Source organism: Mauremys reevesii, linkage group 22 (assembly GCF_016161935.1).
Source record: "Mauremys reevesii isolate NIE-2019 linkage group 22, ASM1616193v1, whole genome shotgun sequence".
Taxonomy (NCBI): domain Eukaryota; kingdom Metazoa; phylum Chordata; order Testudines; family Geoemydidae; genus Mauremys; species Mauremys reevesii.
In genome coordinates this window covers 18,254,881-18,324,767 of record NC_052644.1, presented here as the reverse complement: position 1 = coordinate 18,324,767, position 69,887 = coordinate 18,254,881, and the positions used below count along the sequence as shown (strand labels likewise).

At 52.6% G+C, this 69,887-nt stretch overlaps 3 protein-coding genes and 1 long non-coding RNA gene across 5 annotated transcripts; 1 reads left to right on the top strand and 3 right to left on the bottom strand.

The window, feature by feature from the left end:
* The first annotated feature begins 25,646 nt into the window (after window positions 1–25,646).
* On the top strand, window positions 25,647–32,163 carry LOC120388226 (E3 ubiquitin-protein ligase TRIM7-like). Of its 2 annotated transcripts, none has more exons than XM_039509908.1 (4): window positions 25,647–25,681; window positions 27,921–28,240; window positions 30,383–30,481; window positions 30,586–32,163. In XM_039509908.1, exons 2-4 carry the CDS (start codon window positions 27,964–27,966, stop codon window positions 31,095–31,097), a joined length of 888 nt encoding a protein of 295 aa, XP_039365842.1. In that variant the 5' UTR covers window positions 25,647–25,681; window positions 27,921–27,963; the 3' UTR covers window positions 31,098–32,163. The 2 variants fall into 2 exon arrangements, with proteins under 2 accessions (XP_039365842.1, XP_039365841.1); XM_039509907.1 differs by lacking the exon at window positions 25,647–25,681 and adding an exon at window positions 26,592–27,090 and having other exon boundaries at window positions 27,911–28,240.
* Window positions 32,164–37,094: 4,931 nt separating this feature from the next.
* LOC120388170 lies at window positions 37,095–41,270 on the bottom strand. Its single transcript, XR_005590511.1, has 4 exons — window positions 41,169–41,270; window positions 40,177–40,290; window positions 38,443–38,552; window positions 37,095–37,549 (listed from the first exon to the last, which is right to left on the bottom strand). It is a non-coding gene; the product is annotated as an uncharacterized LOC120388170 (long non-coding RNA).
* Window positions 41,271–41,973: 703 nt separating this feature from the next.
* Window positions 41,974–49,962, bottom strand: LOC120388871 (leukocyte immunoglobulin-like receptor subfamily A member 2). The gene is made up of 7 exons (XM_039510965.1): window positions 49,932–49,962; window positions 48,964–49,245; window positions 48,118–48,408; window positions 46,529–46,651; window positions 45,521–45,805; window positions 42,346–42,636; window positions 41,974–42,029 (listed from the first exon to the last, which is right to left on the bottom strand). The coding sequence occupies exons 1-7, from the start codon at window positions 49,960–49,962 to the stop codon at window positions 41,974–41,976; spliced, it is 1,359 nt and encodes a 452-aa protein (XP_039366899.1).
* An 11,403-nt stretch (window positions 49,963–61,365) lies between these two features.
* Window positions 61,366–64,804, bottom strand: LOC120388870 (olfactory receptor 5V1-like). Its single transcript, XM_039510963.1, has 2 exons — window positions 64,796–64,804; window positions 61,366–62,289 (listed from the first exon to the last, which is right to left on the bottom strand). Exons 1-2 carry the CDS (start codon window positions 64,802–64,804, stop codon window positions 61,366–61,368), a joined length of 933 nt encoding a protein of 310 aa, XP_039366897.1.
* Window positions 64,805–69,887: the final 5,083 nt, after the last annotated feature.

Sequence of the window (69,887 nt, the reverse complement as noted above, 5' to 3'; positions counted from 1 at the left end):
TTGGTCCCATGAGGCATTGCAAGCCCTTCCCCAAATGCCCTGCGGCGAGTTGCACTCTGGGAGAGCTTTACGGGAGCTTCTCCTTGCATGAACTTGCCCGAGATTCCTGAGCCAGTGGGCAGCCTTTGCACATGCCCACCGCATCGGGCCCCGCAAGGCTGAGAACAGCTCTTGGAGACAGGCCTCCTCGTGTGGGGGGCTGCAGAGCGCAGGCCCGAAGGCAGAAACATAGGCAGCGAAGGAAAGTTTTGCTGCAAAAAAGGCCCCCAAAAAGCCCTGGTGGAACGTGGTCTCACCCCAGCCATGACCCGTCTGTGACACGGTGCCACCCAACTCCCACACTGACCGGGATATTGCATCATCACCCGAAAACAAATCAAACCACCTTCACCTCACTCTCAGCCACCCCACACTTTTTTTCCAATTAATTTCATTGTTGTCTATCTGCTGCCTGCGTCTCCTCACAATCCCCCGGGCATGACCATTATCGATGCCCAGCGGAGCCACTTCACGCTTCCTTGTTAACAAGCCCTGGTGGAATTCACTTCGGTTACCCGCCGTTAACGAGGCAGCCAAGGCGCACGTCTTCCCCCAAGGGGAGGGAGTTGTGGGTCTGCTTCTAGACTCTATATTGGGCCTGGCATCAGTGTGGCCAGATGTGGCCTCTGGGTTTGGCTGGTGTTTTGGTGCCCACCCTCAGACATCTCAGCCCTGGTTTTCAGCACCCAGGATGCCAATTAAAGCAAAGAGACCAACCCTCTCCCTCAATTTTGAAACCCTCCACTGGCTGCCCCTTCTCTAGCACATCAGACTTACGTGGTCTTCACTTTCAAGGCCCTTCCTGGCGTATTCCCCACTCCACCTTGGGCCAAGACCACCATGCTGACTGCTGACAATAACTACCGGGCTAATGTGATCCTGGGACGTGTAAACATGGGAATCTCAAGGAGGAACAGAGCAGTTATGTACCCTCTGCATTTGGCCCTGGGGCGACCGCTGCTGGGATCCTGTGTCCAGTCCTGGTGGCCACCATTCAAAGAAGGACGCTGAGAAATTGGAAAGGGTTCAGAGAAGAGCTGCGAACATGGTAAAAGGGTTGGAAAACTTGGACTCCAGGAGCTGAGTTTGTTTATTTTAACTCAGAGGAGGTGGAGGGGGAAGGATCAGAACCTACACAAGGAACAAATATTAAATAATGGACTCACCAGTCTAGCCGACAAAGCTCTAACAAGATCCAATAGCCGGGAGTTGAATTAAATGAATTCAGACTGGAAATAAGGCACACATTATTTACCAGGGAGGGTAATTAACCATTGGAATGATTTACCAGGGGTCACGGTGGATTCCCCACCACTGGGGATTTTTATATCAAACCTGAATGTTTTTCTAAAAGATCTGCTCTAGCTCAGACAGGAATTGTCTCGGGGAAGTTCTCTGGCCTGTGTTATACAGGAGGTCGGACTAGATGATCACAATGGCCCCTTCTGGCCTTCGAATCTATGAGATCTGTGAACATTTGAACTTAAACCAGCTGCAGCTGCATTGGAGTCAATAGGGCCGGATCCCCAGCTGGTGTCAATCAGCCATTTCTCCATCATAATAAATGGGGACAGCCCCCAGCGGGTGTGAATCAGCCATCGCTCCATTGGAGTCAATGGGGCAGGCCCCCAGCTGGTGTGAATTAGCCATCGCTCCATTGGAGTCAATGGGGCAGGCCCCCAGCGGGTGTGAATCAGCCATCGCTCCATTGGAGTCAATGGGGCAGGCCCCCAGCGGGTGTGAATCAGCCATCGCTCCATTGGAGTCATGGGGCAGGCCCCCAGCTGGTGTCAGTGGCTGCTGTTCCATTACTGCAATCAAATCAGCATCACTCTATCATTTAAATACTGACCCACACCCACTGAGACCAGCAGGGGATCTGACCCCTTGCCATTCGCAGGCGCGGAAATGATCAGTTAAGGCACCTAAAGATTCATGACAGGACCTGAGCGCTGCTGAAAACTCAGATTGTGTGTTATTGTCACGTTAGAAATAAGAGGTGAAAACCTGACCAGAGCTTTGCCATTGATGTCAATGGAGCCAGGACTTCACCCAACCTCATGAAGAACATGGAGCCATTTCCACTGGGCATTTTGGGTCATTTCCCTCCAACAGGTCAGCCATGAACATGAAACTGTCCAGGCCAGGCCAGGCCAGGCCAGGCCCATTCAGTATCTCTGGCAATGGAAGCATGACAAGATTCAGAGATAGCACTGTAGAAATGTGGGGTAATCTGTCTCCCAGGATGTTCCCTTCTTGGCCACTAAGAGTGATCATCTTCAACCCTGAAGCATGAGGATTTATAACCCTTCCAATAAGCCATGTTCATTGGGAAGTGCCCAATATGCATCAGAGCCCCAGGGAAATTGGTCATTTATTGCCCTCTGCCTGGACACAGAACTCGCAGATGCCGTGTTTCAGAAGATGCTTTATTTGAATTTACTAAAATCAACTAGAGAAATGAGCACATTTGGATTTGGATTCAAGGGTGATTATGCCACTGGCATCTGTTGATCAGAAGCGATCTTTGTTGGGAGAGCAGAGGTGTCCAGAGCGGGGCTCATTCCTTTCATTTAATTTTGAATGTTGTCGTTCTGTCTCCTCCCGGCTCTGGGGCTGTCACCTGAAAAGGACAGAAGGACAGACCTTCAGCACCACTTCATTAGCTAGGCAGCGGGACGGCAGAAAAGGATCTAAGGGTCAGGGTGGATCTCAAACTGAATATGAGTCGACAGCATGGTGAGGTTGTGAAAAAGGCAAATATAATTCTGAGGTGTATTAACGGGAGCATCGTATGTCAGACATGGGAGGTCATTGTCCTGCTGTAGTTGGCATTGGTGAGGTCTCAGCTGGAGGACAGTGTCCAGTTTCGGGTACTGCACTTGAAAAAAGATGTCGACAAATTGCAGCGAGTCCAGAGAAGAGCAACCAAAATGATCAGAGGTTTAGAAAACCTGACCTAGGAGGGGAGGTTGAAAAACTTGGGCAGGTTGAGTCTTGAGAAGAGAAGGCTGAGGGGGGAACCTGATAACAATCTTCAGATATGCAAAAGGTTGCTAGAAAGAGGATGGAGAACAATTGTTCTCCACGGCCACCAAGGGACAGACAAGGAGGAACTGGCTGAGTTTGCAGGTAGGGAGAGTTAGGTTAGATACTAGGAAAAACTTGCTAGCTCTACGGATAGTTCGGCTCTGGAGCAGGATACCTAGGGGAGGTTGTGGCATCCCAGTCATTGGAGGCTTTTAAGAGCAAGTTGGAAAAAAACCTGTCAGGGATGGTTTAGGTATATTTGGTCCTGCCTCAGCATGGGGCGGGGGGAGAGGGTGGGCTGTTCGGGTCCCTTCCAGCTCTATATCACTATGATTCCATAGTTGGGTGGTTGGTGGATGTGTGTGGGGATGGTTGGATGGGTGACTGTGGATAGGGATGTATGAGTGGGTGGATGGATACGTATGGGAATGGATGGATGGGTGTGTATGGGGATGGGTGGATTGCCACAGAGTCACTGAGATCGGGGCCCCATCACGCCGGGCGCCGCCCAGACATAAAGTCACAGAGATCGGGGTCCCCTTGCACTGGGTGCTGCAGATGATCCCTGTCTGGAAGAGCTCCCAGTGTAAATAGACAAAAGAAGCAGGATCACACACCCCTGGTCCAGATGGGGATGCTATAAACAGAGACCATCCCAGTGCCCTGTCCTACCTGTCTCAGGCAGGGCAGTAGCTCCACTGACGGTCCCGGTCGTAGTTGTCTGTGCTGGAACACCAGAACTTCCCCTTGGCCTCTGCCAGGTTGGTGCAGGTGTGGAATTTAAACTTCTTGTAGATGAAGGGGAAGACACAGGGCTTGTCGTGGGAGGGGCGGTCGTAGTCTGAAGACCAAACACACTGACAGCGGGTGAGCACTGTGGCCAGTATCACGGGTAACGCATAGCAAATGCAGGCAGCATCGGACCACGAGCAAACACTTTGTTAGATGGTTCCCCACACAGCTTAGGGCTAGGGGAGAGAGCGCGGTCCCGTGACGGGGGCGCCAGGCTGAGCAATGAGAGACCTGGGTGCTGTGCCTGGCTCTGCTGGGTGACCTTTAGCAAGGCACAGCCCAGCTCCATGCCTCAGTTTCCCCACTTCTGCAACATGGGGCTAACGAGCCAAGATGATGTTGGAGGTTGTGTATACAGAATGTGTTAGGTGGTTTGTGGGTCCGTAGGGAAGTGCATTTAGCCAGTTTATACACACACAGGTGGTTAGACACAGCCACACCCCAGATGCGTTTTTGGGGTACGTCCTCGGTGGTTATTATGTGCATTAGTCAAGACCTCTAGATACTCACGTGAGATCTGGGGCTTCTTTTGCTGAGATCAGGGCACTGAGTGCCACCCAGACACAGTCACTGAGATTGGGGCACCGTCGCACCGGGTGCTGCCCAGACAAAGTCACCACGATTGGGGCCCCATCAGGCTGGGCGTTGCCCAGACACAGAGTCCCTGAGATCGGGGCCCCATCGGGCTGGGTGCTGCCCAGACACAGAGTCACCGAGATCAGGGCCCCGTTGGGCTGGGCGAACCCAGACAGAGTCACCGAGATTGGGGTTGTGCCAGGCGCTGCTCAGACACAGAGTCACCAAGATCAGGGCCCCATCAGGCTGGGCGTTGCCCAGACACAGAGTCACCGAGATTGGGGTTGTGCCAGGCGCTGCTCAGACACAGATTCACTGAGATCGGGGTTGTGCCAGGCGCTACCCAGACAGACAGAGACAGACAATCCCTGTCTCAAAGTGCTGCCAATCTAAACAGCCAATAGAAGGAGCCCCACAGCTCTAGGGCGATTTGGGGGATGGTTTTAAGGACTGCTGAACAGCTGCTACCCATGAACTTCAGCTTGCTCAGCTTTTCCTAAGGGGTCGGGCAAGGGAGCCAAAAAAACAACCAACCACTTCCTAACTGACTCACCCAAGGAGTCTATGACAGAGCCAGGAATTGAATCAGGCCTCGATGAGCCAAACACCTTAACCGCAAGGCTCAGCTTCCTCCTGCCTTACCTGGCGTGGAGCAGTAAGTCCACTTCTTGTCCACGTCATAATTCCTGGTGGTGCTGCACCACAGTTTTTCTGAGCTCTCCCCGTCGCTGACGCAGGTGTAGTGCATTTGTTTGTTATAGACGAAGGGGAACACACAGCTCTTTCCTGGCGCGTTCCCACCCAGGACTAGGGAGGCAAAGGGAGGTGGTTATAGACATCGCCAACACACCCACCTACCTACAGACTAACGGCTCCCGCATCCCACTATGACCCGGCCACCCATCACCAACAGCCAAGAAATCTCAGGTAGGCTTTCATGGATTCATAGATTCCATGACCAGATGGGTCCACTGGGATCATCTAGTCTGACCTCCTGTGGAACACAGGCCAGTGAATGTCCTCCGGTTCTCTCTGTGTTGAACCCAATAACTTGGGTTTCACTATTGTATCTTCTAGAATGGCGTCCAATCTGGATTTGAAGACATCATCATGGCTAAAGCATCTTCCAGGAAGGCCAGCAGGAACCTGGCTTCCCAAAACCCAATGACTCTATCACTTCTGGATCTGATCCTATGGCTGCTCCTATACCCTGGCCTTGAACCTTTTCTGAAGGAATCCTTAGAAGCTCATTCAGCTGGTGGGAGGGGCGTGTTGAAAGCCAGGATCCCACCCATCAATCAGGTAGACTCCCACTGCCCAACTCCCATTGGTATCCAAGTGTCACAACTTCTTATTGGCTCAGGGGCACAGCAGAGAGGTGATGTGAGCTTACAGATGATCCGGAGGCTCCTGGACAGCTCGGTAAATAGAGGTGGGTGAAACTTTTCAGATGAAATGTTTTTGGCGAAAAGTACAGATTCAGTGAAACCAAAATATATTGTGAATGCATGTCAGTTGTGTGAGATTGTTCATGTCAAAAAAAATGACCAAAAACATTCAGAAAAAGTTGATTCTTCAATCTGAAACAACTTCTGCTTTCAGAATTTCCTTCTATTTTATTAAAACCGAAGTTTAGATAGTTTAAAAAATGTTCAAAATTTAAATGAAATGTTCTGTTCAACCCAAAGGGATTTCCCCCCCATATTTTCAATCAATGAAAATTTAAAAAAAAATCATTTTCAGGATTCCCCTGAAAATAATTTTGTTTCCTGATTTTTTTAATACACCAAAAGTTTTAAAGAAAATTTCAATTCCAGGATCATCCTAAAATGTTTTTTCCCCCCAATCTTTCAAATCACAGAAAATTTCCAACACGTTTGTTTTTGGGATCCTTCCAAAACACATTGTCCCCCAATATTATTTGATTAATTGAAAACTGTGGAATATTTTCTGGATAACCCAGGACAAATATTTTTGTAATTTTTTGACTCACTGAAAATTTCAGACATTTCATTTTTGGCATCCACTCAAAACCATTTTCAATGACTTTGCAATGCAATGACAATTTAAAAAAAAAGAAGAACTTTCATGATCCACCTGAAATGATTCCCCCACCCCCCGGGTTTTTGATTCACTGACAATTTCAAAAAAATTCATTTTCATGGCAACCCCCGGCAAGTTTCCCCCTGATTTTTCAGAATCACCAGCAAACCACAAATTAGTTATTTGCCCAGCTGTATAGGTAAAACCGGAGTCAGATCTACCCCAGAAAGAACATACGAAGCAAACTGGATACATTACTGGTATCAGGGCAGTAGCTCCACAGCTTATTCCGGTCGTAGTTATGGCCTGTAGCACACCAGAAATGTCCCATCTTGTCTCCAGCATTGGTGCAGGTGTAAAATAGCTGTTTTTTGTAGACGAAAGGAAACGTGCAGCGTTGGCCATTGGAGTTCCCCCCGTAGGCTGCCAAGGCAACGAGCAAAGCAGAGTGAACAGCAGGAAATGTTTAATGATGAATTATTACTGATTTAATGTTCAGTGATTTAGATAATGGCATAGAAACAATGAGGAGATTGGACTCCTCGTTGTTTTGACTCCTCGTTGTTTTTGTGGATACAGACTAACACCCCTCTGATACTTGACATAATGGCATAGAGAGAACACTGATAAAGTTTGTGGATGATACCAGGCTGGGAGGGGTTGCAAGTGCTTTGGAGGACAGGATTAAAATTCAAAATGATCTGGACAAAGTGGAGAAATGGTCTGAGGAAAAGAGGATGAAATTCAATAAGGACAAATGCAAAGTGCTCCACTTAGGAAGGAACAATCAGTTGCACACATACAAACTGGAAAATGACTGCCTAGGCAGCAGTACTGCAAAAAGGGATCTGGGCGTCAGAGTGGATCACAAGCTAAATATGAGTCAACAGTGTAACGCTGCTGCAAAAAAAGCAAATATCATTCTGGGATGTATTAGTAGGAGTGTTGTGAGCAAGACACAAGAAGTAATTCTTCCGCTCTACTCCACGCAAATTAGGCCTCAACTGGAGTATTGTGTCCAGTTCTGGGTGCCACATTTTAGGAAAGATGTGGACAAATTGGAGAAAGTCCAGAGAAAAGCAACAGAAGTGATTAAAGGTCTAGAAAACATGAGCTGTGAGAGAACATTGAAAGAATTGGATTTGTTTAGTCTGGAGAAGAGAAGACTGAGAGGGGACAGGATGACAGTTTTCAAGTACATAAAAGGATGTTACAAGCAGGAGGGAGAAAAATTGTTCTTCTTAACCTCTAAGGACAGGACAAGAAGCAATGGGCTGAAATTGCAGCAAGGGAGGTTTAGGTTGGACATTAGGAAAAAATTCCTAACTGTCAGGGTGGTTAGGCACTGGAATAAATCGCCCAGGGAGGTTGTGGAATCTCCATCATTGGAGATTTTTAAGAGCAGGTTGGACAAACCCCTGTCAGGGATGGTCTAGATGGTGCTTGGTCCTGCCATGAGTGCAGGGGACTGGACTAGATGACCTCTCGAGGTCCCTTCCAGTCCTAGGATTCTATGAAAGCGAAAGAGTTTTCTTAGCAAAAAAGAAAAGCTGGGGTGGGGGTGTCTCATCTCACTGCTGCAGCGAAAGCCGAAGATAATTTTTAACAGTGGGTGAATGGCGTTGTGCCTAGTAGCACGGGATCACCCTGGGGGCCCATCTGACGACTGCATCAGAAGGAGGTGCCAGGGAATTTGGCTGCACAGGGGAAACCATTTGTAGCATGCAGCCCCTCCAGTGAGCTCATTTGGCCTGCAAGACCGGGTGACAGCGCTCCCTGTGCTAGAGCTCCATGTGCCGGCTCGTCCTCCATAAACCTCTGTGCTGACATGGAGCGCTCTGGTCACAGCCGGGACTCACCCTCGCTCAAGCAGAAGCGCCAGAGACGGTCTTTGTCGTAGTTGGGAGTGGTAGCACACCAGGGCCGTCCCATCTTGTCATCAACGGCCGTACAGCTGTGGTAGGTCGTGCCCTTATAGATGAAAGGGAAGACGCAAGGGGCGCTCTCCGAACTCCCCCCCACCGCTGGTGGAGAAAGGCAAGTGAGGAAAGCGTTAAAATGGGGCAGAAGGCAGGATGCAGGGTAGGCGATTTGCTGGGGGGACTGGGGGTGAATTTGCTCAACAAAACTATTTTTAAGTGGAAAAAATGCCGATTCACGGGAACTGAAAGCGTTTCAACATTGTGCTAGTTTTGATGCATTTCCCGACTTGAAAAGATGTCGAGGGAAAGAAGCATGGAAATGTTTAGACACGTTTGAAATTAAAAATAAATAAATTCTGGGTTCCCGGTTGGGAGCGTCTTTTTGTTTTGAAATTTAAGCTAATTAGAGAGGAAAAAAAGTTAAGAAAAAGGAAAAAAGGTGGAAATGGAAACGACGTTTCAAAATGATCAAAATGAAACGTTTCATCTGAGCCGAATTGAAAGAGAGTTTGGGTTTTCAGTTGATGAATATTTTCGAGGTTTCATTTTTGCCTCTCCAATCAAAGGTGGAAAAAATGTTGATATTCCTAGGGTAGGAAAAAGACTCAAAATTAGACGAAGGTTTCTAACCATTAGAGGAGTGAAGTTCTGGAACAGCCTTCCAAGGGGAGTAGTGGGGGCAAAAGACATATCTGGCTTCAAGGCTAAGCTTGTGTGATGAACTGGGACTGTTCTTACTATGGTCTGTGAATGCTGAGTGTGGGGTGTTGGCCTGGGAGGACGATCTGCATTGGGGGGGGGAGGCTGGAGGCTGGAGAGATGCCTGAGCATGAGAACAGAACAGGAAGGGGGTAGAGGGAGGGTGACACCTCTGCCGGGAAGCTGAACAAAGGCTGAGAGAGAGAGAGAGAGGAGAGTGGAGCTGGGAGGGGAGAGAGAAGGACAGACAGGGGGTTCCTGGGACCCCAAGACCTGGATGGGAGGAGAGGAGTTGTTGTGCTGTGCCTGCAAGACCTGTCTTGGACTGTGTTCGTCGTCCTAAAAAAACTGCTTTGCTTTACTGGCTGGCTGAGAGTCACGGTGAATCGCAGAGGGCAGGTGCAGGGCCCGCTCCTCCCCACCGTCGTGACCGCTACATGGAGGGACATGTGGATGGATATGGGGATACCCATATTTTGATATCTGATACACTTTTTTGACTACTGGCGTAAATATGCCAATGGTCTGTGATGGGCTGTTGATTGGGGTTTGGATCTGAGTTACTACAGAGAATTGGCTGGTGGGTGCTGGCTGGTGAGTCTTGCCCACATAGCTGATCGCCATATTTGGGTCATATTTGGAATGGGAGGGAATTTTCCTCCAGGGCAGAGCAGATTGGCCCCTCCCTGGAGGTTTGGGGGGGGCATGGGGCACTGGGCACTTGCTCTGCAGCTTCTCTTTAAACCACCATTTGAGAGGACACCACCATTTGATATAGTTAATATGTTTGTGGGGTTAGGGGGTGTTACAGTTCTGGGGCCTGTGTTGGGCAGGAGGTCAGACTAGATGATCATAATGGTCCCTTCTGACCTTAAAGTCTATGATTCTATGGCTCATTCCCAGATCCAATGTCTCAATCTGCTGCCGAGACACAATCACCGAGATCAGGGCCTCGTCGTGCCAGGTGCTGCCCAGACACAGAGTCGCCGAGATTGGGGCCCCGTCAGGCCGGGCGCTGCCCAGACACAGAGTCGCCGAGGTCGGGGCCCCGTTGCGCTGGGTGCTGCCCATACCAGCTGCAAAGTGCACCCACCCCTTGTGTCTCTCTTGGCCCCACGTACCTGCCGTGCCGCAGTACCTCCATTTATGGTCCGCGTCGTAGTTCCTCGTGGTGGCACACCAGGGCCGCTTGCTGTCATCCATGGTGCAAGCCGTGTGCCTCCTGCCTTTGTACCAGAACGGGAATGTACAGGGCTCCTCCGAGTTCCCGCCAAGCACTGGGAGAGATCAGGCAGGGGAGGGAGATGGGACGTGGGAGACACAGGAAACAGAGAGCATGCTGGGAAATGTGGCACACACTCAAACCAGAGTCGCCCCAAGTTGAAGCTGTGTCCAGGTAAATAAAACCCTGAGCCCCCCAGCAGCCTGGCCACTGCCCCCCAACCACTCTGGGGTAGTGCAGGGAATGGGGGTCAGGGTTATGGGGCACCCGCAGAGCTGTGGGGGGAGCTAGGGTTGCCAAATTTCTAATTGCAGAAAACCGAATACCCCTGCCCTGCCCCTTCTCTGAGGCCCTGCCCCCACTCACTCCATCCCCCTCCCTCTGTCACTCGCTCTCCCCAACCCTCACTCATTCACTCATTTTCACTGGGCTGGGGCAGGTGGTCGGGGTGCAGGAGGGATGTGGGCTCTGGGGTGGGGCTGGGGATGAGGGTTTGGGGGTGTGGGCTCTGGGCAGCGCTGACTTCAGGCAGCTCCCGGGAAGCAGCGACCTGTCCCTCTGGCTCCTAGGCAGAGGGGCGGCCAGGGAGCTCTGTGCACTGCTCCTGCCCGCAGGTACTGTCCCCGCAACTCTGGTTGGCTGCAGCTCCTGACCAATGGGAGCTGCGGAGTTGGTGCTTGGGGCTGTGCCTGCGGGTGGAGGCAGCGTGTGTAACCCCCTGGCTTCCCCTTTGCCTAAGAGCCGGTGGGACATGCTGGCCGTTTGCTGGGAGCCGCACAGAGCCAGGCAAGGAGCCTGTCTTAGCCCTGCTGTGCTGCCAACCGGACTTTTAACGGCTCGGTCAGCGGTGCTGATGGAGCCACAAGGGTGTTCTGGTGACAAACTGGACACCTGGAAACCCTAGGGGGAGCCCAGGGCTGGGCTGGCAGGGGCTGTGGGTCGGGAGTGAGAGGCACCAGCAGAGCTGGGGGGAGCCCAGGGCTGGGCTAGCAGGGGTTGCAGGTAGGGAGTGAGGGATATTGGTGGACCCAGTGGGGGAGCCCAGGGCTGGGCTGGCAGAGGGCTGCAGGTTAGGATGAGGGTCAGTGACTGAGCTCGGTTCATGGGGGAACCCTGGGCCCGTCTGTGTCCCTGTTCCCATGTCCCCTGGCCGGGGAGCCCCCGGAGGCACCGTACATGTGTCAGGGCAGGAGCTCCAGCGCCCGTCCATGTCGTAGTTCGCTGTGGTGGAGCACCAGGGCTGGACCCCGTGGCTCTGCTCCGTGGTGCAGGTGTGGAAAGTGCGGCCCCCGTACGCGAAGGGGAAGAAGCAGGGCTCGCCGCCTGCGTTCCCGCCGTAGGCTGCGGGGAGACACAGACAGGGACTGTCAGGGGGTGGGGTGCCCTGGGGGCAGCGCAGACGGGTGCGGACCCCTCACCCCACCCTGTGCTGGTTCAGACGCTCAATAAACCCTCCTGTTTTACGCTGGCTGAGGGTCTCTCCGGGCTAGAGACCAGGGTGGCATTATTCCCTCGGGGAGCAGAGGCCCGGGGAGGGTCCAGAGCGAGTGGACTCCCTGAGGGGGCCCAGGGCGAGAGACAGACGTGCTAAGGCTCAGAGAGGTGCGGCTCCAGGAGGCGGAGGGGCTTAACCCCCGAGAGAGTGGACCCCCGAGAAGGGCTGTCGCACTGAACGGGGCACACCCCAGGGACCGTACGGGGCCAAGAGTGGGCACAATCTGTGAGTCCGTGACAAAGGGTCTGACCCATAGACAGACAGACAGGTGGCAGGGGTGTACTGGGCTAGACAGACAAACAGAGAAGGGGCATATGGGGTTAGAGAGAGAGACGGGGGTGCATGGGGTTAGACAAATGGGGGCATATGGGGCTAGACAGACAGACGGGGAATGTATGGGGTTAAACAGAAGACAGAGGGGAGTATATGGGGCTAGACAGTCAGATGAGGAGTGTACGGGGTTAGACAGACAGACGGACTGTGTGGCTTTGCCCTGCTCAGCCCTGGAGGCATCGCTGGGGCGGGTGCCAGGAAGACGGTGGCTGAGTGCCAGGACATGGGCCAGACCTGCCAGCTCCGGGCGTGTGGGATCACAAGTAGGGAATACAACAGTCATCTGTGCTGCCCGGTGCTGCCCCCTGTCCCCATCCCATCCCCTGGCTGCCCCCTTCCCACCCCACAGCTGCCCCCCGTCCTCTGGTTGCCCCCATCCCTGTCCCACCCTGGGCGCTCACCCTCCTTGGAGCAGAACTTGTAGGCCCTGTCCCGGTCGTAGTTGGTGGTGGTGGCGCACCAGACGCTGGACCAGATGCTGGACCAGATGCTGTCCTCGGTTGTGCAGGCCGTGTAGACCTTGCCCTTGTAGGTGAAGGGGAAGACGCAGGGGGCAGGGTCTGCGCCTGACCATGAACAAGTGGCAGAGATCAGAAACGGGGAGAACGGAGATCCCTGGGCTGGGGATCAGGACGCCTGGGTTCTAGCCACAGCTCAGGGAGGGAAGGGGGCGTTGTGGTTTGAGCAGGAGGGCTGGGAGCCAGGACTCCTGGGTTCTCTCCCTGGCTCGGGGAGGAGAGGGGCAGGGGGTCTAGTGATCAGAGCAGAGCGGACTGAGAAACTCCTGCTGTCCATCTCCGACCCCCTGCCAGGCTGGTATGTCACGCACCACTTCACAAAACACACTGTGCTAGTCTACACAATGACAGCGTGTCCCACTGCACTACACACGCACACTACACCACAGACCCCAGGCCACGACACTAATCAACAACACGCTGCTCCATAACACACAGTGTGTATTACACTCCACAACACAACAAAACAGTCCCCTGAACAGTACCGTACGGCTCCATCGCACAAAACAGTCTGTTACACTTCACACCACACAGCTCCATAATGACAGACTGCTCCTCAGCACACACTCTCCCACACTGCTCCACAACACAGACTCTACTCCACAACACAACAGCCTGCTCCAGCTCCACAACACATGTGCTCCACAACACAACACACAGCTACACAACATGCATTCTACTACACAACACAACAGCACACTGTTCCACAACACACACTCTACTACACAACACAACAGGCGCTCCGCAACACAACACACTGCTACACAACATGCATTCTACTACACAAGACAACACAACAGCACACTGTTCCACAACACACACTCTATTACACAATACAACAGGCGCTCCACACCACACCACTCCCCAACATGCATTCCACTACAATACACTGCTCCACAACACATACTTTACTACACAACACACTGCTCCACAACATACATTGTACTACACAAAACAACAGCCTGTTGCACAACACAACACACTGTTCCACAGCACGAACTTACTCCACTACACAACGTACACCACTCCCCAAACATGCACTCCACTGCACTACAACGCCCTGCTCCACAACATGTACATTACTACACAACACAACAGCACACTGCTCCACAACACGCACTCTACTAAACACCAGCAGCCTGCTGCACAGCCACACACTCTACCACACTACACACCAACACACACCGACCCGAGACAGCCCCTGCCTCCCTTACCCTGGGTCCCCTCACAGAGCAGTGCCAGGGCCCAGACCAGGATGCACGTGGCTGTGGGTGAAGCCATTGTCCCGTCCCCACTGCCCCAGCTCCGGAGCCCCAGCCCCATATATACAGCCTCCCTTGGGGCTCCTCCCCTTGGCCCCCCCAGGGGATTGCCAGATGTCTTGCCACCTCACCACCCTGCCACACCAATGGCAAATCATCAGCCCTCTGCTTCCTGAAACCCGAGTCCCCCTGCCCACACCTCACTCCTTGGCCAGACTGTCTCATTGTCCCCCACAAAGCCACCCACAAAGCCCAGGGGCCCAGATCCTGACAGAGGGATTCAAAACCAGTGGAAATTAGGTGCTTAAATACCTGCGTGGCTTTGGAGAAGTGGGAGATTCAATCCCTCCTGGATATGGTGGGCCGGGAATTTTTGCCATGACTTTCCAGCTGGAAAGGCAGCTCTGGTGCAGGTGAAACGGTGCGTGGGGGAAAGTGGCTTTTGCCCCATTGCTTGTCTTGAAAAAGGAACGTTTGAAATTCTTGAAAGGAGCCATCAGGAAATTCCAGGACAGTTTTGGGGAATTTTCACTTTTGCAACACAGAAACAATCATGCAAAATTAAAGGTGCACCCAGCCCCTACTGGATTCTGTAATTTATGGGTAGCCCCAACTGTCTCGGTCTGGAGATTTTGGACACAGAAAAGTTCTGGCTTGGAATGGCTTTTTGTTTCGAAATTTGTTAATTGGTAAGGGGCAAAAAAAGTAGATAAAAAAAACAGGTCAAAACTGAAAAAAAAATTAATTCAAACTTATTGCAATGATTGATTCATATGGCGTTTGTCTTTTATTTTTGGTGCATGACAATTTTTGAGGTTTTGACTTTTTGTGGTGGCAAATTTTTGAGATTTCACTTTTCCGTGTCAGAAAAATGCCAAGATTTCCACTTGTGATGATCAAATTTAAGATTTCAGTACTTCAGGATGGGAATATTTTGAGATTTTCACTTTTTGTCACAAGAACATAAGAGCGGCCCTACTGGGTCAGACCAAAGGTCCATCTAGCCCAGTGTCCTGTCTTCTGACAGTGGCCAGAGCCAGGTGCCCCAGAGGGAATGAACAGAACAGGGAATCATCAAGTGATCCATCCCCTGTCGCTCATTCCCAGCTTCTGGCAAACAGAGGCTAGGGACACCATCCCTGCCCATCTTGGCTAATAGCCATTGATGGACCTGTCCTCCATGAATTTATCTAGTTCTTTTTTGAACCCTGTTATGGTCTTGGCCTTCACAACGTCCTCTGGCAAAGAGTTCCACAGGTTGACTGTGCATTGTGTGAAGAAATACTTCCTTTTGTTTGTTTTAAATCTGCTGCCTATTAATTTCATTTGGTGACCTCTAGTTCTTGTGTTATAAGTAGTGTTGCCGGCACAGAGGGCCGAGGACAGCAACAGTGGGGGTTCGTTGCCCGGTGTGCACCGCACTAATTAACACACCAGGGTGGAGAAGCAAAAAAGTTTTTTTGAGCCCAGATAAGCCAGGGGACAGAGCAATCTCAATCCTGCAAACACACACAGCTGTTTTTTTTTTCTCTTCTCTTTATAAATTCAGCTAAGCATTCCCCCCGACCCCCCCACCCCCCCCCCCCCCCCCCACCCCCCCCCCTATTCCCATAAGCAAATACACTTGCAATAAATATTACATATTAGTCAGTTAGTCATACTTAAAAAAAAACCTCTTTAGCTCGTTAGTAACTTCTCTGAACAGTTATTTTGTCTCACTGTATTCTTGCCTTCCTTCCTCCTCTTCAGCCCAGTGCAAGCAGGCCTTATAATTGCTCTCCTGGTGTATGTGTGATAACTTGATAACTAGCTGAGGGTCGATAAAAAGGTTTAGGAGGGGCCCTCTAGGCAGCGAGAATAACTTTCAGGCCTTCAGGGCCTGCCTGATGCCCTGCCAACAGTAGTAAACAACACGTCCTTATCTACTTTCTCTACACCAGTCATGATTTATAGACCTCAATCATATCTCCTCTTAGCCGTCTCTTTTCCAAGCTGAAACGTCCCAGTCTTATTAATCTCTCCTCATACAGAAGCTGTTCCATACCTCTCATCGTTTTTGTTGCCCTTTTCTGAACCTTTTCCAATTCCAGTGTATCTTTTCTGAGATGGGACAACCATACTTGCATGCAATATTCAAGGTGTGGGTGTGCCATGGATTTATATAGGGGCAACATGATATTTTCTGTCCTATTTTCTATCCCTTTCTTAATTATTCCCAGCATTCTGTTCGCTTTTTTGACTGCTGCCGCACACTGAGTGGATGTTTTCAGAGAACTCTCCACAATGATTCCAAGATCTCTTTCTTGAATGGTAACAGCTAATTTAGACCCCATCATTTTATATGTATAGTTGGGATTATGCTTTCCAATGTGCATTACTTTGCATTTATCAACATTACATTTCATCTGCCTTTTGGTTGCCCAGTCACCCAGTTTTGAGAGAGCCTTTTGTAGCTCTTCTCAGTCTGCCAGGGATTTAACTATCTTTAGTAATTTTGTATCATCTGCAAATTTTGCCACTGCACTGTTTACCCCCTTTTCCAGATCATTTATGAATATGTTGAATAGGACTGGTCCCAGAACAGACCTCTGGGGGACACCACTATTTACCTCTCTCCATTCTGAAAACTGACCATTTATACCTACCCTTTGTTTTCTATCTTTTAACCAGTTACCAATCCACGATAGCACCCTCCTTCTTATCGCGTGGCAGCTTACTTTGTGTAAGAGCCTTTGGTGAGGGACCTTGTCAAAGGCTTTCTGAAAATCTAAGTACACTATATCCACTGGATCCCCTTGGTTCACATGCTTGTTGACCCCCTCAAAGAATTCTAGTAGATTAGTGAGGCATGATTTCCCATTACTAAAACCATGTTGACTCTTCCTCAACAAATTATATTAATCTCTATGTCTGACAATATTGTTCTTTATTATAGTTTCAACCAGTTTGCCTGGTACTGAAGTTAGGCTTACCGGCCTGTAATTGCCGGGATCACCTCTGGAGCCTGTTTCAAAAATTGGCGTCACATTAGCTATCCTCCTGTCATCTGGTACAGAAGCTGATTTAAATGATAGGTTATAGACTACAGTTAGTAGTTCTGCAGTTTCACATTTGAGTTCCTTCAGAACTCTTGGGTGAACACCATCTGGGCCCAGTGACTTATTGCTGTTTAATTTACCAGTTTGTTTCAAAACCTCCTCTAATGATACCGCAATCTGGAACAGTTCCTCAGATCTGTCACCTAAAAAGAATGTCTCAGGTTTGGGAATCTCCCTCACATCCTCAGCCGTGAAGACCGATGCAAAGAATTCATTTAGTTTCTCTGCAATGGCCTTATTGTCCTTGAGTGATACTGTAGCACCTCGATCGTCCAGTGGCTCCATTGGTTGTTTGGCAGCTTCCTGCTTCTGATGTACTTAAAAATTTTTTGCTATTACTTTTTGAGTCTTTGACTAGCTGTTCCTTAGATTCTTTTTTGGCCTTCCTAAGTGTATTTTTAAACTTCATTTGTCAGAGTTTATGCTCCTTTCTATTTTCCTCACTAGGATTTAGCTTCCACTTTTTAAAGGATGCCTTTTTGTCTCTCACCGCTTCTTTTCCTTTGTTGTTTAGCCACGGTGGCTCTTTTTTGGTTCTTTCACTGTGTTTTTTAATTTGGGGGATACATTTCAGTTGAGCCTCTACTACAGTGTCTTTAAAAAGTTTCCACGCAGCTTGCAGGGATTTCACTTTTGGCACTGTAGCCTTTAATTTCTGTTTAACTAACCTCCTCATTTTTGTGAAGTTCCCCTTTCTGAAATTAAATGCTACATTGTTGGGCCGTGATGAGAAATAATTGAGATTTCGCCTTTCTGTGTCAGAAAAAATGACTTTATGATGGGAAAATCAAGAAATTGACTTTTTGGGTTGGGAAAATCTTCGAGATATTGACTTTTTGTGACAGAAAATATTTGAGATTTCACCTTTCAAGGTGAGAACATTTTTGAGGTTTCGACTTTTTGGGACTGAAGATTTTTCAAGATTTCAGTTTTCTGACATGGTGATTTTGCAGGATGAAGTATTTTGGGGATTTTAACTTTTCAGGATGGGAAATTTTGTCAAAATATTGACAATTTTCCCAGCACAGGAAATCCACTGCCTTCCCACCTCTACTCCTGCACTGTGTTTATATAACAACCACTGATCCCCGCCCTCCGCCTTGTCCTCAACAATTTAAAATCGAGCAATGCCCTTTCCCCCAGCGAACTATAGAAGCAAGCATGGTTAGCTTTCAGCTGTAGTAGGTTGTTATCCTCTCTCCAGCTCTTGATGGGAAAATGCCACCTGCTGTCCATGCCCCTGCATGAAAGGGGCAGCTCCTGAAAATTAACCAGTGCTGCTCTCAGCATCTCTGGCAATCAGTTTAACCCCAGGTGCCACTCCTTCCTGGATCATGTCCCTTTCACAGGCTCCCAGCCAGAATTTGGGTCCCTGGTGTGGTTGGCACCATTCCAAGGCAAACAGGATGTTTCTGAGGAACATGAGCACTGCCTAGGTCTGTTTACATGCCCAGGTGACCCTGACCGGATAATCCCTGAGTATATTTACTTTCCACCGAGCAAACAGGCTCCAGCGGCTGGTGCTTAGGAGGAAAGTGTCTGTGACAGTGAACTCATCACAGTGTCAGGTCCTGCCACCAAGGGCTGGGAAAATCAGTGGGAGGGGGCTGCGGGTAGGGATTGAGGAGCACCGATGGAGTTGGGGGAGAGGCTACAAGATGGACTGAGAGGCATTGCAACAGCTGGGGGTGTGGGGAGTGGGGCTGGGATAGCAGGGGCTGTGGGTTAGGATTGAAGGGCACTGGTAAAGCTGGGGGGGAGGGAGCTGCCCAGACCCAGAGTCACCGAGATCGGGGCCCCGTCGGGCCGGGCGCTGCCCAGACACAGAGTCGCCGAGATCGGGGCCCCGTCGGGCCGGGCGCTGCCCAGACACAGAGTCGCCGAGATCGGGGCCCCGTCGGGCCGGGCGCTGCCCAGACACAGAGTCACCGAGATCGGGGCCCTGTCGGGCCGGGCACTGCCCAGACACAAAAAGTTCACAGTTTTAATGGGCAGCACCTAGGGTGAAAGGAAAACTCTCCTCCCCCTGCTACAGTTGAAGAACAGGGGCTATGGAGACGTGGAGGGACCTGTCCAGGTCTGGTGGTGCTGGGTACATCACAAACCAAGGAGCCAATTGTTCCTGTGGGGGAAACTGAGGCACACTACAGCCTCGATCTTCAAGGGCGCTTATGTACCTAAATCCCATTGGTTTCCATGCAATGCAGGTGCCTAATTCCCTTTGGGGATCTGCAGCCAGGTCAGCTGCTCATGGTCACCCAATGACTTGCTAGAAGAGTAGAACCAGCTCTCTCAAAGCCCACCCACATAGGGGGAGCACTGCGGGGGCTGATGGGATATACGTACCCCCCCACATGAAGAACCTGACAGAGAACCCAGCTGGATCCATCTGAGAGGGATGCGGGTGACAAAGTGGGGATTCTCTGTAATACTTTGTATGAATATCCTGTCTGCCTCATTTTCCCGTGTATGTAGGTGGTGGGAAAAGGTTGGTTACTCTCTGCAGAGACCCTGAGACCCAGGTGTGCTGGATGCCTGGATGGCTGGGGCCTGGGCCCCACGGCCATGGAGAGTCCGCGAAGACAATGGTCAGGCCGACTGCCCGGACATTTGGTACCTAGCAACTAAGGACCATGGCTGGCCCATCCCGCTGCAGGAAGCCGGCCGGGTTTGCCCGGGAAGACCAAAGGACTGAGGAGGGGCCAGGTGGGGGCTGTTGCGTGTGGGGCGGCTGGAAGATGAACTGGGACAAAAGGGGGTGAAGACGGACCAGGCTGTAACTTTCTGGCCCCGCATTAGCCAAGGACGCTCTATGCTGTGCTCCAGCAGGCTGAGAAACCCGACTGTCTTTGCCCTGCTGGCGGAGGGTCACTGCAGCGGCTGGATTTGGGGGTGCACACGGCTCCCTGTGGGGGTACACCTCTCCCTCAGGTGCCCATCTCAGGGTGAAGCAGGGGGGCTGGTGGCTCCAAGGTTCAGTCCAAGGAGGCGGAGAAGCCACAGAGCTTCCCCTAGGGATGCAGCGAGGAAGGGGCTTCCCCGAGCTCTGGATCTGTGGCTCCGTGACCAGGGGCTGTTGGCATTCGAGCCAGGGCGTTTTGCTCTTTTCCTGGTAGGTTTTTTCTTGGGCGTTAACGTGCAGGAACTTTCCCACCAAGGGCGGCCAAATCTCACTGCCAAAACGCCCTCTCTTACCCTGCAAACGGCCCTGTTGGGTCTGGTTCAGCTACGTTTCCTTCTCCGCGGGGTTGTTTGCTCATATCCAGGGCCGGATTTACCTTCTGTGGGCCCGACTCCAAACATATTTGTGGGGCCCCATGGAGGCAATGGCGCATGGCACGGGGGAGGGGGGTCCCCACAGCGAGGGGCCGGCTAGGGCAATGGGGCACGGCATGGCAGGGGCAGCCCCGCTCCGCCCAGCCCAGTGCGAGGGCACTATTTACAGCAGCTGCCAGATGCACACTCATCCATCCCCGCCCCTTCCCTTGGGGGTGGGCCCATGCCCTGCCACACAGCCCCCCTCGCCCAACACAAACACCCCCGACTCCCTATGGCCAGAGGCCCCTGGACCCGCTATGCCCAGCGCCCCCCGCCAGACCCTGCCACAAATGCACAGCGCCCTGCACACCACCGCTGCCCAGAGCCCCACCACAACTTCCCAGCACCCCCCCACAGAACCCGCACTCCCTAGTGCCCCAACGCACACAGATCTTCCCTGCCCCCTCACAGCCCCCCCAGACTCCCCAGAGACGCCCTCCCCCACGCCCTGCCTCCTGGACGCATTCACTGGCCCTACTGGGAGGCGACCAGGGCTGGTCCCAGGTTTGGGAATCGCTCCGGCCCCTTGGGAGTGGCGCAATCAGCCAGGCCAGGACCTGCCCCGGCTGGGCTCCCTCAGGACCCACTTGCCTGGAGGGGCCCAGCCAACCTCCCACCCCATCCCTCCCCACCTGGCTAAGACTGGCCAGGCTTCTCAGCTCCGGGGAGACAGGTGTGGCCCCACAGCTGGTGGGAAGCAGAGACTGCCCGGAGCTGGAGGTGCACTGGGGTCTGGCCAGGGGGCAGAGAGGAGCCGACGGGTGAGGCCAGGGGGTGGAGAGGAGCCCTGGGCTGGCTGGCGGGCAGGCCGAGAGGAGCAAGTGGTGGGCGGGGTGGGGGGAGCCAGCAGGCTGGTGGGGTCTCGGGGCTCAGTACAAGTGGAGCAGGCCGGCTTCTGAGCATGGGCCCGGCTCCATGGCGCCATTGTAAACCCAGGACTGCTCATATCTGGTGTGTGTGCGTGTGCGTGTGTGTGTGCGTGTGCGTGTGTGTGTGTGTGCATGTGTGTGCATGTGTGTGTGTGCGTGTGACAAATCCACTGGCCCCCACACAAGGGCGCCTGTCAGGGTTTTTCCCACGGAAAGGAGTTGCTAAACTTGATTTCTAGAGCTAATGCTGCAGAGTGGCTGTTTTCCAGATGTGAGCAGTGAATCCAGCCATCCAGCCAACCCCTGCATCACTCACCACCTTGGGGCTGAAATCTCTGGGAGCTATGAATCAATCAATCAATCAATCAATCTTTCCCTGCCTCACTAACCTCCTCCCCTCTGTAATTGATGGCTTGTGGGTGAACTATCAATCAGTCAATCCCCTCCATCAATAACCCCCTTGGGTCTATAATCTATGGCTTCTGTATGAGCTGCCAATCAATCGATCGATGAATCAATTCATCCCCCAGTCATTCCCCCCCGCTCCGGCCCTGTGATCTCACCAGCCCACTCCAGGCTCTGGGGGAGCCTGACTTCAGCCCTTGAACATCTGATTTCTGTTCCTCCCAAACTCTCCCCCCCCGCAGGGTGGTGTCACCCAGTGGCTACAGCCCTGGCTGTTCATCCCAAGGTTCTCCCAGCTCATCACAAAGGAGGCTGGGCTGGCGATGCCCATTTGACAGATGGGGAAACTGAGGCAGGGAGTGGGGCTCTGCCGGGGGGCACTCAGCGGGCACCCAGCAGATGCCAGGGTGGGTCTTCATGTGACCCTGGAGGATCCTGTAGCCCTCATGTGGGCAGAAATGAGGAGAGGGAGCGAGTGCCCTGGCAAGGGGCGGGCAGTGGGGTTGCCCATCTCTAAGCCATTTTCAGCTTCCATCCAGGGGTCAGCATGGCCTAGAGGTTAGAGCCTGGGTTCTATTCCCCGCTGTGCCCAGGCCCTTCTGCTTTCTCTGCCTCAGTTTCCCTCTCTGCACAATGGGGTGAGCCGCCTGTGACGTTATTGCAACCCCTGTTATATAGTTGCAGCAAATATTGTAGAAAGGTTGTTGTGTGAGGTGTCCATGGAAAGGTTATGATTTGCTGATTATGATGATGCTGTCTGTATGTGTGTATCATTTTTGTAGTTGAAGTTATGAATATTGGCTATGGACTTGTATCTCAATGTGTTTTGATTCTAAATAGCCTCAGTGAAGCATTTGGTCAGTTTCTTGAGAAGGGACTATTCTCCCTTAGCTGACAATGGACTTTGGGAGAGGCCAATCCACATCTGAGCTTTCCTGGGAACATTCAAACTAACATGTAGACAATGGCCTCGGCCTGCAGACTGAGTCATGCATGGACATGTGACTTGCCCATGTGACACCAGACTCCATCTTGCTGTTGTAATTTTCCACAGTAAGAACAAAGAGGGGTCTTTCCACCTGGAAGAGACTATAAAAGGCAGCTGCCTCATCTCCATTTTGTTTTCAATCCTGCTTCTTACCTCTGGAGGGACTTTGCTACAAACTGAAGTTCTGAACAAAGGACTGAATGACCCATCCCAGCGGGGGATGTTCCAGAGACTTGATTTGAACCTGCAGTTTATTCCATCACTGCTACAAGCCTGAACCAAGAACTTTGCCATTACTGTATGTGATTGAGTCCATTTAACCAATTCTAGCTCTCATCTAGATCTTTTTCCTTTTATGAATAAACCTTTAGATTCTAAAGGATTGGCCACAGCGTGATTTGTGGGGAAGATCTGATTTGTATATTGACCTGGATCTGGGGCTTGGTCCTTTGGGATTGAGAGAACCTTTTTCTTTTATTGGGGTGTTGGTTTTCATAACCATTCATCCCCAGGACGAGTGGCACTGGTGGGGATACTGGGAAACTGGAGTGCCTAAGGGAATTGCTTGTGTAACTTCTGGATAACCAGTGGGGTAAACCAAATTCCTCTCTGTTTGGCTGGTTTGGTTTGTCTTGGTGTGCAAAGGAAGCCCAGCCTTGGGCTATAACTGCCCTGCTCTACACAAGTTGTCCTGAATTGGTACGCTCTTTAGAAATCATAGGATATCAGGGTTGGAAAGGACCTCAGAAGGTCATCTAGTCCAACCCCCTGCTCCAAGCAGGACCAATCCCCAGGCAGATTTTTGCCCCAGATCCCTAAATGGCCCCCTCAAGGATTGAACTCATAACCCTGGGTTTAGGAGATCAATGCTCAGAAGTGTCCCACCAAGGGCAGCATCGTTACACCCCTCCCCTATGCTTGGGGTGCTGCGGACTGGGAGAACTTGGGGGTGCTGTTCCATATATCCTGGTGAAGGGGGGGAATGGGATGTCCCAGACCCACAGGGGGGCTGGTTTGGGGCAGGGGGGTTGGGCTGGAGCAGGGGAATGCCCCATTCCCTGGGAGGTGTGAGGCATGGCCGGGTCTTGGATCTGAGGGGCAGACGGTGACAGCAGAATGTGGGGGGAAGGGCAGGGGAGTGGGTATGGCAAGGGATGGGGGCCAGTAACCCGGTGGTGGTGGTGACAGGGCAGGGGGCTGGAGGCTCTGAGGTTTGGTCCAAGCAGGTGGTGAAGCCACGCGGCTTCCCCTAGGGACGCAGCGAGGAAGGGGCCTCCCCAAGCTCTGGACATGTGGCTCTGTGACCCAGGACTGTTGGCATTCGAGCCAGGATGTTTTGCATTTTTCCTGGTAGGTTTTTTCTTGGGTGTTAACATGCAGGAACTTTCCCTCTGCGGGTGGCCAAATCTCACTGCCAAACCCTCCCCATCCACCTGCAAAGGGCCCTCTTGGGTTTGGTTCAACCGGGGCTCCTTCTCCGTGGGGTTATTTGCTCAAATCTCGGCGGGGGAGGGGGGGGGAGAGACTCACAAATCCACTGGCCCCCACACAAGGGCGCCTGTCAGGGTTTTTTCCCATGGAAAAAATTGTCCTCAATTTAATTTATAGAGCTAATGTTAGAGAGCTGCTGTTTTCCAGATGTGAGCAGTGAATCCAGCCATCTGTCCATCTAGCCATCTATCCAGCCCCTGTCTCAATTATCATCTTGGACCTGAAATCTTTGAGTTCTGTGGGAGCTGCCAATCAATCAATCAATCCATTCCCCAGTCAATCCCCCACTTGGCCCTGTGATGTCACCAGCCCGCTCCAGGCTCTGGGGGGAGCCCGACTTTAGCCCTTGAACATCCGATTTCTTTTCCTCCCGCCCCCACCCCAAGACACAGGGTGGTGTCCCCCAGTGGCTAGAGCCCGGCCCAGGACTCCTGGGTTCTGTCCCTGCAGCTCCCACGGTGCTGCCCTGTTTGTCCTGAGATTTCCCGAGTGCTTCACAAAGGAGGCTGGGCTGCTGATAGCCATTTGATGGATGGGGGAAACTGAGGCAGGGAGCGGGATTCTGCCTCAGGGGATGCAAGGGGCGCCCAGCAGAAATGGGGTTAGGGTGGGTGTCGAGGTGGCTCTGGCATCTCCTTGAGCCCCACGGAGGGTGGACAATGGGCCCCTCATGCTGGCTGAGACACGGAGAGGGACCGAGCGCTCTGGCGGGCACCAGGGCTTCCTATCTCTGAGCCATCTTTAGCTGCCATCCAGGGGGCAGCATGGCCTAGTGGCTAAAGCCTGGTGCTCAGGACTCCTGGGTTCTATTCCCTGCTGTGCCAGGCCCTGCTGCTATCTCTGCCTCAGTTTCCCTCTCTGCACAATGGGGTGAATGGCCCTGAGTTCCCCTTGCTCTGGGGGCACTACACTTGGGGAGAGCGGGGGGGGGGGGGCGGGGGTTGCTGTTCCAGATGTGGCTGACACCCTGGGGAGGGGATGGGTTGTCCCAGCCCCCCTAGCAGGGCCGGTTCAGGGTAGGGGGCTGGGCAGGAGCTGGGGAAGGCCCTGCTCATTGGGGGCGTCAGGTGGGGATGAGCCCTGTCTCCTCCCCTACTGCCTTGGATTGGGGTGCAGGGGGTGCCAGCAGAATGGGGGATGGGGGACGGACAGGGGGTCGGTGTGGCAAGGGATGGGGCAGGAGGAGATGGGGAATGAGGTGGGGGCACATGGGGGCAGCAGGGATGCCAGGGGAATAGGGGATATGGGGGGGCAATGGGGAGATGGGGGTGGAGGAAGGGGGCTGGGATGGGGGGGCTGGGACCCCTCCAAAGTGACAGAATCAAAGCAGAGGATCTACAGGGAAAAGCCAGGTTGCGATCGCCCTGTATCCCCCATTTTCCCCCATGTTCCCTGTGCTGCTCCCTGCCCAGCTCCCCCCGTGAGTCTCCACACACAGACGGGCTGGCTCTGGCCTCCCCTGCGCCGTGGGGATGCTCCGCAGCAGCCCTGGGCTAAGGGAGGGCTGGAGCCCGGGGGGAGGGGGGGACTTTGTCCTTCCTTCCTCCGCCTCCAGCACTTTCGCTTTCACTGTTGGGGCTGGTGAGTGGGGCCGGGCTGGGGCAATGGTCGGCGATGGGGGGGGGGGAGGCTCCCCTCAACCTGCATCCTCAGGCACCTTCCCCTCCTCCCCGCTCTCTCCTGTCCCCCCTCCAGGGCTTAATTTGGGCCAGGGCTGAGCCCCGGTGCCTCTGGGCCTCCTAACCCCTCTGGGCCTCTGGGCTTCTCACTTCCTAACCCCTCTGGGCCTGGCCCGTCTGTCATGAAAGCTAAAATCTTGCTTGAGCTCCGGCAGCTCTTCACCACTCATGAAGTGCTGCCCCCGTCCCCTCGCATCCCGTCCCATCCTCACCCCCCTTCTCTTCCCATCTGCCCCCTGATCCTCTCCCGTCTCCTTCCCCCTCTGACCTTCTCCCTCCCTCCGTCTTCCCCTCCTGCCCCCTTTCCTTTCCCCTCCCCCATCTCCTCTTCTTCTGCTGTCCCTTCCCCTCCTCCCTTCCCCCATGCTGTCCCCTCCCCTCCCCTCCTCTCCTCTCCTCCCTGACCCCCTTCTCTTCCCATCTGTCCCCCTGATCCTCTCCTGTCTCCTTCCCCCTCTGACCTTCTCCCTCTGTCTACCTCTCCTGCCCCCTCTTCCTCCCCCTCCCCCCTCCCCATCTCCTCTTCCTCTTCTGCCCCCTCTCCCTCCTCCTCCCCATCTCTTCTTCTTCTCCTGTCCCCTCCTCCCTCCCCTCCTCTCCTCCCCTCTCCTCCGACCCCTTCTCTTCTCATCTGTCCCCTGATCCTCTCTCATCTCCTTCCCCTCTCACCTTCTCCCTCCATCTTCCTCTCCCTCCCCCGATCTCCTCTTCCTCTCCACCCCTCCTGACCCCCATCTGACCCCTCTTCCTCACCTTCCCCGAGACCCTCTTCCTCTCCACTCCTCCCCTCCTGACCCCCATCGGATAACCCCCCCTTCTTCTCTGACTCTTGCCCCCCTCCTTCTGCTGCTCCCCCACAGCCGCCCCTGGGCTCTGGGGGGAGCAGGTGGGCAGGGGACTGAGAGGCCGCAGCAGCTGGGCCTGGGACCTCTCAGCTGCCTTCTGACTTCCCCACGGGGGTGACGCCAATTCCCAGCAGCCGAGCGGCTGGAGCCCGGGTGCTGACCCAAGGGGGCACCAGGGGCCTGGCGGTTCAAGCCGGGTTCAAGCAGTTCAAGCTCCCTGTGCCCAAAGCAGAGGGTGGGGATGAAACTGAGGCAAGGGACCAGCTCGGGGGCAGCTGCAGGGACGCACGGTGAGGAGCCCAGATTTGGGGTCCGGGCTCCGTTCTGCCATGGGGTGTGCGTGATGCGGGGCGGGGCGATGTGGGATTGTGTCTGTGTCGGGTGCTTAATAACGCCCCATAGCCCCATGGTCTTCCCTTCAGCAGCTCTTGAAGTGCTCTGCAAAGGAAATCGGGATCATTAACCCCGTGGCACAGTTAGGGAAACTGAGGCACGGTGGGGGGGAAGTGACTTGTCCAAAGTCCCCTACCAACAGAGCCGGACAGAGGACCCAGGTGTCCTGCATCCCAGTTCAGGTCTCTAGCCACTGTCTGAGCACCTCTGGGGATTTATTGATCCTCACAACACCTGTGAAGGAGGGATGGTCCCGGAGCTCCGGCTCCCCCGCGAGCTGGAACGGCTACGCAGCCATGTTCTAACCCCGCAGCCCGAGCCCCGTGAGCCCAAGGCCGCTGGCACCGCTCAGCCGCGCGTGTTTTATTACAGCCAAGGGACTGATTTGTAAAGAGATGAAGGTGCCTAAAGCCGCAGATGGGCACCTAGTGGGATGGCTGTAGACACCGGATGCCCAACTCCCATTGGTTTCCACGGGGGGTTTGGCACCGCAGGCCATTTGGCCAAAACGAGACCCGTTTGTCGAAATATTTTGATGTTGACAAAATCGTCATTTCCCCGGCCAAATTTCCAGCCAGCCCTAGCTTGGTGCACAACCAGCAGCCACTTGGTACCCAACCAGCAGGCTGCATGGCCTAGTGGGCGGAGCTAGGCCGTGGCTAAGGGCCGTCAGGACTCCTGGGTTCTGTCCCTGGCTCTGGGAGGGGAGTGGAGTCTAGTGCCTAGAGTGGGCTGGGAGTCAGGACTCCTGGGTTCTATCCTGACCTTGTGCAAGTCACTTCCCCCTTTCTGTGCCTCAGTTTTCCAATTGATAAAATGGCGCTAATAATACTGCCCTCCTTCGTAAAGGGCTTTGAGACCGACAGATGGGCAGCAATAGTGATTCGTATTATCATGGCACAGGACACTTTCCTGCTGAGGTCTGGGACGCCAGCCCGGGGCAGAGATGGCAGAGAGCGCGTGCTGCAAGCTCGTAGAGTATTTGAACGATCTAGAGGCGCGGGAGTTCAAGATGTTCAAGTTTTGCCTGGAGAACTATCCCCTGGAAGACGGCTACAAGCGCATCCCCCGCTCCAAGACAGAGGCGGCCGACACGATGGACATAGCTCGAGCCATGGTCCAGGCTTACCAGGAGCCCAGGGCTCTGCAAATGGCCGTGAAGATATTGGACGGCATTAGCCGGAAGGATCTGTCACAAAGGATCCAAAACGACATGCCGGAGGGTGAGTAGATGGAGGAGATCTCCCTCATTTCCCCCCATGGTCTGATTCATTCCTTGCTGGAGCTTTTTGATAAATGGGGGGGGGGGTGTCACCCCCGGCGTGCCTCAGTTTCCCCCAGTCCAACAAGGGTGGCCTAGGGGCTAGCGCACAGAGCTGGCACTCAGCCGACCAGGGTTCCACGCCAAGCTCTGCTGCTGGGTGATCCCAGATAAATCACAACCCCGCCCCCTCTCCCTGCCTCAGTTTCCCCATCTGAAAAAATGGCCGGAAGAGACGTTGGCCTCCCCTCTAAAGTGCTTTGCCTCTATGGATGGAAAGCACTAAGGCACGGAGAGGCTGCAGCTACATCTCTGCTACTGAACCTCATGTAGACGCCACGGCCGCTCTGTCCCACTGCAAGGGCTGCCCCTCTCCCGCTGGGGTAGAAACGCCACCTAGCTCGGTGGAAGGGGTTTTCCTGTCCTCTCTCCAAGAGGCGGTAGTGAGGTTGACGGAGGAATCTGTCGACCTAGCCGCAGTGACACTGGGGATGAGGGTGACCCATCTCCGGTGCTCGGGGCATGACATTTTTCACCACCCGATACCATAGCTGATGCTATTAGAGTCCCTGGGCTGGAGCCCAGAGTAGAGGGTGGGCCTGGGCTCCACCCTCTTTGCCCCCCTGCTTAATCACTGAGACTGGGAGACAACAGAGACTGTGCAAGGGAGGGGAGCTTCTCCTCACCTCCCTCCTTCCGCCAGGAAACACGGGACCCACGGAGACAAGGACAGAGCTTTGTCACTATATATATATAATACACACACACACAGAGCATAAGTTTTAAACAAACAATTTCATACTGTTCCCAGCAATGCTGATTGTGAAGCTTGGTTGAGGTGGTGAAGTCAGAGGGTGGGATATTTCCCAGGGAGGCTTGCTGCTAAATGATGAACTAGCACTCGGCTGAGCCCTCCAGGGTTAACACATTGTTAATGCAGCCTCTACCCTACAAGGCAGCACGACTGGAGGGAGGGGAGACAGCATGGCAGAGAGAGACAGAGACACACACCCTGTGTGTGTGTGTGAGAGAGATGCGTGTTGCCCCTTTAAATACACCGACGCCACTCTAAGTACTTTGCCTTTTTAAGTAGATCAGCAAGTTGAGACAGCAGCTGCTGCCAGCAAACTCCCTCCGTCCTGAGCCCTGTCGTGTCCCCCCCTGCTCTGTGGAGATGGGGTACAGGAGCGGGGGGAGGGGGACACCCTGACATCAGCACCCCTCTTTCCCCCCACCCCCTGCACAGCAAGCAGGAGGCTCCCGGGAGCAGCTCCAAGGCAGAAGGCAGGAGCAGCACATGGCAGTGTGGGGAGGCACAGCTGAATTGCCTGCTGGGTGGCTGCTTCACAGAGAACTTAGGGGAGCAGGGAGCTGATGGGGGGGCTGCCGGCCCACCCTGGTTCCAAGCCCCCACCAGCTCGCTCCAACAGGCTGCTCTTCCTGCAAGCAGCAGACAAAGCAGTCGACTGGCAAAGAACGTTATGAGGGAGCATTGCACAACTTTAAATGGAGCGTGTTCCCTAATTGATCAGCAAGGTAACAACGTTAACCGGGACAACTTTAAGTGAGGAGTTACTGTATTGTCTGACCTCCCTTTACCCCCAAAAAAGGATTTCCTGCAACTCTGAAAAATTTAAATCCATGAAAACAGAAAAAAGAGAGGCTTAAAACCCATCATGTGGCAGAACTTTGAAAATGTTGGTCGATCAAAATAGAACAAAATGCTTAAAACCCGAAATTTCCAGCACCTGTGAAAATTTCAGTCGACAAAAATAGAAAAAAAGGTTAAAAATAAACATCGATATTTATCCCTCAAAATTATAAACCCGTAAAAACTGACTGCTGCCCATGCTGGCTGTAGGTGTAATTCGTTGTTCATGTATAAAATGAGAGAGGGAGAAGACAATGCAACATTCAGGGTTTGATTCCTCCCTCTGTAGAGATTGTCTGTCCTCACTAGAGCACCCCCTATTGGGAAGCAATGTATCTACAATGGGGCTGACCCCGGGAGTTTGTAGCCTGAGCTCCCACCAGCCTGCCTCCATTTGTCCCTTTCGGAGGCAGTTTCTCCCATGGGTAATTATTTCTCTCATGTGTCTCGTAGTTTTCTGTCAGATGCCAGAGCCGGCTGGCGTGAGCGAGGATGACGAAAATGACCAGGAGGAGGAGCTGATCTCGGATATGTGCGGAACCAAGAAGAAAGGTCAGTTACTGTCCGATACCAGCCCAGGGCACGGTGAGATTTCACATTGGCCGTTGTGCTGCATGCCGAGATCTCACCCTAATTCTCTGCTTCTCTCTCCCCAGTGGAGGTGAAGCTGGATCCCAACACCGCGTTCCCCACTCTGCTGATCTCCCAAGACCAGAAAAGCGTGAGGCTCGGGGACCGCCCCCAGTACCTTCCCAACAACTCCGAGCGTTTTGATTTCCGGCCCTGCGTGCTGGGCGCCCCGGGCATCACTAGGGGGCAGCTGGACTGGGTAGTGGATGTGGGTGCCGGGAAAGGCTGGATCGTTGGCGCCGCCCGGGAGTCGGTGGAGAGGAAGGGGCATCTCTACATAACGGCCGAGCAGGGGTTCTGGGGGCTGGAGTTTAACAATGGGGAATACCAGGCACTCAGCACCCCTAATACGACGCTTTTCCTACGGGCGCCTCTGCGCAGGATCAAGGTGCATCTAGACTATATCCGTGGACAACTCTCCTTCTACGACACCATGGAGCACATCTTCACCTTCAACTACCCCTTCTCCGAGAAGATGTTCCCCTTCTTCTTGACCTGGGACACGGACGTCCCACTCCAGCTCTGCCCATGTGACTGAGAGCGCCTCCCCAGCTCACGTTTTGCAAGAGGAGGGATGTTAAACTCTGGTGCCTGGCCAAAATTCCAGCCCTGGGAATGACCCGCTGCCACCTGCCTACGTACTTCCACTTTCACTTTCCAGTCCTGTCCGGACCGGGTGTGTAGCCTCCTCGACTGTCTCGCGTGACTTTGTCAGATGATATTTTGTGTTTCTTGACGTCTCCAGCTCTAGGAGCCAAGTTTTTTTGGTGGGAATCTGTGCTTTCATTAAAAAAAAAAAGGAACTAGTTTTCTAGCCCTTTGGGTTGCGGAGAAAACCTGTGACAACCTGACCCTAGAAAGGTCAAAACCCAGAAGGCAAATGTGAAAAAAACCCTTCAAGGTTTATTACCGTATTTGTAAAATCTTGTGATTTTTTTTTTCAAGCCAATCTAATTCAGAGGGACTTTCAAGCCAGCAAACTCACCGGTATCGCTGGGAACCTCATGGACTTTGAAGTCTGTGTATATGTGATTGCTTTACCATTTAACAGCTCTCTTCTTCTTTCTTTTTTCTTGATAATAAACCTTTAGTTTTAGACACTGAAGGACTGGCTGGCAGGGTGGTATGTTGGGTAAGATCCAAACCTCGGGTGACATGGCCGAGCCTTTAGGTTCAGAAGAACAGTTTGTAGAGTGAGCAGAGTTTTTAAATAACTTCTCCCTGTACAGGACCTAGGAGCTGATTGGGAGCCAGAGACGGGAATGCAGTAAAGGGGGCTGTGTGGTTCCTCTTTTTGCTTCTTGATAACCAGGGTGGGGGATCAGATGCACAGTTTGTGACTGGTTGGGAGATTTAACGTCAGCATTACCCACCAGTCTTGGGAGGATCTGCTCTCCCTTTGCAGCCTGCCCTGACCTTGGCATTTCCAGTGAGGGCTGCCCCAGGCACGCTGGGTCACACAACATTTTTGCTTTCTACATTTAAAAAAAAAAAAATTTCTTGAGAAAATGGAACATTTTGGGTTTTCAGCCAAAATTTTCAGGTTTGGTAACTATGGGGCTGAGCGTTTTTGGCAAAAAGTTTTGGTTTTCTGAAGAAATATTAAAAAAAAAAAAATCTCCAGGAGAACTGACGCTTTCTGCTACTGTTTTTGTTCGGTTTAAAAACCCAATTTTCCATTGAAATAAAGTTTCGGTGGGAAACTTTTGACCTGTCCTGATTCCTGCCTAGAGAGGAACTGAGTTTGTAATGGAACAAAAAATCTGTACCCATCTATCTGTCTAATGCCCCCCCCCAGCCCACTGTCCCCGCTGCCCAGCCCTGCCCCATGGGATCACACCCCTGGGCCCATCTAGCCAGTATCCTCCCCCCACATCAGACCCACAGGCCCTCACAGCTGCTTTATTGTACCCAGCAGTCGCCAGTAGCTGCTATGTCTCTGGCAGGGGCCTGAAACCTGCTGCTCTCAGGCTGGCAGCACTGGGCAGGGCCAGATTGTGTCTGGTACAGCAACACCCGGCTCCTCCCCAGCACTTTTCACCCCCAGATCTCACAGTGCTTCATAGAGGGGGGCAGGGCATCAGCCCCATTTTACAGAGGGGGAAACTGAGGCAAAGAGGGGGTCACAGAGAGTCAGCCAAGGTCCCCCAGAAAATCACGGCCATACCAGGAATGGCAGCCAGGTCTCCTGAGTCCGACCCCAGCGCTCTCCCCACTAGGCCACCTGGCCACCCAGGGGATGTCAGCCTGGCTCAGTGCCTTGGAGAGTTGATGGGCTAGTGGCTACAGCAGAGGATGGAGATCCACTAGAGATGGGGTTTACAACAGCAGGGCTGGGAGCCAGGACTCCTGGGTTCTCTGAGGGTCCCACTGGGGTCCGAGCCCCCCTGAGTGTCCAGCTGGCTGTGGGGCTGGGAGCAGGGACGCTGAGCCGGGCCCCTCACCTGCTACCACCAGCTGCACGGGGTTGCTGGGCTCCGACCAGTCAGGGGTTTGTGATGTGGTGTGATACCGGCAGGTGTAACTCCCTCCATCGCCCCGTCCCACACTGGTGATGGGAAATTCAGCCTCATTCCCAGAAGGGTCCCACGTCTTTATATGGGCTCCAGTTTTACTCAGAACAGACCTCAGGCCTGGCTGCCCACCCACACACTGGAAGATGACATTTCCCGCCCCCGACTCAGTCACCCAGCGGGGGCTCACAGACAGGGAGGGTTTGGAAAACTCTTTCTCTGGATTAAGAAAGAACCAGGAGGTCAGTGGGGCACGTGTCAGCCCTGCCCTGTTGGTGTCTGTCTGTGAGTCCTGCCCCCACCCAGCCCCTGGGTGTCCAGAGACCACCCCATCCTCACAGCCCCTGCGAATCACACAGCAGGGTGAGCAGGGCATTTCCGATCTGCCGCCTCTGTGAACCACACCCATCAGAATCTGATCTCAGCCCCCCGGGGTTAATCTGGAGTCACCCCTGATTGCACTGGGGGCAGGGCAGGGATCTGATCTCAGCCCCCCAGGGTCAATCCGGAGTCATCCCTGACTGCACTGGGGGCAGGGACAGGTTCCGATCTCAGCCCCACTAGGTAAATTCAGGGGAATGGATTAGAGTTTTGGGGGGAAGGTTCAGGGTTCAGCTCCTCTTTTCCCCTCCCTGGTCCTTAACACTAAAGTTTCCCCAGCCCCAGAGATACTCACGTCCCAACGCCCTGCTCTGCCCAGCCAGCCAGCAGCCTGGAAAGGAGATGAGTCGTTAGGGACCAGATCCCAGAGCACTTGGATCCTACACCCTGGTCTCAGATCCCCCCCATGGACACACACCTTGGCTACCTCTGATACTCACTGAGGAAGAGGATGAGAGCAGATGCCGTAATGGGGCAGTGAGGGGCTCCTCAACCAGCTCGACCGAGCCGCACATAAGGAACTCGGCTGGTGGCTCCAGCTACAGAAAGTCGACAATGTCTCCTCTCTTCCTGTGTCCATCACACCTTGTTTCTAATCTGCCAGCGAAATCCAGTGCAGTTAAAGTAAGAAGAGGTCTTTGCAAAACCCAGGAAACCCTGAGACCATCAGTTTGGCCAATCATCATGCAGGTTTCACCTGGTCTGTGTCTTTTTGGGAGTGGGGAGAGGTCACCCTCAATGTACCCTGCAGCCTTCTGGAGGGTCCACTGGGCTGGGAGCCAGGAGACCACGCTCCTCATCTTCAATCTTTGACTGACCATTATTTCCATGAAAATTCTGCCTCCTTTTCAATCTCGGTTCACGTGGCGGGTGACCCATGTAGGTAAAATGAATACATGCTCATGCAATTAAAGGATGGTGTCATAATGCAGGTGCATGAGAGGGCAGAGTTAAGGTTTGTCAGGAAACTGTAACAGCGGCATTTCCTGGTGCTGGAGGGTTTGACTCTGAAACCTTCCTGCTCAGCCTGCCAACCTGCCCATGTGTGGCATCACCCTCACAGCCTCCCTCCCCACGGTCCATCCCCCCTCATACCCTATCCCCTGCCCCGTTTCCCCTCTAATGCTTCCCCGCCCTCAGTTAAGATGGCCACCATCTCCCAGAGCCCCTGGTGGGGTTGGTGCCAGGCTGCCCTTGGGGAAATGGCACCTACCTGGGCTGCAGGGGGGCGGGGGCTGTGGGGAGCAGGGGAATATGGGGGGGTGAGAGAGCAAACATGGGGTGAACATTAGGGGGCTGGGGGACAATGGTTCCCCCATCATGAGCGTTTCAGAGTGTATCTGCCCCATGGCCATGGGGGGCGTCGCCTGCCCCTCGCTCCCTCCCCACCCGGCCAGAGGTGCCCCAGCTCAGCCAGAGTTTTGGCAGGAAAACAATCCCCCGTATCTGCCGACCCCGACTGTGTGAGAGGAGCCCATTCCCCACCCTTGCCCATCCCCATCCAACCTCTGCCCCCCCAACCCCATCCCATTTCCTTTCTGCCCCATCCTGTCTCCCCTCAAACCTCTTTCCCACCCCCCCAGCACCGACCTTGACCCATCTCCCCCCCGCCCTTTCCCCACTCCAACCTCTATCCCCATTTCCCCTCAACCCCCTGTCCTGCCCCGCTGTGACCTCCACGACCATAGCGTGTCTCCCCTCCAATGCCTGTCATGTCTCCCCTCTAACACCCACCCACCCCCTTGCTGTCTCCCCTCAAATTCCTGCCCCCCACTCCCTCCCTGACCTCAGCCCGTCTCCCCTCTAATCCTCCCCCTGCCCTTGGCCTGTTCCCCAAACTCCCCCATCCCGGCTGCTCTTTGCAGAGGGTCTCCCAGGCCCAGAGGGCTCAGGGGGGTGGGAAACTCTCTCCCTCGCTAGCGTTACACAGGCTGGGGGCAGGGGATCATTTCAAACTGAGCCCCTGGTTCTACTCGGCTCCTGGGCAAACCCCCAGCAGCAGCCGCTCACAAGCAAATCTTTCGGGTTAACCCCCTGGACAAGGAATCACACCCGGCCTGTCTATTGAAACAGGGGCTGAGCAACCGCAGCCAACAGCCGGAGTCAGCCCGGCTCCAAGTCTCGCTCCTTCGGGAGTCACTGGAGTAGAGCCGCTTGTGTCCAGAACAGCCGGGCTTTGGTGGGAGGAACCGGTTCATTTCACTCTCTGGTCGGACGGGCAAGGCAGCCACTAATCCTGCTCCTAGTGTAAGCGGGGGAAGGGTCCCACTACTGTGGGGAACTTTCCTGGTTTATACCCACCCCAGTGGGATTGGCTGGTGAAAGGATCTGAGTCCTCGCTCCCACTCCCTTTACCCAGAGGCCTGCCTGACCCCAAGGGCTGCCCTTCCTCCCTCCCGTGCAGCAGAGTCCTGGTAACCCCGGCAAGGCTGGGCCCCAGATCCCTGGGCACTCAACCCCCAGTCTTGTCGTGGTCACTTAGGGTAGGTCACTTCCCTCACCCACTGATCACTACATAGAGTTCAGAGCACATACAATTTATTACATAGCAACTCATAAAAAATAAGTAAAAATGGGGAAGGTGAAAGGAGACCCCGCCCTGCGGTCACGGGGACACCACGAACAGCCGCCTCTGCATGGGAAAGGAAGTTCACAGTCTGTTCCTCACACCTCCCAGGCCTCCTGCCCAGGCCCTGGCCGTGCTGCAGCGATCCCACAGGGTGACAATCTGTACCTCAAGATAGCACCCTGGAGCCCCCGCATTCACCACTGTGATGGAATTATGATGGGTTGGGTACAAATTATGCCTTGTGAGACATCATTTTAAAAGTCTTGATCTGTTAAACATGACTATCCTGTTGGATTGTATGTGCTATCCTGGTATGGGAAGTTACGAAGCATTGTTGTGTGTGCTACTGAAATGTGTTGTGAGGTTGGGAGAAGCCCACAGCCAACCTCTCAACTGCAACAAAGGACCAGCCAGCCAGTGTCAATGGCTCATCCACACCCATCCAGGAGAGAATCCACTGTCCCAGCAACTGTGTACAGTGGAGATTGCTGAACGAATGGGGACGGCCTGATCCCTGGGTCACAGCAAAGATCTTTCCAGCAAGTTGGCAGAAAATATGAAATAGGGGAAGTGACATCATCCCTTAGCTTCTCTTCTCCCCACTTGGAGGAACATCTGGAGGACAAAGACTTGGAACTGGGGAAGGATGGTCCCAGGCTAGTCCAGTCTGTGTACTGAGGATCTGTAACCGGCTTGTACCATCTGTCAGGGGGAGACGCTGCCTGATTCAAATCCTGTTTCATTTGTAGAACTCAGACTGTGAATATATCTTTATTTCTTAAGTAACTAACTCTGATCTCTGTGCCTGCAACTTATAATCCCTTAAAATCTCTCCTTCTGGAGTTAATAAATCGGTTTTATATTTGATCTAAAATAGTGTGTTTTGGTTGACGTGCTTGGGAAATCTTAGCTCAGTACCTTTCTCTGGTACTATGAGAGGGCCCAAAAACCCAGTAAGTGTCAGTGAGGGGCCAACACTCCCCTTACGTTAGCGAACAGAGAGAGGGGAGGTGGGGGAGAGACAGGACGGAAACGGAGGCGAAATCCGGCTTCTGGGGATGGTGTCGGGCGCTGGACGCGGGTTAGTGACAAGCGGCTGCATTGGCTGCAAGGCGACCCCGACCCCAGCTGCTCGGACCGTGGATGGTGACAATCCAGGCAGGGATGGCCCCGCATTGGGTCTGGTCCCCTTAGGCAGGGCAGGTGGGAGGGTGCCATACACCCGACTGCAGCATCCGATGGAAAGCCAGGAGCGTGAGCTCGGAGAGGAGGAAAGACACAGCCCGGAGGAAAACAGCACAACCAGGGAAGGGGAAAGGATCTCCAGGGCCTTTGGGGCGCTGCTAATCAGCTATCCGCGCTGGGGGCTGGGGGCTGCAGGGCACGGCAACGGGACGACTTCCAGCTCGCAGAGGGGAAAACGAAGGTCCTTAAGCAAGAGCCAGGCCGGCCAGCTCCAACCTCGCAGGGTGAAAGTCCTTTAGACGCGTCGAGACGGGCTGCAGCGCTGGGGAGTCCGGGGATGAGCTGGGGGAAGATGAAGATGAGACAAGCTCAGCTGGGACGCAAGGTGGGATGGGGGAGGAGAGAGAGAGTTGGGTCCATGGTGGGGTTTTTACCAATGTCTCCTTTTAACGAACCCATCGAGGGGAAAAGTGGGCAGCCTAGTCCCGCCCCCTCATTATTTTGCCCCCCAGTTAGGCCCAAAGTCCCTCCCGCCAATTTGGGGCTATTAACTCTTGGTTCAAGCTTCTGTTTTCCCTCAGCGCAGTCGTGGGGCTGTAGCCAGCGGGGTTTTTGGGTCAGACCAACCCAGCTGGTTCTCTCAGCGGGTTACAACGTTGAGCGTCGTCCCCAGTTTCCCCTGGTTCTCGGGGCCTTGGCACAGCTGGGGAACTTGCCCGTGGGTTTTACGTGTGAGCTCGCAGCCGGGCCACTTCGCAGACTCAGCAGCCACAACAGTGCGAACGACCCCCAGGCGGCTCAGGCTGGGGGGGGGTCGAGCCAACGTCCTCTCCAACGTGGCTGTGTCCTGGAGGCCATGAATATGGGGGGTGCTGCCCACAAGCCGTGGCCCCTAGGGTGCCCCGTGTCCCCATGGCTCCAGCCGCCTTGTAGGGCCCGGAGCTCTCCCCGAGGGCACCCTGTGGCACAGGCTCCCCATCCCTCTGCCGTTAGCCATTTCCACCACCCCCAGATGGAGGCCCTGACACAGCTCCTCCCCCAGCCCCATGCCGAGCTAGGCCCATCCAGACCCCTGGGTGCCGCTCAGCGGGGCCGGCTCAGCACTGGTCCTTCTGGCTCTGTCCTGACAACGTGGCGTCATGTCGCTCGGGGTGACGGTGACCCCACTGCCCTTACCGCATGCTGGGGCAGCCAGGCTGGAGTGGGGGGAATCGTGTGTGTGGGGGTCACCTCACCTAGCATCTGCCCCATCTCCATCCTGGGGCAGCCTTGGCCAGGATCAGCGCCAGAGCCAGCAGGACCCCGGCGCCCAGGGCCAGACGGATGATGTTGCCATGGGTGTAATCTGGGGGTGACAAAGGCAGAGGGGTCGTCAGCAGCTGATCTCAGGGGGTGGGGTCAGGGGTCACTATCCAGTTGGATGAACAGGGCCTCCCACCCTCTTTCTGCTCCCCACAGCAGAAAACCACCACAGCCCCATATGCCCATCCACTCCTTCTATCTAATCTATCTGCACCCACCCCGCTCTCTCCTGGGGCACCATAACGGGGTGGGGGGTGGGAGGGGGCAGAGAGGAGCGAGTGGGGGGGCAGGGTCTTGGTGGGAAGAGGCAGCACAGAAAGGGGTCCTTGGGGAAGAGATGATGGGGGGCAGGATTTTAGGGAAAGGGGCGGCATGAGGGCGGGGCCTCAGGACCGGTGCGATGCTGGAGGGTGGGGCCATGGTTCAGGGACTTGTGCCCCCCACCTCGACATACACACTTTTAGGTCACTTCTGCTGCTCCTGCCTGTGTCTATCCATCTATCCCCCCCACACACACAGACACCCCTCTATATCCACCCATCCACAGCGACTGGAGACTGCTCTAGGTGGACACTGGCTCTGACCCAGGCTCAGGGGCGGCTCTACAAATTTGGCCGCCCCAAGCAGTCATGCCCGGGAGGCGCCCCCGAGCTGCGGGAGCAGCGGACCTCCCGCGGGCATGACTGCGGCAGGTCCGCTGCTCCCGGGGCTCCAGTGGACCTCCCGCAGGCATGGCTGCGGCAGGTCCACCGGCCCAGCCTGCCACCCCCCCGGGAAAGGGCCGCCCCACGCGGCTGCTTGCCCCGCTGGGCTCTGGAGCCGGCCCTGCCCAGGCTGACTGGTCCCAGCGTCTGTCTGTCTGTCTAAGGCATTTCCAGCCTTCCCGCCCCCATCCCCAGTACTATGGCACTAGCCAGGCCTGGCCATACCAGCTCTGGCCAATGGGCCCATCTAACCCGGTATCCCGCCTCCCATGCTGGCCGCCCCTGACTGCTTTGCAGGGAGCTCCAGGGTACCCCCCCATGACCACTGAAAGCCCCAGCTGCCCCCAGATAGGGTCACCAACTGTCTAATCACCAAAATGGAAACACCCTTGTGCTGGGAGATCATTGGGAGAACCACGCCCCTCTGAAGCAATCAGCCGTGGTAGACGTAATGGTGCTGTCATCGCAATAGCCACTGTTAGGTTCCAGAGTCAACAACGTGTCACTCTGAATGTGTGGGTTCAGGTGTGAACTGACAGGTTCCAGGGTTAACGCCCTGCTGGGCAGCACCCCTGCGAAAGGGGATCCCTGCTTCTGAGCCGTTCCCCCAGCCTGTCTGCAGTCGCAGCCAGACAGACCGGATACACGGGACCATGATCCCCGGCTGTCCGTCCCCATTCTCCCAGGGGGATACGCACCGAGCTGTGCCCCACGTGGGTGGCTTTGTGGTGCCAGGAGGCAGCACAGCATCCCAGTCTGTGGGGCCCAAGGAGTGGGGCTGTGCATTGAGAGGAAGCTCTGCCAGGCTCTGCCCCCACCAAGCCAATCTGGCAGCTGTCCAGTGACCACCCCCCAGCATATGAAATGAGCCAGAGGGGTCTCAGTGCAGATGGGACATTTGCCATGGGGATCTGCCCCTGTCCCACGCAGCCAGCCCTTTGTGGCTCCTTCGGAAGCACAAACCTGTTTCTGGGGGTGCTGATGGCGATTTCCTGCCCCCAGTCCTGGTACCTGGCCCCACGCTGACTGGGCGGGTGGGAGCCGGCGCCGTTCCCAGCTGAGTTGGGTCAGTTCCCCCTGTGGGAATAGAATCAGTGACTGTCAGGAACAGAGGCAGGGGTGCTGAGAAAGCTGGAGCCCTGGTGTCTGGGGTTAGTTATATGGGGAAACTCTCCTCCCCATCCCCAGTACTATGGCACTAGCCAGGCCTGGCCATACCAGCTCTGGCCAATGGGCCCATCTAGCCCGGTATCCCGCCTCCCATGCTGGCCGCCCCTGACTGCTTTGCAGGGAGCTCCAGGGTACCCCCCATGACCACTGAAAGTCCCAGCTGCCCCCAGATAGGGTCACCAACTGTCTAATCACCAAAATGGAAACACCCTTGTGCTGGGAGATCATTGGGAGAACCACGCCCCTCTGAAGCAATCAGCCGGGTAGACGTAATGGTGCTGTCATCGCAACAGCCACTGTTAGGTTCCAGAGTCAACAACGTGTCACTCTGAATGTGTGGGTTCAGGTGTGAACTGACAGGTTCCAGGGTTAACGCCCTGCTGGGCAGCACCCCTGCGAAGGGGGATCCCTGCTTCTGAGCCGTTCCCCCAGCCTGTCTGCAGTCGCAGCCAGACAGACCGGATACACGGGACCATGATCCCCGGCTCTTCGTCCCCATTCTCCCAGGGGGATACGCACCGAGCTGTGCCCCACGTGGGTGGCTTTGTGGTGCCAGGGGGCAGCACAGCATCCCAGTCTGTGGGGCCCAAGGGGTGGGGCTGTGCATTGAGAGGAAGCTCTGCCAGGCTCTGCCCCCACCAAGCCAATCTGGCAGCTGTCCAGTGAGACCCCCCCCAGCATATGAAATGAGCCAGAGGGGTCTCAGTGCAGATGGGACATTTGCTATGGGGATCTGCCCCTGTCCCACGCAGCCAGCCCTTTGTGGCTCCTTTGGAAGCACAAACCTGTTTCTGGGGGTGCTGATGGCGATTTCCTGCCCCCAGTCCTGGTACCTGGCCCCACGCTGACTGGGCGGGTGGGAGTCGGCGCCGTTCCCGGCTGAGTTGGGTCGGTTCCCCCTGTGGGAATAGAAACAGCGACTGTCAGGAGCAGAGGCAGGGGTGCTGAGAAAGCTGGAGCCCTGGTGTCTGGGGTTAGTTATACGAGGAAACTCTCCTCCCGCCAACCGGCAATGGGGGGCTTTTCCCTGGGCTGAGGGAGAGGACGGGACCCAGGGATTCAGGCTGGCGCCTGATGTATTACTGGCACGCGAAACCTTAAATTGGAGTGAATAAATAAAGACTCGGCACAGCACTTCTGAAAGGTTGCCAACCCCTGGTCCAGACAATGGAGGCTGCTCGACCCACCGCTAGCAAAAGATCGTCCCAGTAAGCTGGAAGAAGCTATAAAGAGGGGAAGTGACAACATCCTTTCGCCACACTCCCCCCCAAAACTCAGCACCTGGAAACACGTCTGGAGGACAAAGACTTTGAGCTGGGGAGGGTGGTCCAGGCCAGAAGGCAGTTCCAGTCTGTGTACTGAAGATCTGTGATCTCTGTGTACCAGCTACCAGGGGGAGATGCTGCTTGATTCAAATCCTGGTTAGTTTGTAGCACTCAGACTGTCAGTTTATTTTTGTTTCTTAAATAACTGACTCCGATCTCTACACTAGCTAGTTATAATCACTTCAACTCCATCTCTCTGGAGTTAATAAATCTGGTTTCTATTTGACCTCAAACAGTGTGTTTTGGCTGAAGTGCCTGGGAAATCTCAGCTCAGGTTACAAAGGCTGGTGCGTGTCCTCTGCCCATCGAGGGAGGGCTGGACTGGGTAATGAACAGACACTGCTCAGGCTTCTGACCAGCACAGGATGGTACCAGGCTGGGGATCTGGGAGGGACTTGGCTGGCGCGTCCCTATTAATGGTCCGTGAGAGGCTGGGAGATCGTTCATGTCTCTCCGATGGGTGTGTCCCTGGCTGCGGATGGCTGGGTAAGTGCAGGACCTGCCAGAGTTTGTAGCTTGACATCAGCATCACAGTTGTGAGGGAAACCCCAGGTTGGTGGGACAGAGAGTCCTGCGGTTCCACAGACCCACCCCGGGACCCCTGTCACAGAGCGGAGATACTGAGCCGGCCCCTCACCTGCTACCACCAGCTCCACGGGGTCGCTGGGATGCGACCAGATGGGTGGGTCTGATTTGGTGCCATATTGGCAGCTGTAGCTCCCTGTGTCTCTCCAGCTCACATTGTCAATGGTAAACTCAGCCATGCCCCCAGCAGTCACTGCCCAGCGCTGTACGTCTGGGTTTCCAAGTTTATACATGATGACCGTCGCATTCTGGCATCGGCACTCACACCGGATGGTCACGGTTCCCCCCAGGGCGACTCCCCCGCTGGTGCGCAGGGAGATGGAGGGTTTGGGGTAGCTGAACTCTGCAGTGAGAAGGAGACAGGCCGTGAGACAGACCCCGGCACAGTCACTGTGCCCCGTCCTCACCATATGGCCCCAGACATGGGGCCCCTGAAAGAAAATCCAGCCAGAGAAACCTCTCCGAGATCCCAGAGATTGCTGGGAGCTACGACCAACACTGCCTGAGAACCTAAACCCAGAGCACCCCTCTGTACCTGTCAAGAATATAAGAACATAAGAGCGGCCATACTGGGTCAGACCAAAGGTCCATCTAGCCCAGTATCCTGTCTACCGACAGTGGCCAATGCCAGGTGCCCCAGAGGGAATGAACAGAACAGGGCAATTGACAAGTGATCTCTCTCCTGCCATCCACCTCCGCCCTCTGACAAACAGTATATCTTTTTTGAGATGAGGAGACCACATCTGTACGCAGTATTCGAGATGTGGGCGCACCATGGATTTATATAAATGCAATAAGATATTCTCCATCTTATTCTCTATCCCTTTTTTAAAGGATTCCTAACATCCTGTTTGCTTTTTTGACCTCCTCTGCACACTGCGTGGACATCTTCAGAGAACTATCCACGGTGACTCCAAGATCTCTTTCCTGATTAGTTGTAGCTAAATTAGCTCCCATCATATTGTATGTATAGTTGGGGTTATTTTTTCCAATGTGCATTACTTTACATTTATCCACATTAAATTTCATTTGCCATTTTGTTGCCCAATCACTTAGTTTTGTGAGATCTTTTTGAAATTCTTCACAGTCTGCTTTGGTCTTAACTATCTCAAGCAGTGTAGTATCAGCTGAAAACTTTGCCACCTCACTGTTTACCCCTTTTTCCAGATCATTTATGAATAAGTTGAATAGGATTGGTCCTAGGACTGACCCTTGGGGAACATCACTAGTTACCCCTCTCCATTCTGAGAATTTACCATTAATTCCTACCCGTTGTTCCCTGTCTTTTAACCTGTTCTCAATCCATGAAAGGATCTTCCCTTTTATCCCATGACAACTTAATTTACATAAGAACCTTTGGTGAGGGACCTTGTCAAAGGCTTTTTGGAAATCTAAGTACACTATGTCCTCTGGATCCCCCTTGTCCGCATGTTTGTTGACCCCTTCAAAGAACTCTAATAGATTAGTAAGACACGATTTCTCTTTACAGAAACCATGTTGACTTTTGCCCAACAATTTATGTTCTTCTATGTGTATAATTTTATTCTTTACTATTGATTCGACTAATTACCAGTCTGTAATTGCCGGGATCACCTCTAGAGCCCCTTTTAAATATTGGCGTTACATTAGCTAACTTCCAATCATTCGGTACAGAAGCCGATTTAAAGGATAGGTTACAAACCATAGTTAATAGTTCTGCAACTTCACATTTGAGTTCTTTCAGAACTCTTGGGTGAATGCCATCTGGTCCCGGTGACTTGTTAATGTTAAGTTTATCAATTAATTCCAAGACCTCCTCTAGTGACACTTCAATCTGTGACAGTTCCTCAGATTTGTCACCTACAAAGGATGGCTCAGGGTTGGGAATCTCCCTGTAGTGGGGCGGACTGCCCCACTCCCTGTGAGAATGGGCTGCAGCAGGCCAGGGTGCCTGCGCAGACAGGGCTTATTGTGAGCCAATCAGAGAGGGGCTTATTGTGAGCCAGTCAGGGCCCAGTTTAGAGACAGCCAATCAGGGCCAGGCTCAGAGGTATATAAAGCCTGCCCAGAGCAAGAGCAGGGAGTCTGTCCCAGACCTTCAACAGGGGAAGGTCAGTCTCCAAGGGAGGAGACTAGCACCACAGACAGCGCAGTGCTGGCCAGGCTCGCAGAGGCTAGGGAGCTTGAACCCGTAGCCTGCCAGGCTCCAGGCCCTGAAGGGAAGGGCCTAGCGGGTGCAAGGGGCCGTAGAGGAAGCGGCCCAGGGAAACAGACAGCGGAAGGGGAGAGAAGGACAGCGAGGCTGACGCTAGAGGGTCCCTGGGCCGGGACCCAGAGTAGAGGGCGGGCCTGGGTCCCCCCTTCACTCCTTGCAGTGCATCCAGCCATTGGCCGTAGGGAGCGGCCATATTGCTATGTCAGAACCCTGACAAGAGGGATTGGACTCAGAGGGCGGTTGGACATAGTGACTGGGGTGTGGGACTGCTGATCACCAACCCCCGGAAGGGGGTGCAGATGGACTAAGGGGCACTGCCGGAGGGCAGTGGCCTTGAAGAGGATGCCGCCGAGCACACAGCAACGTGGGTCCAGAGACAACAACAGAGGACAGAACGACAGACAGGACACCACCAGGAGAAGGTGCTCCACTGGAAAGAGTTAATTCCCAAAGTCACCAGGAGGAAGCGCCAGGTGGTGAGTCCCAACCCATTTACACTCCCGAACATCCTCAGCCTTGAAGACTGAAGCAAAGAATTCATTTAGTTTCTCCGCAATGACTTTATCGTCTTTAAGCGCTCCTTTTGTATTTCAATCATCCAGGGGATGCACTGGTTGTTCGCAGGCTTCCTGCTTCTGATGTACTTAAAAAACACTTTGTTATTACCTTTGGAGTTTTTGGCTAGCTGTTTTTCTACACCACCCCCCAGTTGTGAGCCAGGACGCCTGGGTTCTATCCTTGGCTCTGGGAAGGGAGTGGCATCTAGTGGTTAGAGCTGGGGGGGCCTGGGAGTCAGAGGTGCTGGGGGCTGCACAGGCACAGTGAGAAAAAGCCCCCACCCTAAAGCCAACCCTGACTCTCCAACCAGACACAAGGTGCAGGGAGGATGATTCATATAAGGGGAAATGGAGGCACAGGCAAGTAAGTGACACCCCCAGGATCCCCGGGGCAGGGATTCCCTCCATGTCAGCCCTGAATCTAGAGTGGCTGGGAACCCCCCCGTTATTCCATCTGCACTACCCGGGCCCCTCACCTGCTACAATGATCCGCACATAATCACTGGGATACAACCAGTTGGGCGGCTCCGATCTGGAGCGAAATCTGCAGCTGTAGAACCCTCCGTCTCCGCGTCTGGCGCTGGGGATGGTGAATTCACCCCCGTCCGCAGCAGCATTCAGCTCCCAGATTTGGATTCCATCTTTATACAGAAATAACCTCCTGGCCTCGCATGCACACTGACAGCGGATGGTGACAGCTGCCCCCGGGACGATCACTCTGCTGGGGCTGACGGAGATTAAGAGTCTGGGCGCAGGGAGCTCTGCATTCACACACAAACAGGAGTGAGATGGGCTGGCTCAGAGCCCCAGGGATCGCAGGAGAGGAGGATCGTCCCAGCGAGACCCTCAGCACAGATACAGCCCCTGCCTGGCTCCACAAAAACTGGAACTGCAACCATTAATGACTAGTATTAAGTACCAGGAACCCCTGTCCTGGGCCCCATGTGCTAGGAGCTGTATGGACACAGGACACAGAGACGGTCCCTGCCCCAGCCAGGTGCCATTCACACCTGGAGTCACTGTGGAGCAGCTCTGGGTGCGGCTGTTCCTATTTCAGAGGAGGACACCTGTGTTTATAGAGCTAGAGGGGAGCTCGTCTGCACAATGTGTCTATATCAAACCGGGGGTGCGAATTCCCACAGCCCAGACTCGCTCTGAGATCACCAGTGGGGGTTGGGAACCACACGGGATTCATCATTTTGGGTCCAGTTTTCATGTAGACAAGGTCTTAGTCCATCTTCCTATCCCTCACCAGACACACTCCCGTCTGTCCACCACCCTACGTTCCCACAGACCCACAGTCCCACAGACCGGTGGCCCTAGGTCCCCATGGATCTATCCATCATCCTCTGTGTAGATGACCTGAATCCAACAGTTCTGTCTGCAGGGACCATCCCCCTCCAAACACCCTGAACAGCCCCATGGGCATCTGAGCTGAGAGCCCTGTTCCCTGGGGGATGAATTGCTCCATTTCTCCCACTCACCTTCTCCCTCCGGCTCCGTTGTGGGGGGATCCGGCTGCTCGGGCCCAGCTGGGTTGGTTCCCTCTGTGGGATTAAAACGAGCTTCGGCTGGGATGGGGGAGGGGACGGAACCAGCACCCAGGCCTGGGGCGGGAAGGGGCTGAAACGGTGACTCAGCGATTGGGCTGCTCGCCCCATGACCTGGCGTTTGTCTGTCTGAGGGATTGGAGCAAATGCGGTTGTATCTTAGACCATTGGCCCCTTCTTCTCCTCCCTCCACCCCCCGCAGCATCTCTCAACTTAGAACAAAAACACTAACCCGGGAACCTATCCTTGCAACAAAGCCCGATGCCAACTCTGTCCACATATCTATTCAAGTGACACCATCATAGGACCTAATCACATCAGCCATGCCATCCGGGGCTCATTCACCTGCACATCTACCAATGTGATAGATGCCATCATGTGCCAGCAATGCCCCTCTGCCATGTACACTGGCCAAACCGGACAGTTTCTATGCAAAAGAATAAGTGGACACAAATCTGACATCAGGAATCATAAAATCCAAAAACCAGTAGGAGAACACTTCAATCTCCCTGGCCATTCAGTAACAGATTTAAAGGTGGCAATTTTGCAACAGAAAAGCTTCCGAAACAGACTCCAAGGAGAAACTGCTGAACTTGAATTGATATGCAAACTAGATACAATCAATTTAAGCTTAAATAGAGACTGGGGATGGCTGAGCCATTACACACATTGAATCTATTTCCCCATGTTAAATATCCTCACAGCTTCTTGTCAAACTGTCTTAAATGGGCTATCTTGATTATCACTACAAAAGTTTTTTTTTCTCCTGCTGACAACAGTTCATCTTAATTAATTAGCTGCTTAGAGTTGGTTGGGCAACTCCCACCTTTTCATGTTCTCTGTATGTGTATATATCTCCTCACTATATGTTCCATTCTATGCATCCGATGAAGTGGGCTGTAACCCACGAAAGCTTATGCTGAAATAAATTTGTTAGTCTCTAAGGTGCCACAAGTCCTCCTGTTCTTTTTGCGGATACAGACTAACAAGGCTGCTACTCTGAAACCAGTTTATTTTTGTTTACTAAGTAACTGACTCCGATCTCTACGCTAGCTAGTTAGAATCACTTCAACTCCATCTCTCTGGAGTTAATAAATCTGGTTTCTATTTGACTTCAAACAGTGTGTTTTGGCTGAAGTGCCTGGGAAATCTCAGCTCAGGATGCAAAGGCTGGTGTGTGTCCTCTCCCCAGCGAGGGAGGGCCGGACTGGGTAATGAACAGACACTGCTCAGGCTTCTGACCAGCACAGGATGGTACCAGGCTGTGGATCTGGGAGGGACTTGGCTGGCGCGTCCCTATTAATGGTCTGCGAGAGGCTGGGAGATCGTTCATGTCTCTCCGATGGGTGTGTCCCTGGCTGCGGATGGCTGGGTAAGTGCAGGACCTGCCAGAGTTTGTAGCTTGACATCAGCATCACAGTTGCGAGGGAAACCCCAGGTTGGTGGGACAGAGAGTCCAGCGGTTCCATAGACCCACCCCGGGACCCCTGTCACAGAGCGGAGATACTGAGCCGGCCCCTCACCTGCCACCACCAGCTCCACGGGGTCGCTGGGATGCGACCAGACGGGCGGGTCTGATTTGGTGCCATATTGGCAGCTGTAGCTCCCTGTGTCTCTCCGGCTCACGTTGCGGATAGTAAACACAACCACGTCCCCAGCAGTCACTGCCCAGCGCAGTACGTCCGGGTTTCCAAGTTTATACATGAGGCCCTTTGCTTTCTGGCATCGACACTCACACCGGATGGTCACGGTTCCCCCCAGGGCAACTCCCCCGCGGGGGCTCAGGGAGATGGAGGGTTTGGGGGAGCTGAGCTCTGCCATGAGAAGGAGACAGGCCGTGAGACAGACCCCGGCACAGTCACTGCACCTCGTCCTCACCGCACGTCCCAGAGATGGGGCCCCTGGGAGAAAACCAGCCAGAGGAACCTCTCCGAGATCCCAGAGAGTCTTGGGTGCTACGACCAACACTGCCTGAGGACCTAAATCCAGAGCACCCTCTGTACCTGTCTATCCACTTAATGGTCCCGCCCCAGCCTGGGAGCCAGGATGCCTGGGTTCTATCCCTGGCTCTGGGAAGGGAGTGGTGTCTAGTGGTTAGAACTGGGGGGGGGCTTGGGAGTCAGAGGTGCTGCGGGCTTCAAAGGCACAGTGAGAAAGAGCCCCCACCCTAAAGCCGAACCTGACTCTAACCAGACACACGGTGCAGAGAGGATGATTCATACAAGGGGAAATGGAGGCACAGGCAAGTAAGTGACACCCTAAGGACCCCCAGGGGCAGGGATTCCCCCCCATGTCAGCCCTGAATCTACAGCAGCTGGGAACCCCCGGCCCACCCCCAGCCCTCTGTTCCCACTCCCCGAGCCCCTCACCTGCTATAACGATCCACACGTAATCACTGGGATCCGACCAGTTGGGTGGCTCTGATCTGGAGCGAGATCTGCAGCTGTAGGCCCCTCCGTCTCCGTGTCTGGTGCTGGGGATGGTGAATTCACCCCGGTCCCCAGCATCCAGCTCCCCGATTTGGATTCCATCTTTATACAGAAATAACCTCCTGGCCTTGCACCGACACTGACAGCGGATGGTGACAGCTCCCCCCACAGTGATCACCCTGCTGGGGCTGACGGAGATGGAGGGTCCGGGCACAGGGAGCTCTGTGTACACACAAACAGGAGTGAGATGGGGAGACACAAACCCCTCCTCGTGTGTCTGTAACCTGCCCTTAGCGCCCAGCACCAGGGTAACAGACACTTCACTGCATCCACAGGGAACCTGTGAGCCGGGTTCTGATCTCAGCCACCCAGGGTCAATCTGGAGTCACCCCTGAGTACATTGGGGGCAGGGCTGGGTTCTGATCTCAGTCCCCTGGGCTCAATCTGGAGTCACCCCTGAGTACTTTGGGGGCAGGGCAGGGTTCTGATCTCAGTCCCCTGGGCTCAATCCAGAATCACCCCTGACTGAGTTTTGGGGGAAAGTTCAGAGCTCAGCTGCTCTTTTCTCCTCCACCTTCCCCTGCATCCTTAACACTTAGCGTTGAGCAACACAGAAACTCACCTCCCGACACCTCACTCCGCCTGGCCAGCCAGCAGCCTGGGGAGTAGACGGCTTGTTAGGGACCAGATCCCAGAGCAACTGGATCCTACACTCTGGCTTTAAATCCCTACCATGGGCACATGCCCTGGTCTCAGATCCCCACCCCCATGGGCACACGTCCTGGTCTTAGATCTCCCCCCCCCCACATGAGCACGTGCCCTGGTCTCAGATTCCCACCATGGGCACACGCCCGGGTCTCAGACCCTCCCCTTCATGGGCACACGCCCTGGCTGTCTCTAATACTCACCGAGGAAGAGGACGGTGAGAGCAGATACCATGATGGGGCAGTGAGGGGGCCTCTCAGTGCTGCCACCAACACCCCAGTGCCCAGCTCCACCGAGCTCCAAATAAGGAACTCAGCTGGTGGCTGCAGCTAGAGGAAGTTGACGATGTCTCGTCTCTTCCTGCGTCCATCACACCTTGTCTCTAATCTGCAGGCAAAATCTAATGCAGCCAACGTAAGCAGCAGGCCCTGCAAAACTGAGGAAACCCTGAGACCTTCAGCCTGGCCAAGCATGATGCAGCTCGCAGCTTGTTCATGTCTGAGGGGAGCGGGGACAGGTCACCCTGGGAGCCAGGAGACCTCAGAGTCTAGTCTTCACTCTTCAGCTGATCACAATTTCCATGCAGATTTCCCCTTCCCATTCTGTCCTTTCTTACATTTTGGAATCAAAGCTCACTGGTGACCCATGTAGGTAAAATTAATACATGATCATGCAATTAAAGGATGGTGTCGTAATGCATGTGTGTGAGGGGGCAGAGTTAAGGTTGTTCAGGAAACTGTAACTGAGGCATTTCCTGGTGCTGGAGGGTTTGACTCTGTGGCCTTCCCGCTCAGCCTGTAAACCTGCCTGGATGCAACACCGGCCGTGGCACTGTGTGAAGAGGGGGCACAATGGGGAGCACCTGGGTTTGCTGCCTCTTGCACCATAATTGAGTGGTGATGGCGGCTTTACACTGTAACGCCTGGTTCTAAGGGGCTTTTCTCAGTGTGTGAATTAATTAAATCAGGTTTAAAGGAAAACTGGAGTAAGAGAAATTTCCTCTCGTGCCCCCAGCTGGGAGAGACCCAGGGACCTTCCAATGCCCCTGCAGAGACCCTGCCCCCAAGCTGGAGGAGACACTGTCAGTGGTTATGTGGCCAGGCCCCTAGAGAGGGAGGTGACACAGGCTTTGTTTATACTCCATTGGCTGGAGGAAGCTGGGGGTCAGGAAGGTTTGACTCTGTTCTGAGCTCTGGCAGGAGAGTGGGGACTAGTGGTTAGAGCTGGGGCTAGGACTTCCGGTGCCCCCCATCAGCACAGGGCCAGGCCGGGGCTGCATGAAACGTGCTTCAGCTTCCTGGTCGATGGGTCCCTATGAGCCTCCTTCAATCAGCCCCCTCATGCCAGGGCCCTGACCCCCCTGCTCACCAGCCCCCCAGGAGCCTTTGCCCCCAGCCCCCTAAGCAGGTTGGAGATTGACAGCAGATTCATTGTGAAGCAGGGTCATTCCCCGCTGGTGGCCTGACCTCCCCACCTGGCCCAACTCTGTTTTAATTTAATAATTGGAGATATACCAATCTCCTAGAACTGTAAGGGACCTTGAAAGGTCATCGAGTCCAGCCCCCTGCCTTCACTAGCAGGACCAAGTACTGATTTTTGCCCCAGATCCCTAAATGGCCCCTCAAGTACTGAACTCACAACCCTGGGTTTAACAGGCCAATGCTCAAACCACTGAGCTATCCCTCCCCCCTAGTCTCCCAGCTTAGCCTGTGTCACCCCACACCTCTCCTCCCCCCATTCTGCCCCCTGGCCTGTGTCCCCTCACAGACCACTGGCCCCTTCCCGCCCCACCCCCCAGCATCTCCGACCTGTCCCCCGTCACAGCCAGCCCCCCACTAGCCATGGCCACCATCTCCCTTTGCTCCCTGAGGGAAAGGACCCCAGCTGCCCTCAGTTAACATGGCTGCCCCGTCGCCCCCTGCAGCCCTTGCAAGGCTGCTATGCTGCCCCTAGGCTAAGATGGTCGACACCTCAGCCTGGGGGTGGGGAACAATCCTGCCCCTGGACTCTCTATAGGGGCAGGGAGGAGTGACTGTGGGTTTGGGGGCATTACGGGGCACTGAATGTGGGGCAGGAGGGATGTGGGGGAGGGACTGAGGGGACAGAAAAATGGGGGACCCTGAGGTTGAGGGGGCTGGAGCTGGGGAGGGGGCTGAGCAGGGGGCAATGAAAGGGGAGGCTGCTGGGGGTAGAAATGGGAGCCCAGGGGGAGCTTGGGGGCACCGGCTCCCCCCTCACTCCTCACCCCCCCCCAAAAATCCTGCCCCTTGGCTCTGACCTTCTGAGGGGAGCCTGGCTGCTCTCTAACTCCATCCTGGCTCTTCTCTCCTCAGCCCCCCTCCCGACACTTCCCAACCTACTTCCCTCAAACTCTTAGCTCCCCACATCCGGTTTCCCCCAAACATCCACCATGGGGGGGCCCAGAAGCACCAGAGGCTAAATTGCTCTGCACCCTGTTGTGTTCATGGAGATGCAATAAAGGGCCCAAGGTGTGAACACGCCCCAGCCCCTGCCCCACACTGAACAGGGAGTGGGGCTGGCTTGCCTCCGCCAACTGGGGGGTCTTGGGATGGTTCCTCCCCATCAAGCTTGGAGCGAGGCCGCTCTGCTTCTTGACAGGGACATGCAAGGATTTGCTGTGATGTCACCTTAGTTAAACAACGAGCATCTGCAGTGTCACAGACCCTGTAGCTGAGTTGCTCCTGGTGCCACTGACAAAACTGAACGAGTGGCTTTTCCTGATCCAGGTTTTAAAAACAACACAATTTAGCAACTGCTAATCCTGGATTGAAAAGTAAGCCCTTTCCCAGTGCTAACATTATAGGCTATGGCCTAACGCCGATTGTGATAATGCTTAACACATATACTGAATGCAGAACTGATTGACGACGTCCTGTACACGTTACTACACCTGATGTGGCCACCTCCCACCCTGCAGTTATTGTTTGGAAGACAGACCTTTTCCCAGGTTACTAAAGGTGACGTGGTTACATCCGCTAACTTATAGCAGAGGGTGACACTTTCACTGTGTGCCCTTTACAATCTGCCCCTTTTAAAGACATATTTTTTCTTCTAATCCATATATATCTAGCCCCACTCTTGCAGGGCCGGCGTTAGGCCTATTCCACCAATTCCCCCGAATTGGGCCCCGCGCCTAAGAGGGCCCCGTGCCCAGTGAGAATCCCTTCCCTGGCTATAGGCACTTTTAAAATTTTTACTCACCTGGCGGCACTTCGGATCTTCGGCAGCACTTTGGTGGCGGGTCCTTCGCTTGCTCTGGGTCTTCGGCGGTGGGTCCTTCAGTGCTGCCAAAGACCTGGAGCAAGTGAAGGACCCACTGCTGAAGTGCCGCCGAAGACTCGGAGCACCGCCTGGTGAGTACAAGCCCCGCGTGTTTTTTTACATGTGTGTGTTTTGGTTTTTTTTAGTCATTCCTGCCGGGGCCTCGTCGAAACTGTTCGAATCGGGCCGCGCACTTCCTAAAGCTGGCCCTGCACTCTTGTTCCCAGTATGAGGCTGTTCCAGAGATGGGAAATCTGTCTTGTGACTTTTTACACAACTTTGGGAAACTGGGCCTCCATGTGCTCTGTGGTGTGTGTCGGCCTGTATCAACCTCAGACCAGACCCACTCAGGCAAAACACCGGGAACAAGGTTTTATTCTGTAAAGAAACACAAGATGATAATCCAGTAGCCTCCTCTCTGCCTGCCTGCCTGGTGCTCCCAGCTCCATCAGTGCTGACTCTTCCAGCTGGCAGGGCAGGGGGTACATCCTGGAAGGAACCAGGAAGTTCTCCCAACATGCCACAGTTTGCAGTGCACAGCTGGACCTTGGGCTACATACAAATTGACATTGTTAGTTCTATTAGGCAATAAATGCAACGCTCTCCCATGTTTGATTATTAGTCTTCCCCAAATACTGTCATCTAGAGGACAAGAGCCTACTGCTCTGAGGATGACACCAGTGCACTAAAGCGTGTTCTTACAGACATCTGGAGTTCTACACAAAAGTCCATTTTCTCAGCTTCCTTCACATGGCAATCAAATACTGGAGTTTGCGAGTCTGCCTTTAGTTGCCCAGATGGTTCACCGACCCAACTGCCAGCACATCTGGGCTGCTGCAGAGGAGGAACAATGCTGTCAGCTACATGGTGCTGTGAGCCGGTTTTGGCTTGGGTCTTCTCTGAAGGTCTTGCATCATTGTTGAGTACCTGTAAGGACATGTCTCTTTCTTAATACAACATTGTGGAACTTCGACGTTATGGGCATTTACCGACTTTTCATTTGATAATTCCTTTCACTATCCCTGAAAACCTGTGGCGTCATGGAAAGTTTGTTTCCATCGTGTTTCCTGATTTCAAGTGGCAAACAACTTACAGGGTCCGTTGTACAATGACAATGATCTATTACCTTGTATAAAACCAAGTGCTTTTACATACCTGAGGGGTAAACAATTTAAGGAGTGAAGATAAAATACCTGAATGACACAAATTGTACAAGAGCAAAATCCAAGACAAATATTTAACAAGACTTTATCCCGGTATTTTGTGCAGGACAGACATATATACCCCCATTGTTAAGGCAATAATACCCCCATTGTTGAGGCAATAATTTTTATGTATATAAAAATTGGTGACAGATTAGTTGTCTGGTTGGCCAGTGTCTACCGAGGTATTCTGACCCTGGCAACGGTCTTCAGGAGCTTGGTGGTGATGGTGGGGGCTGTTGCTGTTCATAGAGGGATGGCCTGGGGATACCTGGTTGTATAGTCTACAACTACAAGGATGTAATGGTAACCTGACCCGTTTTTCTTGAAGGGCCCCACTAGGTCCATGCTAATATGTTCAAAAGACACCCCAACCATGGGGAGTGGTATCAGGGGAGCCCTAGGTATCCCCTTTGGTCCAGCTCTCTGGCATTCTGGACAGGAGGCAGAGTAGCCCTGGACTCCCTGGTGTATGTTGGGCCAAAAGAATCTTTGCACCACCTGTTGTAGAGTTTTCTTCCTTCCCAAGTGTCCCACCCAGGGCACCGAGTAGGCTAGATGCAACAGGGCCTGTCAAAACATAGGAACATAAGAAAGGCTACACTAGGTCAGACCAAAGGTCCATCTAGCCCAGTATCCTGTCTTCCAACAGTAGCCAATGCCAGGTGCCCCAGAGGGAATGAACAGGACAGGTAATCATCAGGTGTCGCCCATTCCCAGCTTCAGTCCTCTGCGGGACTAACAATTGCCAGATGTGTTCCTATATGATAGGGGTCCTTAGCTATCTGGTAGAGGTGGTTGTCCTGGACCTCGAACTGGGGCCCCTTGGGTAACTGTGGGGGGTTACCCTCCCCTTGGACTGGGTAGACCACTTGTTCCTAAGCCCAGCTTAAAGTCGGAGCTTCCCTCTGTTCCTTCAGGAAGTCCCTGTCGACGTCCAGATATTCTGGATCGCCATCCTCCAAGATTCCTGTAGCAGGGTGGTCTTGAGCTGGTGTTTCGGGATGGCCTGAGGGACCTTCCCCTCGGTCCTCAAGTCTTCAGCAGCTCAGTAAACCTCTCTTCACAGGTTCCGTTCTCCTCACATATGTGGGGCAGGTGCTCCATTCTTGCAACACCTCATGGAACCACCACTTGTCACGCCCCAAAATCATGGGATAGGCCAGCTTTGAAGCTGGGCCGACTTGACATCGTTCTTCATGCAGGACGGCCTGCAGCTGCACCCTGGCAGTTGGATACAGCTGCACATCCCCAGGGATGCATTGTAGGTGGATAAGTGTTCCCGCCAGATCTGGGCATTCTACCAAGCTGGCTTGGACAACTGTTTGGCCATCACTAGGGTTGTTGTGCATCCTTATTCCAAAATAGGTATCAAGTTAGTTGCAATTCCAGACTTCCCCAATGTGGGAAGGGAAGCTAGGAATGTATAATCTTTCTGCTTTATATAGGAATTATTCTTTTAAGGAAATATTGAAGCCTCTAACAAGGAAAATGTAGCAAACTTTGCTACTTACAATGGAAATCAGGGTTCCTAATATAGTTCCTAATTTTTCAAAGTAAAATATTGGATGTATCTAATTATAGAATAACGATGCACAGCAACCAGTTAGTTAAATAAAGAATAAGTTCATTAACAACTGAAAATGTGAACCCAGTAAGTTCTGTGGCCACAATTTGGCCAATGCAAACATGCACGTAACAAAACAATATAAATGCTTGAATTTCACCTAAACGTGTTATCCTCACTCCTTTTCCTACTGCCTTTCCCGCCACTTACATGTTAGAAGTAGAGTAACCTTGTACATTAGACATAGCCTGGTGTAAAAGGATGCTGAACCTTATCTTTGAATTTGATGTCTGAGGGGTCCCTACTTTTAATATCATTCTACCAGATTCAGGTCACAAGCAATTTGCTTTGCCTACTTCCTCTTTTTTCCTAGAGTGCCTGGAAGCACTTCCCCTTCAGTTTCCACAACACTCTAGTTCCAGTTCTCCAAAACTTAGGGGTGATCTTAGATCATCTATCTGTGACAAACTTCATAGACTTCAAGCCTTATGCGAACTCCTACAGCCAATCTCTTACAGGATACAGGCCTGAAGTGTCTTGCATTACTGCTTGAAGTCTTTAAACCACGATTTGAGGACTTCAATAACTCAGACGTAGGTTAGGGGTTTGTTACAGGAGTGGGTGGGTGAGACTCTGTGGTCTGCGTTGTGCAGGAGGTCAGACTAGACCAGGAGTTCTCAAACTGGGGGTTGGGACCCCTCAGGGGGTCAGGAGGTTATTACATGGGGGGGTTCGCAAGCTGTCAACCTCCACCTCAAGTCCTGCTTTGCCTCCAGCATTTATAATGGTGTTAAATATATAAAAAAGTGTTTTTAATTTATAAGGGGGGGGGTCGCACTCAGAGGCTTGTTGTGTGAAAGGGGTCACCAGTAAAGTTTGAGAGCCTCTGGACTAGATGATCATAATGGTCCCTTCTGACCTTAAAGTCTATGAATCTATGAGTCTATAGTAAAGGCAGAATATAATACAGGCAAGGCAGTGAATATAATAAAGGCAAGCTGGCCCTCAGTGACATTTCATGGGAAGCCCCCAGATTTGGGGGACAGGTCTATGGCGGAAATTTAATGAGACAACTCAATATTTGGCAGGCAGGTCCATAGGGAAATTTCATGAGAAGCCGCAAGATTTGGGGGACAAGGAAATTTAATGGGAGGCTGGAGCATTATTTTTTTCCTGGTTCTTTCTGGCACATTTCCTGGGCACTGACTCCCAGTCTTACACCTCCATGGAAACGTAGCTCCCCACATCCCACCTGCCCTACACCCCCAAGCCCAGCACTGAATCCCAAGATATTTCAGTAGCTGAAACACCTCCTCTCCCAGGTGAGACACAAACCCCCCCAGGACATCTGGCCTGACCCTGAACCCATAAAACTGGCCAGCCAGCATTGTGTACTGACCATCCTTGCAGGGTTCCCAGGACAGCTACCTCAAAAGAAGAGACAATCCCAGGAAAACCTAGAAAGGTGGTAACACTACTGAAGATGTGCACCTTCTGGTTACAGTTTAACGCTCTCAGGAGGCATGTGGGAAATGCGTGTGTAACACAGGTAGACACTTTGCACAGGTGAGAACTCATGGTCACAGTGTTGCCAACCACCAGCGATAAAAAAAAATCAAAGGCCGACCCCCAAAACCAGGAGTTTGCCCCCGCCCAAAAATCAAGGTTTTTTTTAAAAAAAAGATATTGTGTTTTTTGTGTGGCCTGTCTTATGACATTTGAATCCTCTTCCCAGCCCCTATGTGTAGGGCTTCCTGTCTGCCCCTCCCTCTGCCCGGCTACTGATCCTGTCCCCCCAACAACGCCCTCCCACCTTCCCACTTCCAGCCCCCTCAGTCCAGTCCTTTACCTCACACCTCCCAGTTCTTCCCCACACCAATTCAGCTCCCTTTAATCCAATCCCACAGCCCCTCCCACAGCCACCACCCCCAGTTCAGCTCCCCTTCAGTTCAGCCCCCACCCCCAATTCAGGCCCCTCAGTTGAGGCCTCCCCAGCCCAGTTCAGCCCCCCCGATTTCAGTAGTCCAGCCCCGCAGCCACCCCCCCCCAGTTCAGCTCCCCCTCAGTCCACTCCCCCAGACTCCACCCATCCAGCCCCCCGCCCTCAGTTCAACCTCTCAGGCTCTCCTCAACCCAGCCCCCACTCCTCCACCCGCCGATTCAGTCCTTCACAGTACCGCCCCTCCCAAACCCAACTTCCCCATTTCAGCCCTCTCTGCAATCTTGTCACTCGTGAGAAGATTTGTGAGGGCTGGCAATATTGCATTGATACTCTTCACTTAGTCACATGAGAAATACACAGAATGAATCTGACAGGGAGCCTCCTGTCTCCGTTTCCTCACCACTCCGGGACAGTCTTTGGGCTGGGCTCAGAGTCCCCTTGGGTCTGCTCCTATGTTGTCCGGGTTTGTCCTGAGCCTTTTTCCCCTAGATCAACTTACTTCCTTTGTCCTTGGCCAGTCCATGCCTTTCCTCACCCAAACTTCCTGTGTGGTTCTCTCTATGTCCCCCGGTGGGGGAGTCTGTTTATAAACTCCCTTAGCATATCTATTGACCAGACACTGTGAGTATTCCCAGTTGTCTCCAGGCTGGGAAGGTTGTGTTTTTCAGGCTTGTAAGCCATGACGAATACACAGATCTAGAGGCAATTCACGACACTGCAATTTTCATAGTAACACAGCCCTATATCAGCCATGATAAATTGCCAGAGAAAGCCACAAAATCACAGAGGGCCAGGCCTACAGGGAAATTTCAGTACAGATCCTAAAGATATATAAAACGAGTCTACATATACTCGCTTTAAAATTCTTCCCTCTATCAATTCCTAAAATTTCTAACAAATCATTATTTCCCTCACTCCACTTGCCACCCACTCTCACTACAAACCCAAAGAAGTGGATATTTTTACCTCCCGTCAACTCTTTGATCTTATCCTCTAACTCGAGGTAATAGGTCACCTTCTCTCTGTGAGCTTGCTCCAGACTTCCAGCATTGTCCTCCCATCGCACTGTGACATCAACCACCACTGTCGTATCTCCTTTTATAAATACAATATTCGGTTTCCTCAGTTCTCCCTTACCATTTCTCAAATGGGGTTCTACAATCACTTTCCACCCTAATTTAACTACCCTCTCTATTATGTCTTTTTATTCTTATCTCCTTGGTTTTATAACATTGGCCAGAAATATGGGGAATTGTCTCCCGAACCTTACCGCACCATCTACAAAGAGCATTTACTCCTCCTCTCCCTCTTGCAAATGTCTCTCTCATAGGATATATATTTGCTCTAAGTTGCAGAAGCAGCAAAGAATCCTGTGGCACCTTATAGACTAACAGACGTTTTGCAGCATGAGCTTTCGTGGGTGAATACCCACTTCTTCGGATGCAAGAGTGGAAATTTCCAGGGGCAGGTTTATATAAGCAAGCAAGAAGCAAGCTAGAGATAACGAGGTTAGTTCAATCAGGGAGGATGAGGCCCTGTTCTAGCAGTTGAGTGAAAACCAAGGGAGGAGAAACTGGTTCTGTAGTTGGCAAGCCATTCACAGTCTTTGTTTAATCCTGAGCTGATGGTGTCTAAGTTGCAGTGCAGCTATGTATGCAGAAGACTTAATTTTATCTGAATTTTTAAAAATCGAGTTACTGATTATATCGTTTCTAAAATATTGTATCCCAACTCCCTGGCACCTCATCCCAGACCATTTTAAAAACTCCTCTTCTCTCCATTTCCTGGGATGAGGGATTGCTGCACTAAGTACCAACATTTTATCAATAAGATTTTCACCAGCATATAGATAAGACAAATCAATCCAGGTGTCTCTAGAGACGATATGTCTCCTCCATTTTCGCACTAACATATTAGGAATTTGTATACTAAATTTAGTAAGAGCTAAACCTCCATCTCTCCCCCTAGAATAAAATAACCCATCAGTAGTTCATTGAGGTAGGTGTAAAATTTCTTTAACTATCTTCTTAACTAAAATATCCAAATCTTCTAAAAGATTAAATGGGGGTTCTATTAAAAGCAAATTATAAAATAACCTCGGTAAAATGTATGTCTGCAAAATCAACAATTTTTGAGCTGGTTTCAAGGGGGCCTTACTTAAACTCACATGCCATTCCTTCAATTTCTCCTTAAGTAAAGGACCTCCTACACCTATCCAGGGATCTATTCTTGCTCCTAAATACTTCTCAAAATCCCCTGGCTGAACATAGTCTATCTCCTCAGTCCCTATTGTCCACTTACCCTTAGGATTCACTACATAGGTTTTATATTTAGCTAAAATGTGAAATCCCTTTGTTTTTTTCACATTTAGTCGAAGATTAGTACTACTACAAAAACTTTCTAAAATATCCAGATTTCACTGATCTGAGCCCAACCTGAGTTAGGTGCCCAGATCCCAGCAGATCCTGCTGCTGGAGAAGCGTGTGTCCAGGAGACATGGGAAATGGGGTCTTGTTGGGCCTTGTGTTTTCGTTTAGCTAAACAGTATTATATGGTTGAGGTGTGTCCAGGACATCCCACAGTGCACGGCAGGCAGCATGCTAAATTAATACATAGGAGGGAACCAAGGAGAGGAGAACAAGTGTGGACTCGTCAGAGAACCGCAGTATGAAATATGAGCCATGGTTCTTCCAATTTTCTCATTAGTAGGGAGAAAAGATCATCCCCATTCCTCCCATCTTACGCCCCAACTGGCTAATCATGAATGACCCCTGCCTACCCTCAGGTATCATCTTCTCTCCTTTCCCTGGAGGCCCCAGTCTTCTCAGTCCTGTGCTGTGGGCTGGTGTCGGGATATACAGGATTATGACATCACAATCTCTTTTAAACAGGAGGCATTTATTAAAGAAAATGAACAGATGCCTCCACTCAGCTCCAGTCCCAGCTTGGTCTCCCTTGTTTACTAGGAACCACATGCTGCCTGGAATGCTATGCACGACACTGCAACATCTAGTGGCTGAATACTCTAATTGCAAGTAAATATAGACTAGGAAGTAAGGTGGGTTTTCCAGCTGGGAATGGGTGATGGGAATGTTGGAGGAGTTTACAGGGAGGGAGTGCAGTCTAATGGGTAGCACACTAGACATAGACTCTTGAGAGCTGAGTTTCATTCCCAGCTCAGATGGAAATCAAAATGTTTTGGCAAATAGAAAATTTAAAAAAAGTCATTTCAAGTTGAGTGAAAAAGTTTGATTTCAATTGTGAGCATTGCAAAAAGTTTGTAATTAAAAATAAAATACAATTAAAGGAAATTTTGAAACGAAAACTCATTTCAAAACAAAAACAAATCGAAAATGTTTCATTTAGAAAATGGACAAACTAGCTGTTTCAAACATTTGGGTGGGCTTGAGAGGGCCACGTGGCTATTTTTAGCTCGCGAACTCAAACCCTGCTAGCCCAAGTCTGTCTTCTTGGGCTGAAAGGCTCCCTCCAGCTGCAGTGTAGACATAACCAAAGAGACTGTACTTTGCAAAGACTCATTAAATAAGACCCCAAGAAAGGGGAATGTAACTTTAAGTACTGGGCTGCGACTGAGTTATTGGGAGACCCAGAAGGGAACTGAGGGTAGGGTAGCGCAGACAGAGCTAGGATGATACTTTCATGCCCCAGGCTCTCATCACAGCTTCCTTCACCTCCTTGTTCCTGAGGCTGTATATCATGGGGTTGACCATGGGCGTGATGACGGCATAGAACAGGGAGATCATCCTGTCCTGCTGGGGCGAGTGGGTGGACCGGGGCCTCATGTACATAAATATGGCCGCCCCATAGAAGAGCGAGACCACAGTCAGGTGGGAGGCACAGGTGGAAAATGTCTTGCGGCGCCCGGCGGCCGTGCTCATCTGCAGGATGGTGGCCAGAATACGGGAGTAGGAGACGAAGACCAGCGAGAGGGGAATGATGAGGACCAGCACGGCCACGGCGAAGATGACCAGCTCGTTGACGTAGGTGTCGGCGCAGGCCAGCTTCAGCACCTGGGGCGCCTCGCAGAAGAAGTGGTCGATACGATTGGGCCCGCAGAAAGGCACGTGGAAAGTGCAGACCGTCAGCACCACCGAGTGGAGGAAACCGCTGACCCATGACCCTGCTGCCAACTTGGCACAGGCCTGGTGGCTCATCACTACGGTGTAGTGCAAAGGGTTGCAGATGGCGACGTAGCGGTCGTAGGACATGACGGCCAGCAGGAAGCACTCAGTCACCCCGAAGGCAAAGAAGGCGTAGTTTTGGGTGGCGCATGCCAGCATGGAGATGGTGTGGGTGCGGCTCAGGAAGTGCACCAGGAGCTGCGGCACCGTGCTGGAGATGTAGCAGATGTCGATGACTGAGAGATTGCGCAGGAAGTAGTACATAGGGGTGTCCAGGCTGGGGTCTGTGCTGGTGAGCGTGATGATGATCCCGTTGCCGGCTAGGGTGACCACGTAGATGGCCAGGAACAAGGCAAAGAGCAGCCCCTGGCTACTGGAGATGCTGGCGAAGCCGACCAGGACGAATTCTTTCACCACCGTCTGGTTCTCACCGGCTGCCGGCATCGGTCCCTTGCTGCAGGAAGGAAAAAGGGGGTGGCTAGAGATGCTAGAGATGGCGGGAAAACAAGAACTACAGTTCACCAAAAATACCCAGCTTTTGGCATTTCTTTTCATTCCACATTGGAACAAAAGCGAGGCCTATCCAAAAAATGTATGGAAAAAAACTTACGAGAGATCCACCCCAGAATAGTCAATAGAGGTGGTTATGGGGCTCACGTGGCACATGGGAGACCCAGGTTCAAGTCTCTCTTGTGCTCTAACCACTGAACTACAGAGCCAGCCTCTGGCTTGGTCTTCACGTCTCCCTTTGGAGCTGTTCCGCTGTGTATAAATAGCTCAATGTTCATTGGGTGTTAGGGAAAGAAGGAGTCCGTAGCCCAGGATTTGGGCACTCGCCTGCTAGGTGGGATGACTGGAGTCAAGTCATTCACACACGGCGGGGCTGGAATTTTGGCTCCCTTATGCCGGGGGTGCTCTTACATCTGGGCGATTGGCTGAACTTGAATGACTCCCCCTCCCCCCTCCTACTCTGGTTTTGACCAGAGGTCCCATCCCAGACCAACTGGCATTTTCAAACAACAAAATCTTTCCTTGAAAATGTCCCAACCAGCTCTCCTCAGAGCCCATGAATAAGGATACCGTTCTGTCACAGAGGCCATGGATTCTGAGACTTTCTGGGAACTCTGTGACTACTTCTGGGGCTGAGCGGGAGCAGCTGTCAGCCCCAGGGCCCCCAGAACAGTGGTGTCTGGGGTGGGATCGGCACCCCAGGGCTGGAGCAGTGGTGGTCCCTGACTTTTATTAAATACTTGTGACAGAATCTTAACCTTACCCGTGAGGACGCTATGCACCTCTGTTTCTATATATGATCCCCCGACACACACACAATTGTCGTTGCTCCTCTGCTGCAGACAGTAGAATGAGGATAACTGCAGCAGATGAAGATGCACAAAGCTATCTGCTTCTGTAAATGACCCCACCTCCTTCTGCTGCTGAGAATAGACCGGAGGATATCCAGTTTGAGGAGAAATCCAGGATGAGCCAGCACTGCAATTCCAATTTTCCCTGGCTCCTAGTGGAATAAGTGGGGTTGCAAACACTTTTGAGGAGAGAGCTAAAATTCAAAGAGATCTTGATAAATTGGAGGACTGGCCGATAGACAACACAAGGAAATTCAGCAAAGACAAATGTAAGGTGTCAAGTATCAGAGGGGTAGCTATGTTAGTCTGGATCTGTAAAAGCAGCAAAGAGTCTTGTGGCACCTTATAGACTAACAGACGTTTTGGAGCATGAGCTTTCGTTGCATCTGACAAAGTGGGTATTCACCCACGACAGCTCATGCTCCAAAACGTCTGTTAGTCTATAAGGTGCCACAAGACTCTTTGCTGCAAATATAAGGTGCTGCACTTAGGGAAGAAAAACCAAACGCACAAATACAGAATGGTGGATAACTGGCTTGGCAGCAGCACTGCTGAGAAGGATCTGGGAGTTGTGGTGGATCCCAACCTCAACATGAATCAGCAATGTGATGCTGTTGCAAGAAAAGCAAATTCAATTTCGGGTGGCATTAACAGAGGCATAGCATGCAAGTCCCAGGAGGTGATAGTACCCCTCTACACGGCGCTGGTCAGGCCTCAGCTGAGATCCTGGGTTTAAATTTGGTCACCGCTGTATAGGAAGGATGTAGAAAACTGGAAAGGAGCCAGAGGCAAGCAACAAAAATGCTGAAAGGGATGGAATGCCAGCCCTATGAGCAAAGGCTGAAGGACCTGGGTATGTTCAGTCTGGAAAGGGGGGACATGATAATGGTCTTCAAATACTTGAAAGGCTGCCATAAAAAGATGGAGAACAGTTGTTCTCTCTTGGAACAACAAAGGACAGGACAAGATGCAATGGGTTCAGAATTGAGATTTAAATTAAATCTCAGGAGAAACTTCCTAACCGTAAGAACAGTAGGACAATGGGACAGATGCCTAGGGAGGTCCTGGAAGCTCCTTCAGAAGGAGGCTGGAGCCATCTGTCTTGGATGGTTTAGACACAACAAATCCCACCTCTTGGAAGGGGGTTAGACTAGATGACCCTTGCGGTCCCTTCTCACCCCGTGGTTCTCTGACTCTATAAGGGAGGACATCACAATGGCTGGCAATGCTCAGAGCTGCACACACCAGCTTTTACATCATTCCCTGCCTCTCCGCCCTCAGAGACTCCTAGACTTTAAGGTCAGAAGGGACCATTATGATCATCTAGTCTGACCTCCTGCACAACGCAGGCCACAGAATCTCACCCACCCACTCCTGTAACAAACCCCTAACCTATGTCTGAGTTACTGAAGTCCTCAAATCGTGGTTTGAAGACCTCAAGCTGCAGCGAATCCTCCAGCAAGTGACCCGTGCCCCATGCTGCAGAGGAAGGCGAAAAACGTCCAGGGCCTCTGCCAATCTGCCCTGGAGGAAAATTCCTTCCCGACCCCAAATATGGAGATCAGTTAAACCCTGAGCATGTGGGCAAGACTCACCTGCCAGCACCCAGGAAAGAATTCTCTACAGTAACTCAGATCCCACCACATCTAACATCCCATCACAGGCCACTGGGCATATTTACTGCTAATAATCAAAGATCAATTAATTGCCAAAATTAGGCTATCCCATCATTCCATCCCCTCCATAAACTTATCAAGCTTAGTCTTGAAACCAGATGTCTTTTGCCCCCACTGCTCCCCTTGGAAGGCTGTTCCAGAACTTCACTCCTCTAACGGTTAGAAACCTTCATCTAATTTCAAATCTAAACTTCCTAGTGTCCAGTTTATACCCATTTTTTCTTGTGTCCACATTGGTAACTAATTCCTCTCCCTCCCTGATATTTATCCTTCTGATATATTTATAAAGAGCAATCATATCCCCCTCAACCTTCTTTTGGTTAGGCTAAACAATCCGAGCTCTTTGAGTCTCCTTTCATAAGACAGGTTTTCCATTCCTCTGATCATCCTAGTAGCCCTTCTCTGTTCCTGTTCCAGTTTGAATTCATCCTTCTTAAACATGGGAGACCAGAACTGCACACAGTATTCCAGATGAGGTCTCACCAGTGCCTTGTATAACGGTACGAACACCTCCTTATCTTTACTCCTCACTCCCTTGCTACAGGAAGTGGGCTGAGGTTGAACATCGCAGCACATGAACCCACCTCCCTCTGCTTCTCTAAAACGATTTGGCTTGGCCACCAATCTCCTGCTGCCAAGAGTGGAAGGAAGTGGTGACCACTGCAGCACATGAGATTCTCCAAGCTAAACACTCCAGCTTCTATCAATAATTCCACACTCCTTCTGCCTTCTCATCGTCCTCCTGCTTCTGAGAGTGCAACTCAGAAGAGCATCATAGCACTACTTTCAGATTGCCCCCTTCCCCCTCACTGCTCCCTGGCTACAGAGAGTGGACTGAGGGTGAACATCAGCCACGGCAAAGGAAGATGCTCCAAGTGACACACTCCTACTATAAAGTTTGTGGGCAATGCCAAGCCGGGAGGGGTTGCAAGCGCTTTGGCAGACAGCATGAAAATTCAAAATGACCTTGACAAAGTGGAGAAATGGCCTGAAATAAATAGTATGGAATTCAAGAAGGACAAATGCAAAATAACCCCACTTAGGAAAGAACAATCAGATGCACACATACAAAAAGGGGAAAGGACTGCCTAGGAAGGAGTACTGGGAAAAGGGATCTGGGGGTTAGAATGGATAACAAATTAAATACAAGTCAGCAATGGGGAGGATAGCTCAGTGATCTGAGCTGGCCCCTGCTACCAGGGTTGTGTTGTCAATCAAATCGTGAGAGCCTGGGATCTGGGGCAAAAATTGGTCCTTGGTCTGCTAGGAGGAGGGAGACTCACCTGACCTTTCAAGGTCCCTTCCAGCTCTAGGCGACTGGTATATTTCCAATTATTACCTATTACTGTTGCCAAAAAAGCAAACATCACTCTGGGATGTAATACCAGAAGTGTCGTGAGCAAGACACGAGAAGTAATTCTTCTGCTCTACTCAACACTGATAAGACCTCAGTTGGAGTATTGTGTCCAGTTCTGGGCACTGCACATCAGCGAAGATGCGGACAAATTGGAGAAAGTCCAATGGAAAGCAACAAAAATGACTCGAGGTCTAGAAAGCGTGACCTGTGAGGGAAGATTGAAAGAATTGGGTTTGTATAGTCTGGAGAAGAGAAAACTGAGGTGGGGGAGGGAGGCACATCATCACAGCCTGCAAGTTTGTCAAAAGTTGTTATAAACAGATGGATGATTAAATTGTTCTCCTTAAACACTGAGGACAGGACAAGAAGAAATGGAATTACATTGCAGCAAGGGAGGTTTAGGTTGGACATTAGGAAAAACTTCCTAACTATCAGGGTGGTTAAGCCCTGGAATAAATCGCCTAGGGAGGTTGTGGAGTCTCCATCAATGGAGGCTTTTAAGAACAGGTTGGACAAAGACCTGTCAGGGATGGTCTTAATACTTAGTCCTGCCTCAGGGCAAGGGACTGGACTAGATGACCTAACAAGGTCCCTTCCACTCCTACATTTCTATGATCTTATAGATGATTCTGCCACTCTCATAATTTCTTCCCTGGTAGCCAGGGTGGAATGAGGAGCGACATCACACAGCACACGGTGATTTTCTTCACATGTCGGATGTGGATGGAGAGCAACAACTGTAATTTTCCATTTAGGTGGTTAAGCCAGATCACATGACTATGCTCAAAGCGAAATGTTCCTGCTTCTCTATAAATGATCCCCCCCACCCCACACACACTTCCTGCCATTATCCCCTGCTGCAGAGAGTAGAACGAGGGTGAATCTCTCTCAAAGGAAACCCTCCCATCTGTCCAACCAAACTAGCTCCCCAGCCGCTGTTGAGGTCTCACTGCAGGGATTTTTGGGACCTGACTACATGAGGGGACATCTTCTAGAGAGGGTCGGCTAAGCTGATATGAAATCTGGTCTGAACCATAGTGTGGAGCCAGGTTTTTAAGTGTCCTGATGTGTTTATACTGAACCGGGCCAAGAATATGGAATATGTTGCAGGGAAAACAGAACAGCCGCTAGCTTCATTGCATTCGGGGCTAAGAGTAACCCCAGGTTGCCCCACCACTCAACCCTTTCCCCCACAGATTCAGTCTTGTCACACAACACCCTCAGCCTGCTGCTTGGAAGCGGAGAGACAAAGGGAGAAGATATGGTCATTGGTTTTGTAATGGGAGGGGCTCAGATTAGAGTTGGTCAGAAAATTTTCATCTCAACTTTTTTTTCCGGCAAAAAATGCCTTTTTTGGTCACAATTGAAATGTTTCCAGATAGTGTCAATTTTGATGAAATTTTGTTTAGGAAAAAACAAAACCCCTTAAATGAAGCATTTTGATAATGATGCTATGTCCTCTTTTGAGGTTTTCAGAAGGGAACATTGTGGGTTTTTCCTTTCAAAATGACTTTTTTGAAAACAAAATTAATTGTTTTTTGACAGAAAACAAAAACTAAAAAGTTTTGAAAGGTTGAAACTGGAATAAAATGTTGCAATTTTATCGGAAAGATTTGATCAACCCGAAACAAATTTATTTCAGAATTCCATCTTGCAGTGAATTTTGAAATGTTGGAACAGAAAACTCTCTGGATCTGAGAGTGAGGGGAGGGGCGGGGGGGGGAGAGAGAGCGAGAGAGAGAGGGGGTGTGTATGGGGATAGATAGATAGATAAAGGGGGTGATGGGGATGGATGGATAGATAGATAGAGGGGGTGGCTGGAGATAGATAGATAGATAGATGAGGTGGCTGGGGATAGATAGATGGGGATGGATAGATAGATAGAGGGGGTGGATGGGGATGGATGGATAGATAGATAGAGGGGGTGGATGGGGATAGATAGATAGATAGATAGATAGTTATGGGGTGTAGGGATAGATAGATAGAGGGAGTGGATGGGGATGCATAGGTAGATAGATAGATGGGTGGATGGGGATAGATAGATAGAGGGGGTGGATGGAGATAGATAGACAGAGGGGGTGGCTGGCTGGGGATGGATAGATAGATAGAGGAGGTGGGTGGGGATAGATAGATAGATGGGGTGGATGGGGATGAGTGGATAGAGGGGGTGGATGGGGACAGATGGATAGATAAAGGGGGTGGCTGGGGATGGATGGATAAATAGATAGAGGAGGTGGATGGGGATAGATAGATAGATGGGGTGGATGGGGATAGATAGATACATGGGTGGATGGGGATAGATAGCCAGAGGGGGTGGATAGGGCTAGCTACATAGATAGAGGGGGTGGATGGAGATAGATAGATAGATAGATGGGGGGGTGGATGGGGATAGATAGATAGAGGGGGTGGATGGGGATAGATAGATAGATGGGGTGGATGGGGATAGATAGATACATGGGTGGATGGGGATAGATAGATAGAGGGGGTGGATAGGGATAGCTACATAGATAGAGGGGGTGGATGGAGATAGATAGATAGATAGATGGGGGGGTGGATGGGGATAGATAGATAGAGGGGGTGGATGGGGATAGATAGATAGAGGGGGTGGATGGGGATAGATAGATAGAATAGATAGAGGGGATGGATGGATAGATAGATAGAGGGGGTGGATGGGGATAGATAGAATAGATAGAGGGGGTGGATGGGGATAGATAGATAGATAGATAGAGGGGGTGGCTGGGGACAGATAGATAGTTGGGGTGGATGGGGATAGATAGATAGAATAGATAGAGGGGGTGGATGGGGATAGCTAGCTAGACAGATAGAATTAAAGCACCTCAGAGAATCAGGAAAATGCTCTAACTAACGGTCCCCGTCCTCTCTGAGATGCTCACACGGAAGGAGCTGTAGCACCGCAGAGCAGAATTGTTACCGGAAGAACCAACCCCCCGGGGTGAGATTCCATCTCCAGCATGTACCTGGCAGGGGCAGGTGCCTGGGGGGTCCAGTGCAGGCAGCACACGGTGTCGCTATCTTCTCCGCCCTGGGCTTGGAAAGAATCTGCCAGTAAGGGAGCAATGAGCTGCAAAGAGAGATGAAGCGGCAGGGACAAGGGGCTTGTGTGCGTGTCTCTCCTAAGGGACTTAGATGGGCCCCATCACCGCAGTGTCTGAACCCCTGGTAGTCTTTACTCACAACCTCCCTTCCCCCTATGGGGGCAGTGCTATTATGTCCATTGTATAGATGGGGAAACTGAGGCACGGAGAGGCTACGGGATTGTCTAAGGTCACACAGGAAACCGGTAGCAAAGTAAGGAGTTGAACCTGCATCTGCCGATTACCGGGCTAGTGCCCTAACCAATCTCCCAGCCTTTCCGTATGGGTTTCTCACCCCTTGTTCTGAAGCAGCGGGTGCTGGCCACTGTTGGAGATGGGATCCCAGATTCGATGGGTCCCTGGGCAGATCCAGTCTGGCAATTCCTACCCCCTACAATAATAGCATGGCTAAGTCTGTACTTACTGGCACCAGCCAACAAACCGAAAAGCCTGCCTCCCCTGGGCGGTAGCTACACACACCAGCTCCGGCAGATCTGAAGCCATCAGTCGGAAAGTAACTAAGACAAACCTACTG

Excerpts from the sequence above, each read along its gene's own strand:
- LOC120388226 (XM_039509908.1), top strand. The coding sequence starts at position 27,964 with ATGGCAGAGAGCGCGTGCTGCAAGCTCGTAGAGTATTTGAACGATCTA. Across the intron at positions 28,241-30,382 it reads CCAAAACGACATGCCGGAGG|TTTTCTGTCAGATGCCAGAG; the intron begins GTGAGTAGATGG and ends TGTGTCTCGTAG. Across the intron at positions 30,482-30,585 it reads GTGCGGAACCAAGAAGAAAG|TGGAGGTGAAGCTGGATCCC; the intron begins GTCAGTTACTGT and ends CTCTCTCCCCAG.
- LOC120388871 (XM_039510965.1), bottom strand. The coding sequence starts at position 49,962 with ATGGTATCTGCTCTCACCGTCCTCTTCCTCG. Across the intron at positions 49,246-49,931 it reads TCTCACCGTCCTCTTCCTCG|AGCTCCCTGTGCCCGGACCC; the intron begins GTGAGTATTAGA and ends GTGTGTACACAG. Across the intron at positions 48,409-48,963 it reads CGTGTGGATCGTTATAGCAG|AGCTCAGCTCCCCCAAACCC; the intron begins GTGAGGGGCTCG and ends TTCTCATGGCAG.